At 41.7% G+C, this 72,089-nt stretch overlaps 2 protein-coding genes across 2 annotated transcripts; one reads left to right on the forward strand and one right to left on the reverse strand.

Moving 5' to 3' along the window:
• Positions 1-473: 473 nt before the first annotated feature.
• HEPHL1 (hephaestin like 1) lies at positions 474-34,392 on the reverse strand. The gene is given in 22 exon segments (XM_032679353.1): positions 474-761; positions 833-931; positions 2,179-2,338; positions 2,958-3,097; positions 3,826-4,048; positions 4,542-4,648; positions 7,779-7,919; positions 8,985-9,124; positions 10,749-10,962; positions 13,561-13,773; positions 14,988-15,138; positions 15,567-15,778; positions 18,464-18,595; positions 18,755-18,891; positions 19,577-19,745; positions 20,699-20,953; positions 21,933-22,112; positions 23,888-24,100; positions 24,840-25,084; positions 34,225-34,258; positions 34,261-34,284; positions 34,287-34,392. Coding segments are annotated over 22 exon segments (3,489 nt in total). The 3' UTR covers positions 474-567.
• Positions 34,393-48,769: 14,377 nt separating this feature from the next.
• Positions 48,770-63,244, forward strand: LOC116783212 (transmembrane 4 L6 family member 1-like). The gene is made up of 6 exons (XM_032680560.1): positions 48,770-48,923; positions 51,930-52,109; positions 54,614-54,679; positions 61,003-61,148; positions 61,928-62,114; positions 62,627-63,244. The coding sequence occupies exons 2-6, from the start codon at positions 51,939-51,941 to the stop codon at positions 62,645-62,647; spliced, it is 591 nt and encodes a 196-aa protein (XP_032536451.1). The 5' UTR covers positions 48,770-48,923; positions 51,930-51,938; the 3' UTR covers positions 62,648-63,244.
• Positions 63,245-72,089: the final 8,845 nt, after the last annotated feature.

The raw sequence follows: 72,089 nt of genomic DNA on the forward strand, positions 1-72,089 counted from the left end.
CATTTGACAGGGAAAAAAAAGAAGGGAGAATCACTTAAATGTTGGTGAAATCGTTGAGCCAGACTTTGGGAAACTGTAGGGACTTTACTATTAACACCTGTTCCTTCAGAAGCCAACAACTTAAAACAGTCCCTGGTGATGTTTTTTTCCCAGTGTGAGCCCCATGTTTCTGCACAGAGTGCATGGATGCCCTGCCGCTTGCTCCTTACTCCTGTGGAAATCCTGTGTAGCCAATGTGGATGCCAAGAGGTGTGCTGCTCTGCTCAGCTGCTGGATTGGATCTCAGGCAAAGCTCAACTGAACTCCACAGAAGTGGAAATGGTGGTGGGTGGTAAGTGGCTCTCGGAGCTGAGCCCTACAGCTCATGTTCACTTTTGTGAGTGATGGCTATGGGATAGGACTATCAGCATATGCCTTGCTCCAGTTTCATTAGCAGCATGTCACCTGGCAGTATTAGGTTAATGGTTGGACTCAGTGATCTTAGAGGTATTTTCCCACACTAATGATTTTATGATTCTATGTTGTGAAATCCAGTGTGGCCCTGTGAATGATATTAAAAGCGGGCATTTACAAGGAATCTGTCAGAAGTGCACTTTTGTCATGCAGAGCCATGTAATGGATCCTGTTTCCTTGATGGGTGATGAGGCAGAAGAAGATTAGTGCTGTTGACAGCAGAACAAGTCCAATGAAAAAAAAAGCTGCAAGTATCAGGCTGGTTTCTCCAGGACTCAGAGTTTTGCCAAAAAAAATTGCCCCCCTTGCTGTCATCATCTGTTAAAAGAGAAGTTGTTAATAAGAAAGCTACGCATGAATCTGAAGAATTTGAAATGACAATTTAAAAAATCCTTACCCTGTTCAGTGGTTCTATTTGTTGCAGTAGTTGTATTGTATGCTCCAGTTGTGAGTCCCCCTTCTGATGGAACTTTCCACTCTGCAGGGAGAAGAAAAGCATAGTTAAGTTGAAAGCCTTAATAAATAATTTTTTCTCTTTCGAAAAAAAGTAATGCTGATTTTATTTAATTATTTCTATCTAGTTGATCTGAACAGAAATCATGATTAGATCAGCACAGCTGTTGCTCTGAGCAGCTCCATGGGCAACATCCCCCTTCTCTATAGGCATCTCTGTTACTTCACTGTTTACTGTCGTGATAAGACAAGGAGCAGCTGTTTTAAACTGAAAGAGGGTAGGTTTAGCTTTGACATAGGAAATAATTTTTTATGATGAGGGTGGTGAGACACTGTCACAGGTTGCCAGAGAACATGTGGATGCCCCATCCCTGGCAGTGTTCAAGGCCTAATGAAAGGTGCTCCTGTTCATGGCAGAGGAGTTGGAATTAGATGAGGCATCTTCCAACCCAAACCATTCCATGATTCAGTTCTGCGCTTGCTTGTTTATTTGAAATTTCACAGCCCACAGGAATATGTGGTATAAAATAAACTCACCTTTTCCAAAGGAGGAATATTTTGGATACATTTGACCATTACATTTTTCATCCTGCTGCTATGTGGTTACAGGTATGAATGCCTGCTGGCACTGTTACAACCCCTGAAGAGGAGTGTAGACAGCACAGTGGGGACCCAGGCAGGACATGCTGGATCCTGATGTTTAGTGAAGTTATGTGATGCAGAGAGGCTCACAGAGTACTTTTGGCTTCACTCACTCACATGTGGCGGAAGGGACCAGCACCACTCAAAGGGTTTGCCAACTTTTCTTAGTCAAGGGATCGCCTATTTCTTGGACAAGATGAACAATCATTTTCTGGAGCATCTTTTATCTCAGCTGGTGTCTGCCTGTGCAAGTCAGCAGTGATCACAAGGAGGAACCAGAGTCATGCTAGTCTGTAGGCCCTCCCACACACCATGTGGCAAAAAGGGCTGAAAACCAGCTTTGCAGATGTTTTCTGCATCACCTGTGGATGACTAACAGTCCACAGACTGCCACTGTGTCAGAAGGGCACTTGTGAAGCACCAACTGTTTTTAAGTTGCAGCAAAGATTACTGTCTTTGCCATGTCATTGGGGGCGTTTGTCTTGCCCCTAGACGATGCTGACTGTCCATGGCAGTAACGTACAGGTGCTTCCCACCAGTGTGCAGGGTGCAGGTTTCTTCCCTGCCTTCCATTCATCCAAATGTGCTGCAATACCATCTCTGAGTCCTAGGAAGTTTCTGATACTGCACCTGATTTATTGATGGTGTAGGTTGTCTCCATGCCAGCATGGATGTGATCAGCTACGTGGCAGTGCAGAAGCCATGTTCCAGGGTTTTCTGCTACGAGTTCAACTGTCTGAAAAGTCCCAGGGAAAAGGTCATATACGTCTCCTCTGTGGTCTTTATCTGTCTGTGGCAAGGAAAAAGTGGAGAGTTGCCTCAAATAACCCCACAAGCACTGAAATATTCCAGTTAAACTTCCAGCTCCTCAAGGCAGATGAAATGCTGCTTCTTGTACATTTCTAAGAGAGTCTCATCCAGGAAAACTGCGGTCTGTGGACACCTCTCATTTAATCCACTAAATAACAACAGGAGATTCCTCCTGATGGCTACAGATACTGGATGAGCAGAGGTGTTTCTTTGAAAGACTAATTTTTTTAGGTAGTTCTGCCTGCAAGCTATCACAACATAAAACCGTACTCTAAGCAGGTGTAGCTCTAATTTTGTCCCTGTATCTTCCCTTATACCCATGGGTAAACACATATTTTAACCCACTTAACCATGTCCTCTAATAGTGCCTTGTATTCCTGTTTCATAACATGAATATGGTTCAGAGTTATAGAAGCTTTGCAGGAATATAATTCATTTTCTATTTCCTTCACATCAAAACTCCCACCAGCCTCAGCATCAGCCCAGGGCTCCGTGCCCAAGCTACAAAACAAGGCTGGAACCTGGTTTGGTGTGGTTTGGTTTTTTTCAGAAATTTCCCATCACACTATAAAAGTTTTACTTTGATTTATTTTACTAACCTTGAAGATGAAGGTCTGTGCATGGAAATGAACTGTATGGACATCCACTTCATTGCCCATTCCTATCAAATACCAGTTTGTCCTGTCACCTTCGTTCATTGTTAGACCCAAGAGATTGTTGTAAATCTTTCCATTGATTGCTGGAAGAAGGACAAAATAGAGATGATTAATAACTGGCCATCTTATGGATGATGATAACCTGCATTTGAGGCACTTTGGACTTTTGGGGAAGAAGGAGTGGCCAGGCAGAGAGGGGACAGGCATGTATGGTCAGGGCAAGGGCTCTCCATAGTGACCCACTGCCATTGCGGGGAAACAGTCATGCTTTTGTTTCAGCATGTTTCCAAATCGTGTAATTATACATCAGCAAACATTGTCTTGGAAAGCATCAAATCAGTTTTTTACTGGTTGAGATTGAACTCCTGAACAAACAGGATTTTTGCTGAGAAGCTACATGGAAAAAGAGGAAAATAGAATTGTTGACCAAAATGGGTACCACCTGTAGAAAGAGAAGTTTGCTTTGCCAGGGCTGTTTGTGTCCCCATCCAGTCTGTCCTGCCTGGTCCTGGGCTGGTTGCTACTACAACCACAGTTTTAAAATACCATCCTTACACTCCTACAGAACAAGCCTGCGAAGAACATGGCTCCCAAATAGCAAGGGAAGTCTGGCAGGCCAGCCTCTTCCCAAGTGTATACAACTAAACCATCTTGTTAGAAAAATATCTTGGCTGGGCCTCAGGAAATCTTTTTGTTTCCAGCATTGCAGTTTGTGAAGTTCTCACATGGTTGAGTAACTGCAGTCTAAGTCCAATGTTTTCCTAAAAATAAACCTCTGTCCTCTTGGCTGCAGCCACTGAGTCCTACATACCGTGCATGCTGTTGCCTTCTACGAAGTTCTCAGTGGAATTAAAATCATCGGGATTCTTATGAAGGTAAGTTTCAATATTTGCTTTCAAATACCAGGATTCATTTTCATCAAACACCATAAACAGAAGAGTAAATTCACGATCAATGTCTTTCCTTAGACCTTTTTCATCTAGAGTTCCTTTTCTGCAAATTACAAGAGGCCCAATCAGACCACTGTATGTGTCCTGAAATAAAATAAAGATATGTATTACAGATTCTCAGTTCCTCCAGTCATGGAATAGATAAAGATTAATTAAAGATTAAATTCCTTTTCCCTATCAGATGAGAAAAAAAATCAGTACTTTGATTAAAAATTTCTTTCTCAACATGTCTCTGTGTTAATTTACCAAAGCAATGACCTCCAGGGGTCCCTTCCAACCCTGCCCATTCTATGATTCTGTGATTTTGTGTAATGTTTTGCCTTCACCCAAAATCCCTTCAATTATTCTTTAAGGAGGAAATCACATTACCATGGTGTATCCTTTGGGATTTCAGTAGATGAAATTACCCAGGTATGTGCAACTGTTATCAAAGAAGACAAAGCATCTAGCTCTGTAAAGGGCTCTTCTGGCCTGTGATCCTCCCCACAATGAGAAGCAGAATCCTTTCAGAACCATTATGCAAGGCAGGATGCTTTAGCCAAACTAGTGTAAGCTTTAAGGGCTGTTTTTTGGTTACCTTTACAAAATTTGCCGTCGAATAATAAACCCAAGTGATACAGTTTGGATCTGTTTTACCAGGACCAGATCGTTCTGGGACATTCCACCTGTAAGTGTTTATTTCCCCTGAAAGAGAGAGAACAATTTTACCATGAGCAGCTGGGTATCAGAGGCTTTGAAGAGTATGTAACTCAGATCTGCTACCCTCCTCATCAAAAAAAGATCTGCATCAAAACTATCTGTGGAAGCATGCAGTAATGGGATAGGAATATGATTCTGCCTTCCAGGAGGTCAATGAAGTTCCAGTGGTGTAAATGAAGGCATATTGCCCCAGAAAAGATCTGCAAATGATACTTACAACAGTGGCATCCCACAGAGGGAAGCTTATGGACAGGACTCTTCATCTTCCTCCTTGGCAAAACTTGTAGCAGTTCAATGATCTTGGCTGCTGATGCTTAAGGTCAGTTGAAGATGTTGGTAGCCAAGCTTTCTTTGACTTTTTCAATTGAAAAGAGCAAAAAGATGTGGCAGTTGCCACTGGGATTTTGCAGAAGGTGCTGCAGCAGTATAGCAGCTGGGAGCCTGAGGAGAGCTAAATATGAACAACCTGCTGACTGGGAGCAGCAGGGGGCTCCTGTCCTCTACCAGATAAGCCTCTGTTCCACAGCAATTACCAGAACCTCCGTCCCTTTCCCAAAGTGATCACATCTGCCACATCCTCCCTGAGCAGAAATTCCCTGACCTCTGATTTAAAAAGAAGCAGAACAAACTGATGAGGAAATTATCTATTTGGGTGTGGATCAGTTCTCTACACTGAACACAAATATCTGCGTTCAGATGAACTGTCTGTGCTGTGTGTCTCTGCATTTTTTTTTTATTTTTTTTTTTTGCTGGTACTGCAGGAAAGAGTAGGAGACCAAGATGTGGTCAACGCCTTGCCATGTTAAGTGATGGAGAGATGTTGAACCAGGCAGCCTCAGACCCAAAAATCTTCCAGGGTGACAACAGCCAAGAGCATCTTGAGACATGTTATGAGTCAGGGTAAAACAAGGAAATCATAGAACTCTTGGCCATGGTATTACAGCCACAACTCAACAGCTGCTAACAGCTGTGGGCATCAAGACAAGGAAAGTTTCTAAGCCTAAATAGTTGCGAAGTGACTGAGCCTAGCTCTGTGTCACTGAGCCACTACACTGTTTTGATAGATCATGCAATAGTGGGTTTTATTGCACAGAGAGATAACCAAAAAAAAAAAAAGGTGTCTCTCAACTGTCATACAACATGAGATGGGTCTCACGTAAGTATTGCAGTGCCTTTTTGCCTTACAGGACAAGCACCTTCTGTTCATTACAGCATGGGTTTACACACCTCAGCAGAGATCAGAAAGGCTTACAAGACACAGCACTAGACTAATAGGACAGAAAACACTAACAAGAAAGCCCTCAGTCTCCAGACCATTCATGTCATGGAGACATAAACCAGGGAAGAGTTTGCCATCCACTTGTATCTAACCCACGTGTCATCACCTCTTTTTAGAGGGTATGATGTGAGAAGGGAGGCAGGTCATGGTCCCCCACCGCTTCCTTACTTTTTACTCCCCACTTCAGGATGTTTGGAGGCTGTAGATGGAAAAAATTTCCACTCTACTTAAAACTTGAGACAATTCAGAAGGCATTGAAGAGCCATCTTTGAAGTGTAAATAAAGCATAACCCCTGAAAAGACTGATAAACATGAGGAAAATGGATGTTTTCTCCCTTTTTGCTGCTGGGTAAATGGAAGAATGGCCAGGGAGAGGACAAAGCTGTGGCAGCTGGGAGCTGGTTTGGCTTAGGCTGCTGTGAATCTGCTCTCTGCATCTATTTACTATGCCCTCCACAGTCTGTTTGGGAGCTGGGAGTGCTCTCAGGAGCACAATTTATCAGGATATAAATCTGTTTGATGACTGACTTAGGAGAATTATAGGGACTCCGGCAAGCTTGGGGTGAGCAGTCCAGCCCGGCCTAGGAAGACAGAGAGCAGTGATTTCTAGATGATGGTGGTAGGGACTGAAGTGCCCAGGAATTATTCTTGTTTTGAGGGATTTGTTTTCTGTGTTAACTGTTTCTTCCAAACGCTAAAGGAGAAGTCTGTCCTTAGATCTGGCTGAAGAATCCTTTTGGCTTACTCTCACAGACTCCTTCCCTCGTCTAACTCATCTCAAGCCTGCTCCCATGTGGACACAGGAGATATGACAGTAGTGTTCCCAGCGTTATACCTCGACTGTCAGCACCATCGTCATGGAGCAAATAACAAACAAAAGGAATCATATAAATCAGCTGTATTTTTTTCTCCCTATGTATTAACCACAGGTATTCGTTTATCAAAATCCAGCAAGGCAGATGTTGGCTCCCATTTGGCTGTGAGTTTCTGTGTGATTATACTGTACTGGTACAGCTGCTTACGGGAAAGAAATTTCAGCTTACAAAGAGGTTTATGACATCAGAATTTCTTTTCATTCAGTTTCACACTGAAGCTCACAAATACTATGAAAAAAATTGCATGGGTGTTGGAAAGCAAAGATATATACATTTTGGATTGACTATAATGCCTGGGTTTGAGTTTAATTTCCTACTAGAATGTAAAAACCAACATAAAAGTTGAAGTTCAAAAAGCTTAACGGGAATTTTTCTATACAAAAAAATTTCAGTGCTGTGAGAATTATTTTCTACTATTTCCCTCACTAGCAACTGAGTCATATTTGGTACCTTTCTTCAAAGATTTTTAATTCATATGACAGCTATGTTTTGTATTTTATGCATTAGCTCTGAATGCAAATGACAATTCTGTATAGCCTAATAGAGAGGCAGAGTAAATATTGCCATGTTGAACTACTACTGAGTTTGAAAGTTTTTAAAATATTATTAGAGTGTCAGTCTGGAGGCAAATGAAGCACTGGCTTACACTTCTCTTGCCATGATTATGGTCCTACTTCTGCTTTTTTGGAAGTTTTCCAGTAATATTACATTTCTTTTTCTATCCCTGATAGGAACAAAGGTTCAGTCTCTGCCCAAATATGCTCACTTGATCAGGAACCTACATGTATAACAACTCAGAATCATAGCTGAGTAAACATTGAGAGTATTATGCCTGGGTCAACATATGGATGTGTGCAACCTTGAAAAAGGGATTATCATTCATATGTTTAAATGCTTTTATATACAACCTTTCTAGCTCAAAGAAAAGAGACTAAAAAGAAATAAAAAAGAAGAGGCTTACCAGGGAGGGTAATTGGTGTCTCAGGCTGTTCTTCACAACCCACTTCTTCTACACCATGTGCACTTATCGAATAAGGTCTGCTGGCTTTGTTCTTAAATACAATCAGTACAGAGTCACCGACCTCAGCATGGAGTAATGGCCCTAAATTCAAACAGACAATGTTTGTGATTAATGCTGCTTTTCTGATTTCAATAAACTTTCAATAACTTGGTCTAGGAGTGGAGCCAAGGTCTTTATCAAAATTCTTGGGCTTTTCTATTCTTTCAGCAAAGCCATCAAAATTAGTTAGTTAGCTCATGGAAAGCTCCATATACACAAATAATCACTTTTCTTTCTAGTCAATGAAGAGTAATGTTCACTCTTGGGGCAGGTCTTTGGACAGCTTGTTTTTAAAGAAAATTCTTATGGATGGTTTTTGTATTTTTTAATATATTATTTCTTAAGCTGGTAACTGCCTTCTTTTTAACTTTTTTTTTTTACTTCAAGGAAAAAGGAAACATCAAATACATGCCTAGTGAGTGTTGTCCCCAGGAAACAGTATGGAGCTGTGTCAGGGGAGGTTTAGGTTTAAATATTAGGAAAAGGTTCTTCACCCAGAGGGTGGTTGGGCACTGGAACAGACTCCCCAGAGATGTTGTCACAGCACCAAGCCTGACAGAGTGCAAGAATTATTTGGACAATGCTCTCAGGCACATGGTGTGACTCTTGGGGCTGTCTTGTGCAGCAGGGCCAGGACTTGGACTTCAATGATCTTCCAACTCAAGATATTCTATGATTCTACGACTACTTTATGACGAGTTGTTGCCCACTTCTCACCCCATAAAAAACGATCTGATCGTTATTTTATGACATGTAAAATATGTCTTGCCCAATGCGGACACAAATCCAGCCCCTTTATATTGTCTTAATCTGCCTACAAGAGTCCCCCCTGTGTTACAAGCTCTAAAGCTAAGGTGAATCCTGGAATTGCCATTTTAGCTTCCTCCCTGTATGTACTCCTTAGGAAACTCCTTATTCATGTTCAAGACTGAATTCTTTAGTTTGGAAAGCATCTTTAAACTCAGCAATTATATAAATTGTCTGTAAAATAATTGATAATCTGTGTTGCTTGTTTTCCATCTTAAAAAAGCTGGAAAAACTCTTAGTTTTTGGAAAACAATCCTCTCACTGACCAGGTTTGGTCTGAGAGATGTGAGAGCTACTTGCCCAGGATTTCCAAGTGTTCCTCCTCTTCTGTCCTCACTTTGCGATGTGTGAAGTTGCCATTTGTGTACTCCCTGTAAACCACCTTCTTGTATTTTGAACCAATCAGATCTTCTGCTTGTTTCAGAAAAATGTGCCCATAGCTGCAAAATAAAAAGGCAATAAACCCACTAAACTTTACACATCTAAAAGCAATTAACTATTGTGTTATTCACAAAAGATTTGATAAGCATATACATCTTGATACATTGTAATGATTGATGTGAAGTCCTTGAGTACTGCAAGAGATTTTAAACAGCAAATAATAAGAGTGATAATCCTTACTAAATGCACACCTTCTTCAAACAGGTAAAGCTGAGGATAAATTGCACTCCACAAACTTTTGGGCGTTCCTTCACCAGAGCTGTGAGAGCAGAGATGAGGTTCAAGATAAGAGTGGGTTCAGCCACTCTCTCCAGCTGCATTCTTCTTTCCAATAAAAGATACTGCCTGTTCCTGAAAACCTGAATCCTTTTATCACGATGGCTGCTTTCACTACCTTGGCTATTAGTCAGCCACAGGAAGAATGATAACCAAAGCTTGACCTTTGAAAACAAATGCCACCATCTGAGATAAGAGGGAGCTGCTTTACTCTGCCCTTTGCTGCCATATTCTCTGCAGGGCTGGATGCTTTCCCAACATGACAATAAAGTGAGAAATGTATTTTCCCTTCTGCACCTGGTAGAGGATGCTTTCTTTGTGCCCTCCAGGTTTACACGTTCACCCACAGTTTGTTGCTGCTCCCACGGTACCCTAGAGGGCTGACTCGCTGGCAGAGGACACTTGCCATCCACTGTGCAGCAGAGCATTCGCCCTCTTCTGAGAGCAGCTATGTCTCCTGGAAACTCATCTCCAAGGTGCCCCTGGCAGGGTTGTTTCAAGGTTGGCTCACAACATACTAAATGAAATGAAAAAATGCCCCAGGGATACTGGTTACTGTAGTAATGGACTGTGTTGCAACAGCAGCCTTTGACAATACTGGAGTTAATATTTTCTTTAAACTCACTTCACCACCTGCATTCTTTAGGTATATTTTTTATAGAACCCTCTTCCCCTTTACAGGGAGAAATTTCCCAGATGCTTAAGGTTTATTTTTGAAATATGTTCCTTGTTCCTTTTCGCTTTCACAAAAGTGTCCTCAAGGACCAGCCTAAGCAATATGATCTGAAACAGGTATTTTCTGCACAGGATTTTTTATTCCTTAGCACAGTGCAGTGTAGACGTCATTTGCTTGCAGGGGTTACTATGTTCTGACCTTTTCAGGGGAGCCAGGAGTTACCACCCTGCAGAGAAGCAGGCTCAACACCTCCCTGCATCTGCACTGCCTACAGGGGCTCACATCTGGGAGAGGTACCTGGGTTTTTCCTATGTCAAAACCAGAGCACTGTAATGGGGAGACTGGGAAAAGTAAGGGAGAGAGGAGAGTGTTGGGGGGCATCACTGTAAGATTGAACCAGGGCTGAAACACACAAATGGATTTAGGGAGTTGGAAGCCTTCTTGAGTTCAGCAGCATTACAAGACACACTGAGATGAAAACATTTGAAACTGGTGCCTATGGACTAGTCTAGTCTGAGAGGCTATGACTTTATAAATATGTTTTCTGTTATTTTGTTCTGCAAAGAGTTCCTCCTAAAAAGTACAAGGCTAGCTCTGTGAAATGATGTTTCAAAGTTTCCCCTCCACTATGAGCGTGTCCCATGCCCACAAGGGTTTTTTGCTTTGAGTACCTTTCCTCATTGCTGCTGATGTTGTAAATCTTTGGTGCTGAGCTCTTATTTGAGGCATAGTCCCACTCAACCTCCTCCGCAGCAATGTAGTAAAGCCTCATGTTTCCGTACTGCTGCTGGGCTCGGGTGGTATTGTGGCAGCTGCTGACCTCGTAGAGATGTTTCATCCCACCAACAAAGTGATCAAAAGTCCTGCAAACCACTTTGAATGTGCCTGGAAAAAAAAAAAGCACATGAGATTTAATCAGTTAAAAAAAAAAATAAAAAGAAGCTTGGCAAATTAGGCCCTGTGTACATCTCTGATCTGTCCTCAGACAAACCTAATCTGTGATACTGTATGGAAAGTTAAACAAGGGGATGTTTATATAGAATCATAGAACATTTTAGGTTGGAAAAGACCTCCCTGATCATTGAGCCAACCATTAACCCTGCACTGTCAATTCTACCACTATACCAAGTCCCTAAGCACCATATCTATAGTCTTTTAAATACCTCCAGGGATGGTGACTCCACCACTTGCCTGGGCAGCAAGTTTCAGTGTTTCAGTGTTCCACTGTTTCAGTGCTTGACAACCCCCTTCTGTGAAGAAACTTTTTCCTAGTATCTAATCTAAACCTTCCCTGACACAACTTGAGGCTGTTTTCCTCTTGTTCTATTGCTTGTTCCTTGGGAGAAGAGACTGACCCCCACCTCACTACAGTCTGCTTTCATGTAGTTGTAGAGAGTGATAAGGTTCTCCCTGAGCCTTCTTTTGTTCAGACTAAACACCCCCAGCTCCCTCAGACCCTCCTCATCAAACTTGTTCTTCAGATTCTTCCCCAGCTCTGTTGCCCTTATCTGGACATGCTCCAGCACCTCAATGTCTTTCTTGTAGTGAGGGGCCCAATACCAAACACGGGATTTAAGGTGCAGCCTCACCAGTGTCGAGTACAGGGGGACGATCACTGCCCTGGTCCTGGTTGCCACACTATTGCTGACACAGCCAGGGTGCCATTGGCCTTCTTGGCCACCAGGACTCACTGCTGGCTCATGTTCAGCCACTGTCGATCAGCACCCCCAGGTCCTTTTCTGAGAGTTTTCCAGCCACTCTTCCACTAGCCGGTGACCCACGTGGAGGACTTGGCAGAACATGGCCTTATTTTGCTCCATGTGAACCACTAGCCTGCTCCATCTTTGCTCAAAAATCACCCTAAACTACCTCTAACAATTTAAGTTAGATTAGCTTAGCCAAGAAACTCTAAAAAGCAATTGATTAGATGCCTGGTAGCAGGAACAGGATTGCCAGTGAGCCTTCACCAATGTTGCCCATGTTGCAGACATGCCCACAAGGAACACGAGAAGACATAGGAGGAAGCATTGATTGCAAAACTCAATAAAGGCATAGAGAAACAAGGGGTGTGTTTCAGAGATGCTGTTTCTTTGTTCTGGAGTACAGAGCCACGGTATCAGCCTTTGCTGCAAGAGACTTCCCACTCAGACCCTGCAGTTGTTCGGTGTAATCAGGCTAATGGAGGCCTCTTTGCAGTACAGACACAGACACACTGTACAATAACGCCTGCTTATAACCATTTCTGGATATGCACCTATATGGTGTAAAACAATTGAGCTAAACTCCACAAAAGGCCAAAGTCCATAGGCGTTTCGGGTTTTTTTGGTAGCTCTGATGGTCAAAGGCTGCAGTGATAGTGGGAGCATTTTGGCATATCCATGGGCAGATTTTAATATTTATACTCTTCTTCTCTCCCATTTACTCAAGCAGAAGCTGACCACTGTGTTATCCTACACAGCTCCACCTGCTAGCACTTTGTGAAGGAGGAAAGCACTTTCACAGCTGGTCTGCATGTGAGTCAGTGATGGAACCAAAATTAGAAACATAGCTCTGTCCAGTCTGGATCTCAATCCATTCCTTGTGATTCTAGGGTAAAAGTGATGAAAAATATAAAATAACATGCAGTTAAATAAAATCACATACATTGGTAATTGTAGAGATCTGATAATTAATTCAATTTCCATTACTGCCAGTAGAAGGTTAGCTGGCAAAAATTAATAATCTCTTAGAATAGTTGTTTTGTGTGAGTCCTGCAATGCAGCTTCATGACAGATGGTGGAAATTTTTGGGATATGCATAAGAAAAGTATCTTTTGTCTTACAGACACCTGGCATGTATGCAACACCAACACACCAACTCTCAGGTGCTGTGGCCAAGGATGGCCCTTGGCATAGCCTTGCACAACTCTGATGACTCTCTTGATTTAAACAGAGTTGCACCAGTGTAAAACAAAGTAATGTTCCAGTTTTGGTTATGAAACTTATTTGCTAAGTCTCCTACAAACAATTCACCTCTTCTTAATTTGAAGTATGAATCACTGGATTACACATGAGAATTAAAAGTGTCTTTAATGTGTTTGCTTCTGAAGAAACTCCTAAAGACTGACTATTATTGAAAAGTTATTGTTGAAGTCCTAGAATACCTTAAATGATGCTGACTGTCCACATAACAGTGAATTTGCTCTTCTAAAAATGCCTGTTTTAAGAATTACAGAAATTCTGTCAGCATCCTCTTAGCTATCTCTCTGCCTGCTGCTGTTCCCGTCCCAAGGTCATTGAAGCCTCCACTCTTTGATGCACATGGATATTTGATTTATAACACCTTCCCAGAAAAGTAACCCAGACTGAATTCTCAGCTATGCCAGGTCTCCACAGTCTCCATGTTTTCAGGCTCCTTGTGCAGAGCAGAGCATCACACCAACTGTTATTTTGACTGACTGGTATCTGCAAATGCCACACCACCAAAATCAATTCATGAACATACCCACACGATCTGGTTGCATCAGTGCTGTCCCCGATAAATGAGGAAACAAGGCCAGCCCATCCCTTGTTGTCCCTCTGAGGTCAATGGTGTTCCCTTGAAAATGAACCCCGTGCATGTCATAGTGACTGCCCAGCCCGATGAGGTGCCAGGACACCTTGTCGTTCTTGCACATGGTCAGGCCTGGCAGATTACCATACAAGTAGCCGTTGACAGCTGGAGGAGAAGGAAAGATCCCAGTTAGCAACAGGTCCACAGAAACTCAACACAGAGCCTCCTGCCACCTTCCTGGCAAGAGACTCATGGCTCAGCAAGTCACAGCATTAAAGGGGTATTTTGTGAAGCAAAGGTAGCATTGGAGGACATCAAAGTAATATATAAGTGCTATTCCTATAACCTCTGACCTTCTACCTTTTTGATTTTAGCCTGTAAAGTCTCGTAATAGCCTTTTGCAGTGATGTAGCACTCCTCTTCCGAGCTTTTCAGCATACCTTCCAGACACCAGTTAAGTGTATAAATTAGATACCTCCTTTCAGCTGGAAGAATGTATAGCTGTGTCATAAAGGCTATGGAGAGAGTCACAAAGACTCTTGGTTATAAATTCAGTTCTGTTGGAACCCTTTTAAGTTGTTTCGATCTTTGACTTCCACTTTTACTTCTTAAATGTATCCATTTCTTTTACAAGGGTGCTATGAGACTAAATCCCCTAATCCTCAAATGTTTGCTGAGATCAGTGTGTGAAAGATGCTGTAACAGAACAAAACTTTAGTATGAGATCCACATAATAATGGAAGAATAAAATAGATGGGTCCAGAAGGCCCTAGGGTTTTGTAACCATATGTAGTCTCAGTGCTCTTCAGAAAACTAAAGCAAAGACTGGTTATGTGATCTGCTCAAGTCTGTCATGTCAGGGTTACCTTGGAGAAGATCCATACTGAAATCAGATACTTACATCCAGAGGTGATGTTTTAAATATTATTGGCCATTCCACCAGTCTTTGCCTCTCCTTTCCCAGAGGTGGTCACTGCCCAAGTGGGAGATGGCAGAGAAGAGCAGGTGGACCTTTATTGTCTGAATCAGTGCCAAGGCCATCAGAGAAATTTAAAACTACTGCACACTGGCTTCTTCTGAAGTTGATGCCTGTTTCTGGCATTATGTCTTTCCATAGACCTAAGTATTGTATCTAAAAATTACACTCTATTCTCTTTCTCCAGGTATAGTTGGTAGGTGGATGCATTCATTGCTATTATAACTAGGGTTTCAACATGTACTCCAAGGGCATCAGGAGCTGACCATAAGCTGATTGACAGTTTTCCCCCTCACTCTCCAGTGCACTGCAGTTGGCTATGAATGATGATAAAACCTGCCAACTCATCTTCCTGTTATGACTGAAGAAAAGGTATCATTAACAGATATTAGGCATTTCATACCGTGCATTTTGTTGGATTCCTTGAAATCAGCATCATTTTCATCTACTTTTGAAGGGTCTCCAGTAAATGCTTCAATATTTTTGTTCAGATACCAGCTGTCATTCTCATCAAAGATTGAAAAGAGGAGGTAAAATTCTCTATCGATTCCTTTCTGTAGCCAAAAAAGAAGACAAGACTTTTTAAAAGTATGTTCAATCAGAATGAATTTCTTTTTTTAACAAATTTTTCTTTCCCTAAAAATCTGAAGCTGCCTTCTTACTAAGTCTGTGTAGAGACAGTGATTGTCAGTCTTCCATCAGCCAGAAGGATAAATAAATTGTCCATTACTTGGGGTGAAAAAGGCATTCATTGCATGAAAAAGATGGAAAAACTAGGGACAAGCCAGGATATTAAGGAATGACAGTTTCATCTTCTTAACATTCCCCTGAGGGAATGTTAAGCTTTTACCCTGAGGACTGACCTTTGTTTAATCTCTGCAAAATGAACGGGGAACTGGGCAAATAGCCCATATGGGACACCCCCCCCCCCCCCAGTGCATCACCCTCCTGTTAGGGACAAGCAGATGTTCACATTTGGCACCTGTGTCCCATCATGATTCAGTGTGTTCTTCCGACACACCAGCAAAGGCCCCACGAGGCCGGAGTTGGTGTCCTTGACGGCATCAGTGGCTGAGTAGTACAGATAGGTCAGGCATGGCGGGTCACTCTCTGTTGGACCTCCATTTTCAGGCACCCTCCATTTGTACGTGAAGGTTTCACCTGGCTTAACGTGGGCTCCCGGCTTCAGATAGCCTGCAGAGAGAAAATTGAGATGCAATAAGATTACAGGAAGGTTTTGTCTTTCTGACTACAAGGAGTCAGGAAGACATAGCTGCTGATTTCTGTGGAGAAGCTCCCACTTTCAACCACAGCTCAAGCACCATCCTGATGTCTCGGCAGTTACGCCATGGGGACGTTTCACCGGAGTCCTGTACTATGGGGACAACCAAGCCCATTCCCCAAAGAACAAGTTTAGCTGCTTCACCCAGACACCTTCTGACGCTACTGTGGATTATCTGGATTCAATCAGACAATGCAGCAGATCTCATCCTGGTGCTTAAATGGCTTCCTCTAATGTTTGTAGCTTACCTGCCCTATCATGAGATTTGTCTGTGGCACAAATTCAGACTCTGGCACTTCATTAAGCACCAACAAAGCAATTACATAAGCAAGCAGAGCTGTAGCTGTGGGTCTTTAGAAATTCTAAACAAATCTGATCCTGATAATTGTTTCTTTTTGATTTTGAAGCAATGCACAGGATCCTTTGTCAGCATCTGCACAGAGTGGCAGATGCTACTTTTTTTGAGGGCTACTTTTAAAGGATTTGGGCCGTTGTCTGCTACTATGCAAAGGGTGGATGTAGCACCTCTCATGTAATTTAGCCACTGTAAAAGAGTGTATTCACTCAGAAAGAACTTACAAAAGGGACTTGAAAGTCAGAAAAAGGGGTCAGCCCTGCAACCTTTGTAGAAAAAAAAATGCAGTTACTTTTCTAGTCTTTGCTATGAGGAAGATCAAATTGGAAATTTTGTTTAACACTTAAGCATCCATTGGCTAGATTTTTTCATCATAGTCAGATGAGTTGGGCAGAAGCACATCACATTGATCTAATACTCCTCTCTAATATTGCAAGAGAATCCTCTTAAAAACTTAGACACAAGTGAAAACAACAGTATTAATTTTGAAGACATACTATTTACTGCAAATTGCAATACAGAGTACTGATTCAACAGTATCTTATACTACTGGACTCATTCTGCAACAATGCTTAACAAGAAAAACATCGATTTGGAGTCAAAAAGCCTCTGAGACTGGACAAGTGTCAAACACAACATGGAAGGGTGTTTTCTGAGGGCAGAACTGAAAAAACCTATGTCTGCAAACATCTGTAGATATCTGCAGGTACGTTAATATATAGTATTTTCCCATGAATAAGCTGCACTCAGACAATGCACAGCCTTTGAAAAATCATTTATCTGTGTAAACCTACAGCTCCTGTGGGACTTTTACACTTGTAGATAGATGTAAATCAAAGGCACAATGGTTAAAGGAAAGAAGGAGGAACGGAAACATTATTGATTAATCTGGAGTCAGGCTCCTCTCCAAAGACCCAGAGGTGTGCAGATCACACAACTGCTGAATTGCAGGTTTTTGTTTGATTTTGCTCCAGGCCAAAGTGTGCAATGTTGGAGGGCAAGAGAGTGCTAAATGAAAGCACGACGGGAGTGAGAGCAGAGAGAAGCTGCTCTTCCGTTGGGGAACTACCTCAGACATGCGTGGCATTAGAATCTGTGCAGATAACTTCAAGGCTGAACTCAAGCCAGTTGGGTTTTTTTGTGATTTGCCTGCTGGCAAATTTGTTGAGTTCCAAGGTCAGCAACTAGACACGACCATTTAATAAAGCCTTTTGCATTGATTTTATTGTATGATGAGTTTTACATGTTGACCTGGTTCTCTTAGTACAGTTTTCAAAGGAGGGATTATGTTCCATCAGTTTCTTTTTGATGTATTGTGGTGGAAACAAAACAATTTAAGCAACAAGAAAACTACCTTTCTTTTCAGTGTTGCAAATGCAGCAAAAACTTTTTCAGAGATCACAACATTATCTCTAGGCTATGGGTGGGATTCAGCTCACCTTAATTGAGCCATCTCGAACTCAATCCCTAATCCAAATCTAGACTTCTGTAGTTGATGGAGACAGAATCATATCTCCAGAGGGTGAACTACTGTCTCCTAAAATAAGTGTTTTAAATATAAATGGGACTCATCACTCTCTGAAGGATTTGTTTCTTGTCACTGACTGTAAAAAGTGCCTGTTGATTAAACATGCCATTTAACATTTAATAGTTAAATTTAAGGAATAAATTTCCTATCCTTGCATAAAATTAGAGGAAGACTTTCTCAAATGCTCCATTTCAGTGTTTATCTATTTATGAGAGTTAATAAGGATTATCACTGCTTCACATTTCAGGACAATCAGATAAAAATTGGCTTTGACACTGACTATCCCAACAGTAAAGCAAGGGCAATGCCAACCTGGATTAGAGAATAGTGGATAGCTGTATCTAAAGACTCAGCAGGGCTATCATGCCAGATCCTAAGATTCATAATTCTGGAGTATGTCCAGAGGAGATCCACTGATTACAGTGGAGTAATATTAGATTAGAACTAATATAAATTGGATTGTGCTTGTGACTTCTGTTCAACATGGACCTCAGCTAATGTTAGAGATCTTGTCTGGTACATATCCAAGGGGAAGAACACATTTGCACACTGTGGAGTCCCATGGATTGTGACAGGTATGGTAGACACAAACTTATTAAAATCATCCCTTCCGTGCCTTAGTACCCACAAAAAGGACAAAACTGCAGAGCAGTAGCAGATTTTTAAACTCAGGTATTCTAGATGTGATGATACAGTAGTACAGTCTAAACTTACCATCTAGGTAGGGAGCACCTTCTGACAGCTTGCTGAAGCTTACACCATGGGCCATAATGCTGTAGCTTCTTCTGGCTTTGTTGGCAAAAGTAACCAGCACTGTATCTCCTACTTCAGCTTTTATAACAGGACCTTAAAAAAGAGAGTGAGGGAAGCTATTAGAAGAACTACTCTCTTAACATATTTCCACCAAAAAAAGAGGGGACTGCAAGCATTAAATTCCCCTCTGGGTCCAAATGGTTCTGCATTCAAACCTGATACAGTGACAGGAAGGGAAAATATTCACTATACCAAGTATTCCCAGGTGCTTCATGTCCTCTGACCAAGTCTTCTTACTGAATGTTGCATCAGTGTATTCCACATAGCGAACTTTCCAATATTGTCCTCCTATTCTGTCAGTTCCTTGTGTGAAATACGTTGCAGATTCACTGTGGAATTAGCAAATCCGACTGATTAAATAATTGGAGGTTCAGACAGAACCCTTCCTTTCAGATAAAGTTATTACTCCAGACACAGGAGACATGACCCCAGAAGTTACTAGTTTGCATACACTTTTCTAGCAGACAAAGAGAGATGTTACCAGTTAGAATTAGTTAACAAATGAGTATTCACTGTGTATTAGACTTTAGTGTTTAACCCCAATTTACTTAGGGAGACATCTATATCAACTTACCTTAGGGCAAGAACTGTGCACAGTGTGTCTCTAATCCTTGTTGGCTTTTCTGGGAGACACTGTAATGCAGTTTGTCTTCATCAGTAGTAGCAGACGGGAAAATTCTACCATTATGGTGCCTCTGAAATGCACTGACTGTAGGTGTGAAAGCTGCCTGAGTAGTCTTGACAAAGGGTCATTAACTCTGTTGAACTTGGTGTGCCTCACTGGGGTCACTTTCTTCATGGACTTAATGGAGCAAGATAAGTGCTTCCAGAAAGCAACTACAAGCATCACAGTTACGAATCTAACTTCCTGGCAAGGCTGTGTAAATCCATTCTTCCCTGCCCCTTTCAATTAAAATTAATAACAGTGCAGGACCTAGCCCTGGTGAATCACTGGGGAAGTCTCACACAGACTCCTGAAATTAAAGCACAACAGGAGAGGACAAGAAAACTCACCTGCTAGTGGCATTCAAGCCCTGCCCAGTGAATTTATCATAACCGTCAGGTCCGTAATTCCAGAGTACTTCTTCAGCAGCAATATAGTATCTTCTCATATGACTGATTGGTGAAGGGTGAGACAGGTTTTTTTGGCAGATCTGAACATCATATAGTGCCTCCATGCCACCTGGGAGGAGAAAGAGTCTGGAGACCGTCCCTGACCAGCTGCAGTGTCAGCAATCTCATGGATAAAAATGCACATTCAAATGCACATACATGGATTGAAAATAACCACCAGAGTAAATTTTTGTTTTAAAAGTCTTTGCCTACGCTGGCCAGATGCCAGCGCCCTTCTTTTGCAAGGTGGTGCTTTATACCATGGGTGAAACCCATTGACAAAAGTGGCACTCATTAGTTGGCTTATTTACTCAATTTCTTAATCTGTGTAAGGATGGTAGAATGATTTGGGGCATCGGAGTGCCTCCAGAAGTCTGCAAAATGGCATCATCTCCCCTTGACTTTAATTGAAACAGAGGTTGGGTATTTCCACTGAAGGTATTTGTTGCTTGCCAGAATCAAATCTGTTTTGCCTGATGCAAATCCCACTGAAATCAATGTACAAGCTCACAGAAGTAAAAATTCTCCCAACTCATCTCTGCTATGATAATTATACATTGCCCACTGCTGTGAGACCTACTTTATGATATGTGTTTTTGGGGTCTCTTACCACACAAGTATCACAACATCACCATCAAATACCTTCAGCTGGCATGGTTTTTTTAATATGTAAGTACTTGTCTACAACAAAAAGGGGTGACGAAGGCTCCTCTCATTGCTCATAAAAATCTCCTGTTTATGTAGAAAGCGTAGTGACAGTGCTGAGTCTAGCAAGCCTTCCTCATATGAGTTACACAACCAAGTCACTCATACTAGCTAAAGATTTGGCCCAACGTGTATAATTTCCACTGGTGACTAAATCATATTCATGATATTTATCTGATGAAGTAGTTCCACAGTGTTTCAAAGTCACAAAAAAAGTGTCAAACCCTGCTTTCCCTGGAACCATCCCTCAGTTTTCTTTTCTGAACATAATAGAGTCTGGAACTTATGAAAGGATGAGAGGGATCTATAGCAGCATACCTCGTAAGTGCTCATTAACCTGGCACGTTATCAGCCACCTCCCAGGGCTCCCGGGAGTCATCTCCGCTGTGATGAACGTTGCTGGGAACAGGCCGACGACATCTGCTCTCTGGTCTCTATTAGTGAACGTGTGGCCGTAGAAATAAGCAGCATGGATATCTATCTCGCTTCCCATGCCAAACAAGTGCCAGGACATGGAAGTGTCAGCACACATCTCCAAGCCGGGGAGATTGCCATAAATATAACCATTAATAGCTAAAAACAAAAGTATGAGACTTTATGAGAGGTGAAAGAAAAGTACCAAGTGCCTTTGATCCCATTTCTAAGGATGATTCTTTCCTAGCCCAGAAAAGAAACTGCCTGAATGTTCATACTGAATAAGGTCCTCACAGGCTCCTCGATGAAGAGTAACAGTTTGAACATACAGTTTATAGCTCTAGACGATCAAATGCCCCAAATTCTCTGTCTGCGTCTGTGAAAAACTTCCCGGGTAATACCAAGATGTTACAAAGGCTGAGTCACAATCAAAAAGGCCAGATAATAAAGTTAACTTGCTCTGCAGCTATTTAGCATGGCTGAAATCTATTTGCTCTTATGCTGAGTCATAAATATGCCATTATATGCCAGGTTTAAGCAATTCAGATTTGAAAATTATGATATCAGTCAAATCAGTCTAGTCAGCTTTCTCTTCCTCAGCTTCCACATCTGACAATGTATCAGGACACTCAGAGAATGAGACTCATATTTTGCAAAATATTTTAGCTCCTAGACTCCCCGGAACAACCAAAATATACTGAAATATCTGGAATTAACTTCTTACACCAGATGTACAAATGGCACAAAGCACTACTGGCCAATGGATCTCTGAAGGGCAAGAGTGGTTGTACCAGCCACAAGTCCTTTGAGAACTCTTTCAATACACACATCTCTAAGTGCTCTGCGGCTTTCTTTTCTCTTTTCACAGTTGGACAAACAAATGGCTTAAATCTGTTGCCTAAGATAAAATGCTAAACAAATGGCAGAGCTGGGCATGAAAGCCAAATCTTCTTTCTGCAAACCAGTGTGGCAGTGCTTTATTTAGGGAGAGGTTTTTATCAACACAGTACTTCAACATCCTGACTCATTCCTTGCTGCCACAGATAAAGGAGAAACATTACAGGGGACAGAAAGTCCTACTGAAGTGAAGAACCTGCTAACTGCTGTAGGTCACCATTTGCTCAAGAGTCCTTCTCACCATGCATTCGGTTGCTGGTCTGGAAACCTTCATCCTCTTTGTCCACTGTGCCTGGTTCTAAGCAGAAGATGTTTATATTCTCATCAAGGTACCAGCTGAAGTTTTCATCTACAATGCTAAACATCAGGGCAAAAGCATTAGCAGCACCAGTCCCTTCTATTGTGGTGTCATCTGCAGTTCCTAAATTGCAAACAAAAAGGAAAGTGATAAAAAAAGCCTTGGAGGGGATTGAATTTAAAAGTGACAATAACCTTGGAGTACTCAAGGAAATACAGTGCGCTGCCCATGTTCTACAGGGCAGGATGAATCTCCCAATTTTGCTCTTCTAGGACATCTTGACTCCCCTCCAACAGACTTTGAACAGATGAGTGCCTCCAGAAGGCAGTTCATCTTGTCTAACTCAAGCTGATATTTCAGTACCTCTTTGTTTTGACATAAGCACAAGTACCTGTCAATATTTGTTGTCCCATTTCCCCCTCTTTGGCCTGCTGCACCCAATCCTGCCCTTTAGTCAGTGTTAGTTAGCATCTGTGCACAGTGAGCCAGTTTGTGGGCCTGATCTAGCCAGAAAGCAGGGAGGGTTCTTTTTGACTGAGAATTAAGGAGGGGAGAGTGGTAGCCTGCATTTCTGTTGCATTGAAGCGACTGCTGAATCATACCACCAGAAAGGTCATCTAAATGTGGCTCACTCTCCACGGACTAATGAGGAATCCTTGCAAATTATCTAGGACTAGATACTTAAATTTAAAAAGGCTGAAGGCAGGATGAATAGAATCTGTTCCAAATAAGTTCAATACAATTATCCAAAGGATCACTTGGCAAACAACCTGAGACTATAGGAGTGGCGATATCAAGGAGTCTTATTATCAATTGGCAGGTGTAAACTTCATCTAATTGTCCAGTCTGTCTCTGAGCCCATGAAAACTTTTGCTTCTCCTGCCTTCTATAGGAGAGAGCTCAGAGACTTGCTGTCAGTCTTGTGTCCACCACTGCTGTGTGGATGAGTAGAGCAGTAACATTATGTTGATGAATTCAACAGCAAACATGCAGATAACACTGGCCTTTCAGGCTAGAATTGCTTAGAATGTGCTATCTCCTAGCTTCATGTATTGTTGTGTAGTTATCAGCTCAGTTTCACATATTCAGGCAGTTTCTGCAGATTTCAAAGGAAATTTCCAAGAGAATAGAAGTCAGAAACATTTTAATTGTGTGAGTTAAGCTGGAGACAGGGCCTGTCCTTTCCACGTTGAAGTCTTTCTCTTCATATGTAAAACCTGCTTCACTTAGATGTTCTGTACATAAAATCTGGGCTGATTTTGTACTATGGGAGTTACTGGAAAGAAGGGGCATAGTTATGCACGCCCAGAGACAGAGATGGCAATGGCTCAGCTGATCAAGGGGAGAGGGCTGGTAGATGATGACTCCAGCAAAATATTAGCAGGCTATAATGTACACAGGACAGGTTGTTCAGTGCACACCCCCCTATGGTTGTAAGATACAACTTGTGAGCAAAAATAAACATATGATTTGTGTGGGGAAATAATTACAAATACTGGGCTTTCAAGTATGTAAACATTGTTGCCAAAGTCACCTGCCCAGCCCTAATTTCATTTCCTGAGCAATGAGTCCTTTGTTCTTCCTGAAATTACCCCAGTTTGGGAACATTTATAGTTGGTCTCAGCCATGACAGGATGGTCACAGAGCATGCTGCAGTCCCTCCACCAGCCGAAGTAAATCTCTCATGAAGCCAAAGGGGAGCAGGAAGGGGATTGTCCCAGAGCTACAATACCTACCCTGGGATGCTGCTGGAATGGCCCATCTATTCCTTGCCCCTTTTTATGGGCTATGTAGGGATAGACTCTAGACCATCATGATTATACCTGTAAGCAAAAATGACTGTTAAGATGCCAAGCTTGGCAGAGGGGCTTGCTCTATCAGTGTTTCTAGCTCAGTACCTTTTTTACACACCAGCAGAGGCCCAATTAAACCAGATGCAATATCTCTTGGTGTGTCAATGTGAGAATGGTAAATCCAAGTCAAGCAGTTTGAGTCTGCCAAAGTTGGGGAATAATCTTTCCTTACTGGCCATGTGTATGTGTAATTTCCACCAGGAACAACAAAGTCGTCCTCCTTGCTTTTACCACCGGTTCCATCAGGGTAAAGTGCTCCTAATACATAAAAAGAAAAAAGGAAGCTTTTAGTTCCTCCTTAACTGATTTTGTTAAATAAATGTGTAATTTATTCTATTTTAACACTTGTTTATAAAATAATAACAACACTCAAACACAGAATCACTGAGACATTGTGAAAAAACTCAATATTCCTGGCAATCTCATCACAAAAATATTGAGAGTTAAAAACCATGTTTTATCAGTAGGAAAAGCTTTAAAAATGCTCTATTTTTTTCTTGTTTCTTTATTTTCATCAGTCATCTGCACATTTTGTCAGCTAACATTATGTATCTTCTCACGGGAAACTGATGAGGGTACTGAATGTAGGCAAATCCACACAATCCTCTAACAAAGATATACATACATAGGTTTGGGATTCTGAAAACCATATCATGCCTGTTATAACCCAAAAGAGAGGAAAACATTTAGTTGCAAGAACTCCATGCATTCAAATAGACTAAATATGTAAAAGGAAGGAGGGAAGATGTTTTGGTTACCTACAATTCAGAAAACTAATTCCAGAACAAAGACCCATCTAACCTGTTTCAGTACTGGATTTATCCCAAATGTCGAAAGTTTGTGCTAAAAAGTTTTAAGAGATGAGGCTGTTCCTGGTTTTAGTGATCTCAAGTACTCTGATGTCAATGACCATAACAAGAAATACTTAAACAGACTTTTAGCCACGATACAAGTTACTCCAGGAGGAAAAGAGAGGAAAAGGCAAACGAGCTTTTACCTTCAGACTCCTTGTCATAGAAGACCCCATGTGGATGCACAGAGTATGGGCGGGAAGCAAAGTTTTTTAGATGGATGATAAAGACATCCTCTTCTTCCGCCTTCAGGACTGGCCCAAGAAATCCCAGCCATGCTGCTTTGGGGATCTCTTGGGAGTAAGTGTCATCTGTGAATTGCCTAAAAATAGCCTTTTTGTACACACGTCCTATTCGATTGGCTCCTCTTGTCGCATACACACTTGCAAACCTAGTGTTGGGAAGAGAAAATAATTTAGAGACAATAAACCTCACTTAAGAATTGATCAAATAACTGGTGCTTACAGTGAAGATAAATAGTTCCCTGCACAGGTCACACAGCTGGTGGAATTAGAGCTAAGGAGTAAATCTGAACAGGACTAGCAGGGTCCAAGCCCCTTTCTGTACAATAACAACCATCTACTTGCAGGTCTGGTCTTTAGCACAGTTGCTACAAGTCTTCCTTGAGGACTGGCCACTCAAGCCCTTCTGTACAGTTTTAGCAGCTTCTCCCTCTTTTGAAGGTTTGAAAATTCACCTTCTGAAAGCATGACTGTTCAGTAGGAAAAGAAACCCAAATTAAGTTTTTTCAGAAGTCAATAAGAGCAATTCTAATCAGATAGTTTGACTCCCTGGAAGAATAACATTAAATGTGTTTTGCATGAAACACATAATTTCTACATTCCAGAGTCTGTGTCTATAGCTACTTCAAGTGATGGAGAACCCACCATATGGTCAGTGGTTAACATATTATAGCTTTTAAATACCTGCTTCCTTTGAAACCTGAATTGTATTTGCAGTCTAACATCATCCAGCTCCACACTCCAACTGGTTTCCATCAAGCCCTCTTTCAGATCAAAGGAGAGAGTGCCATCAAGAACTTCTTTTCTATGCAGACACCTGCATAAGTTTTAATTAATTGACTAAATTGCCTCCTACCTTTCTTCTGGACAAACCAAGTACACTGACATTCTTTATGCCACAAATCTTTCCCAAAGCTCTTTTTTGAAAACCAGTATTTCCCTATCTCTTTTGAAGTCTAAACATAAGAACTCACACAATAGGTACATAATGTTCCAGCTAGGGTCAGAGGTGTTCCCAGTCAATATTTCTCACACGACTGGGAAATAGTTTTTTCCTTTTAATTATAGCATCATACTCGCAACCCATGTTCATCCCAACTCTGATGATATAAAATCCATTTTTTGCTTCTCTCCAGGTTAGAGTTGATAATCCCTAATTATCCCACACAATGAGAGCAGAAATAAAATGCTTTGCTACACAACCAGCAGCGGATTGTATAACCAACTTCACCATGGTTGACTGCTCCATGAGCTTTTTCATTCCCTGAAGATTTTTTGAACTTTCATGGTTCCTAACAAACTGCAGTAAAGCTGAACTAAATTTTCCTGAAGTATCACTGGCAGAAATACAGCAATTTTATATTCATTGTGAGTTTTTGAGACTGGTCAGTGCACCTGCTTAACCAGTTTTTTTTAGATGCTTTTGTGAAGTGCCAGTAACCTAAGTGGTGGATATTGCATGAGTTGAAAGGTATGATTTGCTGTAAGTTCTTCACCATAAGATACACTGCTCCTGCTACCCAAACCATTCTATGATTCTATGATTTCTAGGACACCATAACTCACAACATCCCCCATGTGGTCATTGCATCTCCATTGTCACTGTCTAAAACAGGCCCTTGAATTGATTCAGATACAAAAGCCTCCATAAAGAATATTTTTTCATTTAAAACATGAGTTTTATAACAAGCCACAAGCTTCGGCACAAATTGAAACATTGCCAATGATACTGCTGCGGCAGAAACAGACTGTGGGAATGGAGGGGAAGGGACAGAAGCTTCTCAGTCTGCTGCTTCACAGAAAAACACACGTCAGATAAATACACCCCAATAGCACAGTTAAGGAATGAGTTGCCAAGAAATCTGGATTTTCAGTGAATTAGCAGGTCTGTGGTAACTGTCTGTGCACATAGCAAGACCTGGCAAGTCACACTGCATTCATCAAGGAGAAGATACCTTCCACTGCCTGGGGGGAAGAGCTGCTACAAGAGTCCTTACCATGGAGCAGTAAATAGCGTCAGTAGGAGTTCAGTGTAAATGCACATGCTTCCGTACCTCATGGTAACGTATTCATGTGGCTATGTCTAATTCGAATTATGAATTGATTTTTTTAACGATTTATAAGAAATTTTCTTTAGAAAAATATCTGATAGATTTTTTGAAAAGTCCCTATTTTCACAAGAGATTTTTTTCCAATTTCATCAACCACCAATGGCACCATACTTTCCCCATGGTGACAGTGTCTTTATGCCCTTGGCTTTCATGCCAGACAATTTTGCACACTCTCCCATAACACACCTGGGATACATTGTCTCTCCTGAAGAAGGAGAATCCTACTTCAGCAAATGCACTGCTTGATGAGGCTTTGTTTGATGTTTGACATGAGCCTAGCTCTTTTAAATGCATAGATCAGAGATTCCAACATCCAGTTAATTACTGAAGTTCAAGAAAATCCTCTAGGCTTAAGCGTTGGAGACTTTCTCATATAAAGCCATGCTATAATATCTGGATCTTTGCTTGTCTCCTACTTAAAGCCATCTAGGAGGCAGAAAAAGAAGCCTTTTTTTTGTGGCAGTTTTCTGAAAGGGTCCTATTCAAACAATCCCCTTGTTTGGAGCTGCAGAGCCCACTGTCAGTGCAGTAGGTATCAGCTGCAGCACTCACAGTGTAGGTGATGCTCTGTATGCACAGAGACGTGTATTTTCAGCACATCCATTTGTTTGCCCTCAGTACTTGAGAACAGGGATCATTGGTGATTGTTAGTCCTGCTCTAGGTGCCCAGGCTACCCCATTTCATGCAGGAGGATTTGGGGTGCCCACCTCAGCATCGCAAGTAGCTGGTAGATCTGTGCTTCTTTACAAGTGTAAAGAAGTTGGGCTGCACATTACAGTGCTTAAAGTCCTTTGCAGAATCAGAGAATCACAGAATATTCTGAGTCGGAAGGGACCTGCAAGGATCACTGGAGCTCGCGCCAAAAGGTTTCTTATCTGTAATTCCTCTCTTGTCACAAGACAAACCTTCTCCCTCCCTCTTCATACTTCCCTGCTCACTGCAAACTGTTTCATCCTCCCGGTGATTTTGTGATACCAATGCCTGAACCACTTCCATCTTTCTGGTCTGTGCAGATGTAAGAACTGCTGCTCTTAATTTTAACTACCTCCCTCCAACTCAGTTGTCAGCCTACACATAATGCTCTGCCAGCTCCACTCCTGATAGCAAAGGGCAATACTCCATCCTCTGGGGCTGTACCCATAAAAGTTCCCTGATTACCTCCTCATCTCTTCTAGTCAGGGCAGTCTTGAGGTTCACATACAGAGACAAGCAGGCTCTGCAAATTAGGGCATAAAAATCTTGTTCAGACTAAGAAAGCAGTGCAATCCTGCCTTTATTTTTGTACCTGGTTTTCATTTTGCTGCTGACACCTCAGTATTTCCTAACATCCAAGGAAAGTTGGAACGCAAATGCATGGAACAGTGAGTTATTAATAGGGAATTAACTCTAATTCCTTAAATAAGTGTTAACATAATTACAGACATCCATGTCCCTGCAATGATGAACAGTAAGTCTCTTCCAAATGAGAGAAGGAAGTAAAACAAGAGTGTCACATAGCTTCTACTTCCAGACTAGAAATGCAGACAATCTGCTGGTCCAGTAAGGATCATGATTTAGGACAGGATCATGAGTGAAGTGAAATTTTCTCCACTTATTTCTTTTACCACACAGAAGAAGGTCTTGCCATGATTTTTTACCATGTATGTTATCTTTGATCTTAAGGTTACAGCCCTAACAGATGTTATGTTTTCCAAGAGGTGCTTACACCAGTACTGTGTTATGGTGTGCATGGCTAAGTAAACAGCTCCCTAGTAGCCTGGAGACTAGATCCTCTCTGGTAGAATTTTGAAGGCTTCTGAGTTTGTTTGCTGCTGTATGCCAAAAAATCAGCATTCAGATAACTAGCAGATAGGACTCCCAGATTTTTTTTCCTGTAGTTAACATTGCCAATAGCCGCTGTACGGTCCTGGGAGAAACTGTAGGCAAATGAAAACTTCCTTTTGTTTTTATTGTTCCACTAAAGTTCCATAGATTTTACACTGGCAAACATTTAAACAAGCATCTTCATGGGTTTATTCCCTAAAATCTGTTGGTGGTGAAACCTTCCTTACTCTCTATTCTCTTCATATACTCAATGACTGAGTTTATAACAGCTTTTTTACCTCAGAGTTCCAGATTTTTCCTGTGGCTGAAGTAAGCAGGGATAGTGCCCATGGGTCCAGGCTGCCCCTACCATTTTAAGCCCTGGGTCATATAATCTGTTTAGGGTAACTGTCTGCCAAACCATGACTCCCACGCTAAGGCCAATGCAGTGTCTGTTCTTGAGAAATGGCCAGTGGAGGGGGACTGGTGGTGCCAACTCACCTTTGTAGATGGTGTGTATCGGGGAGGGGTTACTTTATTGGCAAAAAAAAAAAGGTTTGAGAGATACTGGAACGTGGAAAACTAGACACCGTTGCTAGTTAACAAAGTAACTATTTATTATGAATGGGGGCTAACTGTAAAAACAGGCACCCAAGAAAAAGGGATTAGGAAGGAGAAAAGTGAACAAAAAGACCCTAAAAGGAAGGCTCGACACCCTACTCACCCAGGTGTCACCTATAAGAGAGTCTTACCCACCCTAACCAGTAATAAAGCCTCTCTGAGCAGCTGCGTGTTCCGAAGGGCTGGCAGGCTCCCACTTCAGCAGGCGTCCCTGCTAAAGCAACTTGGTCCCTTTCGGAAGAGCTGGCCACCCAACACGGAAAGCATGTCTGCTTTTATACAGTTCATTGAGTACACCTGCCTGGGGAGGTGTGGCCAGTACCGCCTCGTCAGGGGTTCTCAATCCCACCCCCTTGGTTATGTAAGTGCACCCCTTCTGCGCATGCGTGAGAACTTTGGAAATCCCCTCACGTGTGCGCAGTTAGTCCTGGGGGTCTTTCCCAACTGAGTCTGGGGGCGAGCCTTCCTCATCTCATCGTCACTTTCTCCTCCAAATGCCCTTGACGAGCCATTGACCAATCACAAGAGACCAATTAAAACAGTTTATACAGAAGTTCTCCCTCCAAGGCCAAATTCGCTGTTTTATCGGTGAACTTGGCAAGGAGAACTATAAACTACTGCAGGTGGCTAAGGCCAAACACAGACCAAAAACATCATCCCAACTTCGTCCCAATACAATGGTGCCCTGACCACAAAGCATCAAACAACAAAGTAAGTTGTGTGTCCTCAAAAGAGAGAGATACAAAGTCCTCAAAGAATGTTTTAGGCTTTTTCTGACCCACACGAGCCATGGAAAAGGTCAGTCAAATTCATAAAATCTTAGATGAAGCTCTGAGGTGACACTGGTGTGGTACGATGGCTTCTCTCCTACAATAAACTTGTACTTCCCCTGAAGTCAATAATAAAACTCATCTCAGGCTTCATTAGAGCCAGGATTTCACCTCAAATGTCCTTTTGATGTTGACCCTTCCCACAATGATCATCTCTGCTGTTGCAATTGGGTTATTTGGCCACATAATGACTCAGCCATTAGTTTAGCATCTGTGACAACAGTTTCACCGTCATTTGTCTGGGTGGGATCTCCTCATAGGCAAATTGCTCAAAACATGTTTGATGCTGTGGTAACAAAAAACACCCGTTACTGTTGGTACGTGCAAGACTTGGCCCAGATAAATGTAGAATTGGTGTTCTAAAGAAAAGGGATGAGCTGTTACATCAGGCAAATCTTACTAACCTCTACCACCAGCAGAGCAAGATTTAAGTGTCCATAGTATAAACTAGTATCAAATTAATTTAAAGGGATTATCAACTAAATTTTAATCCTGAAGGCTGAGCTACAGTAGGGAGAGAATGTCAAGACACAACACCTAGGTGTATTTTCCTTTGGAAAGGTCATTTCCCATGTGACCATTAAAGGGAACAGGTAACATCCAAGCTCACTCTCCTACTGCAGTAATACCCATGCCCTAACTCACAAAGTCTGCAGTACATCCAGCAGCACTGACAGCACCTTGTACCTTGTCTGTCCAGTCCAGCATGGTTTAATGATGCCAACTCTTTCACCAGTTATATCAGGTGGGAAGGGATGATGAACACCTTCTCAGCTCACTTATGCCCAGTGGCCATAATTAGGATCTGCAACTTCCAAAGGCCCTTGTGCTTCAGAAAATGTAAGTTTAATTTTTGAAGGGAAAACAGAGAATGAAATTTCTTTGTTTCATTCATAACACTCCAAATTATGAGAATTAGTAGAACAGCTTAAGGCCTCAATTAGACAAAACAAAAGGAAGAGGTGAACAGACTCATTATTCTCTTTACATAAAAAGTACTGATGTGCAGCAAGATACTTGTGATACTTGTTCTGTGCAAGCAGTAGACTGGCCCTTGAGCACTGCAGTAAGACAAGGCATAATAAAAATTATCATCCAAGCAGAATAGTTATGCTAACACAGGGCTGGGTTTGTGCTAATCGACTCTGGGGAGAGGCAGCCTTTTCAGCTCACACCCATGGAGGTTCTGATGCAGCACTAGGATTCCTGGCTCCAGAGGTAGCTCACTCAGCACCAGCACAGCAGGAACTGAGTGGCATAGCTGTGTTTGGTGCCAGAATCAGCTCACTTGATTTCCAGCCCCATGCCTCAGCTACTGAAGCCTCCTTTATTCTCTTTATTTCTAAAAACTGAAGGCTGAGGAAGGTATTATTGACTTTGGCATAACAACATTGAAAATCATCTCTTAAATGTCACTATCTGATCCAGGTAACGTAACACTTTCCATTGCAGACTTGCTAATTCAGGATTTTCATTAAGTACTGAAGAATAAGTGGTTTTGATTATATCTCTGTGGGCTAGCTAGGGAATCAAAGGGTGCATTCCTTTATGTGTATGCACCAATTCTTTTAAAGATAATCAGTTTGTCTGCAACCTCTTTATCTTCACTTGCCTCACAATAAAACTTGGGATAGTGCCCCATCAGATGGGTGCTATGAGGATGCATCATAAGGTGAGAAGTGCTAGGCTCAGGGAGCACAGCGTTGCTGCTTGCAGAACACAGCTGGCTTAAAATGTATCCCTGTCAGTACCTGGGAAATAATCTTTAAACTTTGCTTATAGAACTACATTTTTTATAACATCCATAGGAACCAATTAATTAGCTGAAAAGTAGCCCATTAGTATACTGCTTTAAATTTACATTAGAGGTTATCCTAAAGAACTGAATAGTCAAATAGTTATTACTGGTTCAGTATTTAACCCACATGCTTATGCAGATGCACTATTATTCCAGAATAAAGCAATTCATTCTGGCTCAAGTCAATACAATTTGAAAATGGAATAAAATAATAACAAGAATCACTTAATTATTCTGCATGAAGGGAGTTCATGGCAAACAGCTCCTCAGCCTTGAATGTGTAGTCCACATTAAAATCCTCTGTGGGTAAATCCTTTGGAATTAGCATTCTGTAATTATTACATTACAGTGATGACTGAAGACACAAGCTATCTTCCCTCCCTGTCTTGCCATTTTGTGAAAGGCATTGCATTTGTGTCACAGACTTAAAAGTAAATGTGCTACTTGATGTTCAGGGAATACAAAGTGCAGACAACCTCACAAATACAATTTACAGAACAAGTTCCAATCTGTCTAGTGTATTGGAGTGGATTTACTATTATATAATGAGAGGTCTTCTGGTTTAGTGAGTGGAGAAAGTTGCCCTCTCCTTTAAAGAGTAGGAAAGTGAGAAATTCAAGAATTTAACACAAATGAGGAATAACCTTGCCAGAAAAGCTGTTTTCATGGGCTTGGAACAAAGTGTCTCCTGAATTCTCCCTATAAAGGTTAACACTTACTGACTTTGACCTTTATTTATTAAAAGTATAATCATAAACTTGTGTTGAAAATAAACTCTTTATTGCCTCCTGCTTGTGGCAAAATAATTTTCTTTATGAAATAAGCTGAGAGTGATTCAAAAAGTATTGGCCAGTAGAGAAAAGTCCAGCATTGCTTTGAGATTTCCCGAAAAGTCAGAAAGGACATTTCCATTTCTAACTCCTGGGGTGCACCATCCAGCTCCCAGTGTGCTTCCAGATCTGGTATGGGCACCAGGAACTCCTCACTCACAGCTCCCACCTCAATCCCAAGTCTAGATTCAGAGGAAGGACCTCCCAAACTATATCTATCATGTCAAAGGTATCAGTGAATATTACAAATATTCCCACACATGCTTGAAACCCATGCTGTACAAGGTAATGGTTTTAAACTAAAAGAGAGTCAATTTAGATTAGATATAAGGAAAAAGTTTTCTCAATGAGAGTGGTAAAACACCGGCACACACTGCCCACAGAGGTGGTGGATGCCCTATCCCTGGAAACATTTAAGTCAGGTTGGAAATGAGTAATCTGATCTAGTTGAAGGTGTCTCTGATCATGGCAGAGGATGTGGACTAAATGACCTCTAAAGGTCCCTTCCACCCCAAATTATTCTTTAGAGATGCACCAAGGATCAGTTCTACCTCCATCTAATGTCCAGGTGTGGGAGGAACACACAGCCAACCCAGAAGTACAGATGTAAGAACAGACACCTGTTTTCCACTGGCCAAGGCACAGTTCATCACAGTGCTTACCTAGGCTCTCCATTTTCAGTTCTTGTGATCACCAGGAATTCTGTCTGACCATTCACTGTTGTATATATAAGCATTTATCAAATAGATTTTCTAAAGGAGGTCCCCCAAAGCTGTGTACATTTCAGGGATATAGGGACTTGTATCTCATTCATAGGTACTATACACATTTCAAAATATCATACCAAGTTCCCCAAATTTTATCATCTCACAGGAGAAAACTTAGAATCTTTTGGCAGTTTAAACAGACTTTTGTGTCATATTGGAAGATGCTGTGTTTGATTATAGCAAAGTTGGGGTTTGCTTTTGGATATCCCAGAAATACCTGCCTCTTCATGAAAGACACACAGGGGATTTTAAGCCCACTACTTGATGCTTTCTTGAAAAATATCAGTTCCTTAACATCTCCTTCAAATGCACATTTACTATCACCTTGCTTAATCAACTGTGATGGAAGAGAAGTCTATCAAGTCTACTCTTGCTCAAAGCTGAAATCCCAACTATGACATGTCATTAGAATAAAACCAGAAAAAAAAAGCCATCTTACAACATTTCCAGCAATATTAACCATGTTAACCAATTTTGTTTAAAGCTGTTGCTACACCCTTCAGCTTATCAAAGCCTCCAGTCACTTACTTGTCCTCTAAGAGGCTTTGTCCAGTGATCAGATTTTTCCAGATGGTGCATAGTCCCAGTCTCTTCCACAATTCCCAAGTAGTATGTTCTGGTCTTTGCTTCTACCACTGCAAGCAGCCAGAGGAACCCCAGGGTGCAGAGGCAGCCACCACGCTGCTCAGGAGACATTTGTGGTGGTGACTGCGAGGTTGGCAGCGGGCAGGCAAGCAGCAGGATGCACCACAGGGAGCTTACCCCTCCTCCCTCCCAGCTCTCAACAAGTTATAAGTAAGGAAGGGACAGAGCAAAGCTCCTCCTTTTCAGCAGGTTAGGACTCGGATAGGTAGAGAGCTTGGCTATGCAGAGAAGGGCTAGGCAGGAGCTTGCTGTCATGGTAGGACCTTTGCCAATGCTTTGGTGAGTGCATAAATTACTCACTTACCTGCCAAGCTAGAGCCAGTCGCTGGTTTTAGACGTTTAGATGCTCTTTTTGTCCTCTTTTCTAGACCAGCTGATATGGCATATTGAAGGTAGATTGTGGTTTTGACACCCCTCTGTAAAAACTCTTCTTAAAACATTTTATTTTAACTTCTTTATCATGTCTGATATTTCTAAAGCTAGCATCTTGCCACCTTCATGTTTGGGTTTTTTTTCAATGGCAGAACACTAAGCTGTAATCCATCATTATCGGGAGAGAGAAAAAGCATTGGCCAGTACCTCTCCAATTTCTAGGATTTCTGATCCATTTATAAGATTGCAAGTGATCTGAAGATATTCCCATTTAGGCCAAAATGAGACTCTTTTTTACAAACATTCCTGGAAATTAGAGCTCTTATAAAGTCTTTTTCATTTGGACCACTAAGAATTGAGGCACCACAAAGATCACCCTTTATTAACCTTGGTAATTAACATGCACATGTAGTTGTCTAGAAAATCAGTCCCTCCCTTTATAGTTTAACTTCCTCTAAGAGGATATCTGTGTTACTGTCTTGGCAAAGCCCAGTGTAAACCTATACTTGATGGGATAGTATATTCTAAACCACTTAGGAAACATCCCAAAAAATATCACCTAGATGGCAAGACATTTTGCAAAATCAAACTGCTCTCTTTCTAATTTTTAACTAAATAAAGGCATAAAAAACTTGCAGGTTTGGAATGCAGTTCTCAAGACTCATTGTAAGCTTTAACAATTGTGAAATTCCCCTTTCAGCTCCAGAACTATCTGACCTCATCCTCTTAAATGGTAACTCATGGCTAGGGGTTCAAGTGGCTTCACAAATGGTAGTCACAGGTTTAATGCTGTCAGCTAAAACATAGCTCAGTGATGTGAATGAGGTTTTATGTGGCAGTCGTGTGAGGTTCACCTCCTGGCATGCAACAGCCATGCCTATACCTCAGTCAGCTGTGCTGAGCACCTCTCTCCATTACTGGTGTGCAGGTGTCTCTGAATTCACACAGAGAATAACTCAAAAAACAGGTGAGGTTCACAGCAGCCCAGTCTTCAGCCATGATAGATCTCATCTACATTAAGAGACAAGGCACACAGACACACAGAGTATTTTGCTAAAGAAGCTTCTGGTTGTTTCAGGCATCTCTTGAGCTATGAGGACTGAAAGCCCAGTATGCATGGGTAAGGATACAGTCAGACAATTGCAAATGCTTGGTTTGACACAGCTGTAAAACAGGAGTCCCTCAGCTGAAAGCTTCTCTCCTTGATACATGCTGATGTTCATTTTCTCATGTCAGTTAATTGATGAACAATGAGAAGGAGGAGAGGTGATAGGACAATATAGGTGTTGTACAGAGTTCCTGATCCTCTGCACCTGCAGTCTTCCTGATAGTGTTGGATACCTTGCTTGTCTCTTTACTCTTTGGCTGCAAACCACATGCTGCCCAGCTTCTTGGCTTCTCATGTCAGTCTGTATCTTCTCTTCCAAAACACTGATACTTAAAAACTGTCTTTCATCTCTAATGCTTTGTTGTGTCACTTTGTTGTGTTACTCGAAGGATAACAACTAAAAGTACTGTGATTCTAAAGGCATAATTAGAAAGCAAAAGAAAAGACAATGACTCCAGGACAGGCAGAGCTTTTCCAGCTGGTGGCATAGACATCAAACATGGCTCTGATTGGGACACACAGGCCAGCTGGTGGGCTACGAAGTTGTGAAAAAGTCAAGGTGATGCTTGAAGGTTAACAGGACCCCATTGTTGTCTTTGCACAGGGTCTGGGACCCTCCGGCAGAGAATACTTCCACTGCCTGGAGTAGCTATCCTGAGCTCAGGGAAGCTACAGACTTCATGTCCTGTCATTCTAGCACCTGAGTTTACAGAACTCAGAACAGGGTGCCTGTGTTATGCAAATATTCATTGTCATAAAGTAGTAAGCATTTTGCATTTGAATAGAAAATATGTTTATTTATAGGGTAAAGTGCACTTTGAACAATATTGTGTGGAGTTCAATTGCTTAAATCAGCCACTCACATGGCATTAGAGATATTTAAGGACTAAGGTACAGGGCAATTTCATCCAGACCATTTTGTTGTGACCTCCTGTCTGTTTGCTTTTATGTAACTAAAGAATTTTGTTATATGTTTAACTAAATTTCTGTATATATGAACTCATATAACTCAAGAGCATCAAGCTATAGGGGACTAGGAAGGGGGAGTGTTCAATTCTGAGCTGGCACTTGACTGCATTATAGTAATTTAAATAATAATAGTGCTATGTCCTAGTTTTTCTATTGCTTCTCATGCACGCAGGATCGGGTCCTGGTAGCTTTCTTCTTAGAATAACTATTTAAAATTCAAATATGAAGTTAATTTATTTGTCTATTACTATAAAATTTATTTATGTAACTGAAATAATGTGTGGCCATTACCACCCTATATCAGTAATACGTTGTAAATCTGGTAAACGCCTTAGCTTGGCTTTGGCACTTACTAGATCTGGCAACTTGTATACCCTTTGCGTCCACACATTAACGCTTAATTACCTTGTCACATCATTAAACCCAGGCACATTTACATTCCGGAGAGGTGCTGTGGGCGTGACTCAGAAAAAGATGAAAGAATAGCTGTTCTGACCTTGCATCAGGAAAATTTCTGGGAAGCTCCCCTCCAGCGGTGAGGTAATGGGATTAAGTTTGTCACTTTGTTCAAGATCCTTTCAGCAAAGGGGTTGGGTACTGGTTCCTCTTTCTGTCCCTCTAAAGGCTAAAATTAGAGTATGGCTGGGTTTCAAAATTTTGTAATGAGAAGCAACGCTCATAGGTCTGAAGGGTGAACATTTTGAGTACCAGTTTGTGAATGAGCCCTGAAACATCACCAATAGACTTCTCTTTTCAAGTACAATAGGAATGATTGAAACAATTATCTTAAGTTAATGCACTAAAGACCAGACTTGTGCCAACTAATGTTAGTGATTTAACTACAATACTTAAGGTAACCTTGTGATTGCCAAAAAATCAATAAAGAGAGATTCTAGATGAGCTGATCTTGATCTGTTCCTTGAAATCAGGCAGCTCACAAAAGACTGCCTACTATTGAAGCCCAGCTTGCATTCTCCATTGAATAGAGTATGAGTTGATATTCATGCAGATTGTTTACTCTGTTCCCTCTGCTTCTTCTTGATACCATTAGAATTCCTAGTCATAGGTGTCCCTTCCTGGTCCCTCTACTGTGTTGGTTTGTGCCTCCATTGCAATCCAGGTTTGGGAATTTGTCTATTTCCAGCATAAAATTACCCTCAGCTGGTATTGCCACCAACCCTGGAGCTGTGCCTGTAGTGACCATCCCAAGGTGACAAAGAGTGCCTGTGGTACATCTGTGAACTGAGCTGTACCCTCATAAGTTTCACATCACTCTTTTAATCAAGACATCCTCTCCCTTCATCAGTTTTCCTATGCTGTCCAGTCATGAACACATACTAAATACAAAAGTCTCATAGTACGCTGATCAAAACCACTTTCTATTGCACTTTCTAATAATTTTCTGAGTTGCAGCAGTAGTGAGAGAATGTAAATCCCATGTTACCTTGGGTAGTCACACAAGGTGTATCTGAGTGACTTAAATCTTTTGAGTTCACACTGGTAGGTTGGAAATCCCAAAAACCACCTATCCTCCAAGACACGAACAACTTCTATTTACAATTCTGGATAGGACTTTGTGAGAAAGGCTTCCTTGGCATATACAACACTTCCCAGGAATGCTCTAAGTTTAAGTACTGAAACTGTCGGAGGCAGAAAGACAAAAAAGCTGCTGGAACTCCAAGAATAACAAGGACCTCTGATCAGTGAGGAGAAGGACAGCTGTAACCCATATTCCACGTGACACAGTGAACCTAATTCATATCTGCCCAGAAGTCTTTGCGACAGGACAGAGACTGAACCCATTCCTCCAGATTCCCATGTCAGAGCCCACATGGCTCCATGGCATTGCCTTCCAGCCACTTGGGCTCAGTCCATGTACCCAGCTCAGGGACACAACTGGACATTTACCACAATGGTTGTCTGGAGATCATTAGGGCAGAATAATTTTCTCTGTATATCTCTGTGTAGATGTTTTCCTTGCAGAACACCTACTTTAGCACGTTACCAGTAGTGGACAAATCTTGAGTCAAGGTGTGAAATGGGGAAAAGGGCTTCTGTTATATGAGAAGCAGCACATAGATTCTTCTCAAAGTTTTGAACCACATCCAGTATCCACCACAATGACAACAAAGGACAATATCATAGCTGAATTTAGACTTTAGAGAAACCAATTATGCATTGGGAAAAAAACTGAAGATATTTAAATTTGAGAAATGTAAGGGAATGCAGTGATGAGAAGGAAGGCATTTACCAGTGTACTGAAAGAAGCTGCAAGTTTGAAGAGATTACAATAAATTGCCAAATAGGCTGGACAAGTGAAATGTGCTTATCCTCAAAAGCCATTAAAACAAAGCTAAAAAAAAGAACGTTTTGATCCTAATTAAGAGAAGCTTCTTGCATGTGGTAACTCATGTAATATCTGCACTGTTAAAACAAGGCTAATACCTCAACAGAACTTCAAGGTACATTTTTTATGGGTTTCTATGGTGCTGCCCATTGTAGCACTTAGCAAACATGAAAGAGCTTAATATTACGTCAGCACTGTGGGACAGAGTAGGTTTATTAACCCTATTATACACATAAGACACTCAGGCAGCAAGGCAGCCTGATCTCTTGACTCCCTGTCCAGAGCTGGGAGCAAGGCAACAGCCCCTCTGCCACATAACCTTTCACCTGAGCACGAGAGTGGTGGAGACCAGGGTCTCACTGGACTTTCACTGTTTGTGGAAGTGATGTTGTGACTGGTTGCATGTTGAAACCCTTTCACACCCACTTTTGCTGCCTGCCAGAAGAAGGGCCAGTGCCAAGGTCCACTTCAGATCTCCCTCTAGTAGCTCCTCTGCCTGCCTAGCCTCCTCCAGATGCCCCATGGGCATCATGGGATCCTCTTCCATCACGTCTCGCAGCACTGACCTACTTACTAGAGGAAATGTGGCCCTTTGTTTCTCTCCAGTGAGATCATTGCCTCATTTTCTCTGTGGGCAAATAGGGGAGCTGTGTTAATAAACCCCAGCACTGGAAACGCAACCAGGGCTATTTAAAGCAGGTAGCAGAAAAGAAGGTATCGAGCACTGTGAGCAGAAATGGAAGAATTTATGTGATTGCATCTGTACAAGTGGCTTCCAAACTGCTACAAACTCAACTCTGCCAGGCAAGACACCACCAAGAGTGCTATTAACCTGCACACTCCCAGCAGGCTTATGACACTTCGCTTGGAGTCTGCTGATTAAATGGGAGGGTGCTGTGTGTGGTGGAGGAGTTACCTGTTGTCCCAGACAACTACTTCTGTCCAGTTTCTCTGCCTGAAAGGAGAAAATGTGGAAATTGTCACAACCTTGTGGAAACCTGGATGATTGCCCACAGTGAAATGATGTGATTTATGGGATATGCTGCCAACACTTTTAGCGTCTTTCATCTGCGTCTACAAAGCTTTGCAATAAAGAGCACTCTTCACTGATTCTGGTACTTCCTATTTGAAGGAGCCCGTGTTACAGCCAGAGAGCCATTCCTGGAATGGAAACTTTCAGGTCTGATATTAAAAAGAAAAATAATTTCTAGGGCACTATAAATTCTGTAATCTATGGAAAAAATCTCTCTCTTCCACCAGCCCAGTTATCAGTTTGAAGAGCTTGTTGTGTCTTTGTCTTTGTTTTATAATTCCTTGTTAGTACCAAATCTTATACGGTTGCTACTGAGAATTTCTTCTCCTGTCTGCCCAGCTCTTGCTTAATCTCTCCTTTCCCTGCTGAGTACAGTCCTGGGAGCTGCAGAACACCCTTGGTTTAAGAGAGACATGCAGGAGACAAGACAACTGCCATTTAAAACTCCAGAGTTGGATCAGGAGTCTCTGCATCTTTTTTTGCAAGTAAGGGCTTGTAAACACCATGGCAGGGATGTGACCTGGTAAGCCTACACTTTGTATACAAGACTGATGAAATTTGCTGACTTTGGTGCAGATTCCTCTCCAAAAGTATTATGAAGTGAAAGGCAGTATGATGCCAATATGGCTGCACCACCCCGGGGTGCAAACTGGAGCGTTTCTGTGCTGGAGTTCACATACACTTCTGAAATCAGGACCAACTTAGACAGAGGCACCCTGGCTTTGCCAATATGCTCTCAGCAGAGCTTTCTCCTTTCCCAGGCCAGGTTGATAGCTAGAATGGGAAACTCCATGAACAATAGTGCCTGAAATGCTTCCTCCAGCTCATGCAGGACTTGGGGTAGATCACACAGGTCCATCCACAGTATGTATGTTTTGGAAGGAAAAAACTGAACAGCAAACCCCACCTTTGGTCTCCTCAGAAAACAGGCAGAGCCTCAGAAGTGCTGAGCAAGTTCCCCCAATGGAGGAAACACGGTTTCAGCTGACTAACTGTAAGCCCTCAGTTAGTCTTAGCTTCTCCTTCTGTGTGCTCATCCGAAAAGTGGAGATGATTATATCTGACTCCCTCTCCAGGTATTTGGAAGCTAATTTAGTTAATGCTTGTCAAGCACTTTCAGGTCTTCAGATGAAAGGAGCCGCAGATAGGTAAAGCATTGCTATTATTATTAATTATTTCTATTGTGCAAGCAGACATGAAAGCAGCAAGAGTGATGATTACTTCCTTTACAAGTGTCAGGACACAGTGCAAATACACAGACAGGGATCCTCCCTGCCCTGCAGTGCTCCTAATCTTACCAGCCAGATCAACAAGACAAGGAGAGGGGAAATGAGCACAAAGGCAGACAAATGCAGTGCCTGTAGTGACTTACTGCACATGGGTTGGTTTTTGCAACAGCTGCTTTTTGAAAGTGTCCTGTTAGCCAAAAAAAGCACAATGTCACTGTTCTGAGGTATTTAAAAATCCCAAGTCAGGCTCTCAAAAAAGGAAAAGTCTTTTACAAAAGCTAGTAATTCTCCTTATTTGGCCTCTGATTTTTGAGCAAATCAAGTTTTGAAGTTTTTCTCTGCAGCCACAAGTACTGAAAATATTTCAGTCCAAAACCAATTTAAAATATTTCGAGAGGTAAGACAAATTCCTGGTGGTAACAGGTTGCTGTCAATCAGCGCTCAGCAGGAAGGAGATGAGCATGGGCTTGGTGGCAGCTCATCCCTCTTCCCTCCCAGGCACCCAATGAGTCTCTCACAATTAGTTTTCATTCTCTCCAAGGTACCAGGGGCTGAGTGCACACCACACAGGAGTCTATATGCAGTGATGAGATGCTCTGTAGTCATTTGTTCCTTTATCTAACACCTGATTAGAGAGGCAGACAGACAGAGATGTGAAAAATCAAGTGGATCTGAGCCAGATGCTGGAAACTCTCACGCATCACTGCAAAAGGGCTGGTGCTGGCTCAGATTAGGGAGTGGGAAGCATGATCAAGACCAGTAGCACAGCAGGACTGGGATGCTCTGAGTTGAGATGTACCAATCTGAGACATCTCACCTTTCTTTCAGGGTGTGAAGTGTCCCAGAGGTAGATCTTGGGTCAGGGAGTACCAGGCTAGCCTGGTAATCAGGCATCTGCATCCCGCACCTCCTTCAGGGTCTGTTTCCACCCATCTGTGGAAGGAGTGGATCTGCAATGTCCTGGGTGAATCTGACTGCTGTATGAATCCAAATGGTTTTCTTGTTAGCTTTTTCCCAAATAAGTCATCCAGCTGATTTAATAATAGCTAGTGAACATGCTTTCGACAATATCAGCTGCATTTTTTTGGTGAACTATTCATGGGATGAGGATGCCTGATGGAAACTACCACCAGACATGCACTGTAATTAAACTCTTGAACTACTCTTAAAGAATCCCAGCCTCTTTCAAAAAACAATTCTTTCAAGGAAGAAGCTGCCGTGTTTCTGGGAGGTGTGTCCTTATCTCATTAAGCATCTCAAGGATATTACAAATAGGTTTAAAATGCTGAACCAGCTGTTCTGCATGCAACCCTTCTTCTTTCCAGGGCTGCATTTCATCCTTGGGCTCTCACCAAGCTCCCTCTAATGGTCACAGACATTGTGGATCATTGTCTCTGTGTGTGCACCACATGGGCAAGACACAAGCATGAAGCCCCAGCGTTGCACAGGGCGAGATGTGCCTAAAAAGAGAGCCCTCCAGGTTCTAGTTTTATTAATACCTGTGGGTTCATCTCTTGCCTAGCTCTTTTATGATCTTGTCTCCACCCAGTATCTTTCGTCTTAATACTTCCTCAGGTTCTTGCCTTTCTCCCCAGCCACTGGAGACATTCCATCACTGCAGAGTTAATGGACGCCTTGCCCTTTAGCTCAGTTCAGGCCCACACCTACCAGAAAGAATGGAGTACACCACTGAGGAATGACAAGAGCATACACTGGACAGTTTGTTCAAGTCCAGTTTTTAAGTCTAGTTTTTTGAGGTCTTCCTCCTGCTGGCTCAAACAGGGGCACCTGGAGCTGGCTGCCCAGAACTGTGCCCAGATGGCATTTGAATATTTCCAAGGATGGAGATGCTATATCTCAAGAACGGAAACAGACAGTTCACAGCTTTTCAGAAAGGACCTATAATTATGTCTTCCCAATTTTAGACACAAACAAAAATGCCTGCAGTCTACCTCAACATCCCCTCACCCTCCAAAAAGTGAGAGTGAATCTGCCTTCTAGTGGACCTAGGAGCAGGAAAGAATAAATAATTTGAAGATGGAGATTGTTTTATTTCTGGGAAGAAGTTGTGATGTGGTTGTCTGTGCAAGCAGAGAATCCTTTTTAGAAACTCATGGAGTGCTAAGACATGCCCAGAGGCACTTCCCACTTTGGGAAATATTGACTTAATTGCCTCAGACCCTTCTACTACACATGTAGAGATTTCCAGTACTATCCTGTCCCACAGTGGGCCCAAACTAACAACTTCAGGGGCAGCAAAGGGATGCATTGTCCTGTCTTCAACCAGCCAGCATCAACTGGGAAAAAACCAGACAAACCTCAGGATCTGAAGACTAGCTGTATTTCCTAAGACTTATACAATTTTCCCACATATATCTGTTTCTCTGATACAGTCAAAGTAAGCAGAAAGTACTTTCACTAGCAAGCAATAATTCCAGCTACAAACCTGACCTCGTGTGTGATGTTCAAAACATCACAGTTAGGCACACAGAGCTAGTATTGATTTTCCTTTTTTTTTTCTGGCACAAAACCAGATGGAGATGGTGAACGAGAGGACAGTCCCCCTTGCAATAACAAAACACTTAATGATCACTTCTGACCTCCTGGCTGTTTCCCTCCTCTTTCATTCTGATGGGAGTCGCTGCCCCAGGTGCCTCAGCCTTGCACAGAAATTTTTAATCTCTTTCAAGTTACCTGGACAAGCTACGAGTCTCAGTCTGACCAAAACCACCACTCTGGACTACAAAAACCTTACCTCCCAACAGTGTCAAACAGCTCTAAAAAAATGCAATGAGCGTGTTTTGAGAAACGTGAGAAATACAGTGTTCCTTCACTATATTCCCAATATTTGCTTTCATTTCTGAAGGGTTCCTGAGTGACCCAGAGGCAAGACAGGAAGGGAGGAGAAGGATCATCGCAAGCAATAACATTTCTCCTATTTGCTCAGGTAAAAGGAGCATTTTCCAGTGGGTACTGCTTTTAGCTCCTAATTCACCTGCACTCTGAGCACATACTTGGACAAACCCCAGAGTCAAAACACAGGCATGAGAAATGCCCTTCAGCCAAAACCAGAAAGAAGTGTTGCATGAAACCAGCAAAATGAAAGCACAAACCTCTAATTATTTTAATATTGGATTGTGACAGTGTCGTTCTCTGTTGGGAACACAAACAGCTCTTGGCCACAGGTCATGGTTCATTGCTATTTTAGAAAACATTGGGATTGGCACAGTGCTGTCCCTGGACAAACCACTCAGGTAATTAAATAAAATGAGCTTTGCAATAAATCAGATGAACAAAATACACACAAGCAAGCAGTGGGTAATACTTCAGTGGACGGGCAGAATTCACTGGGTGTTGCCTCAGGACCATTCCCCCTCACTCCAGAAGGTGTAGAGGGTACTCTGTGCAACCTTAGGGTGCCCTGGGCTCACAGAGTCACTGATAACCATGGGGTTTGCTCCCAAAGGGTCTCTTAACAGTGACTCTACTGTCCCCAGAGGCAATGATGTGTGTGCTACCACTGAAAGGGGAAACCTATGCTTAGCAGGACGTCATTTCAGGGACCAGAAAGAGTCTAAGTAGGTAGGAAAGCGGATTATGCATAAAAGGAGAGACAAGTGAAAAGAAAGAAAGGAAAAAAAAAAAGGAAAAATAGGTAAAACAGAAGAGAAAGAAAGATCCATTCATATGACATTTAAGCTGTTGTTGCTGTGAAGTGCATGTCCGGCAAATGCTGTGTCTTAGGACCTCCAGTGCATGATGGTACACTGCAGTCAATATATTCCCAAGGAGTGAGGAGAGCCTATTTCAAACTTTGTCCAGACTAACTTCCATTCCACACCTTCAGATTCACATATATTCTTAATATAAGCACCATAACTTGCACCACTCAATTATTAAATGTTATTTTTTTCTAGCTATCTCTGATCTGATCCAAATTGAGCTTTTTTCCATTGAGCTGCTCCTCAGCTTCCTTGATGTTCTTGCCATGCAATTAGCTCATTGTTGCCTGGGTCATGTGGGTCTGGGATACTCCAGAAAAAAGAAAACCTGAATAACGTTGGTAGTACCATTTTCATCTTGCTGTTTCTACCTTAACAGAGCATCTGCATGCTCCTGGATACAGGCAGGCATGTTAACCTGGGTACCTGCTGGGGCTCTGGCCTAGGTGACCTGCAGTGCCCAAACTCATGAACATTCACAGAGCCAGTTCTTCTTGGAAAAAGCTTCTTAAGAGCAGTTTGATTCCTGGTTCTTCCTCAGAAAAATCAACCTCCCTTTCTCTCAATTGAAGGAAGGGAACATTAACAGCAAAGTGTCATAGGAAACAGCAGCAAGAGATAATTTGTGTCATGGTGTCAAAGTGTAATAAATTAAATTGAGTGGAGTGTCACTGTGTATTGGAGTAAAGCTTCGACTTCAGAGGAGTCATGTAAGATGAGAATAGATGAGAGCAGAGCTGCCTGGTTCCTTTTTCCACAGTGTATCAACAGCAAAAAGGGCATTTTTCCTTAGTGTGCAGCAGCTACACTCCAAATGGGGCAGATCTATTAATAGAGTAAGTGGGCAGTCAGATATGCCCTTCAAAAACCTGCACAGGGCTATAATTCTTCAGTTTCTAGCTCTCACATTGTACCACCCAGGGAAATGGTGGGGCTGGAATGGTTTTCATTTCTAGCATAATGAACAGGATTTTTCACATGTTTACAGTTCTTCTCTCAGTACCCATGCTACTACTTGTAATTGGAAAATTAATAAAGAGTTTATGGCTAAAAGGGTAGAAATAGAAGGAGGACCAGAGCTGCTGTACAGTAAGTCAATATAATCAGGAGGCATTGATCAGTGGAACACAAAATGCTTTCATTCCCTTTAAAAGCCAATACTGCAGGGGGAAAAATAGATGTACAAAATCATATAACCCAGCTTAGCCACTAAACGTTTCACAGAGTTCGGTGTTTCTAGGTGTTTTAGGGCTTGCTTTCTTTAATTTCTTTTGGATGAGTCTGTCACTTCAGAAAAACAGGTAAGAATCAGGCCGTCTGGTGCTAATACATACTTTTATTATGTTCTTTCTGGCATTCCTTCTGTATCTCACAATGAGCAGTATTTAGTTCAGATCTCATCATAGTCTGAATATAGATTATTACTCAATAATCAGAAAATCTAAATATATTCTTGAAGCAGTAAGAGAATTGTGTTTAAAATATCTTACTAGTATTTCATTTTTTCTCTAATGGCTAGAAGTACTCATCTTTGATTAAGTCCCTGAGTGCAAAATGTTGAACAAACATAGATGAAAACACTAAACTTGCCCCAAACAGTTTAAAATCTACATAGTAGGTAGAAGCTTTGGAAAGTGCAGAGAAGAAAATTAAAAAGGTCAGTAAAAAAAATGTGTAGTGCTGGGGACATAGTATAGGTGAGAAACTGCAAAGGTGAGGTTTGCACATTACCCTGGAGGGCTATGAACCAGGCAAAACCAGAATCAAAATCAAGGATGCTGAGGCTTACTGAGGGTATAAGGTATATAAGGATGGGAAAGGTGCTGCCTTAGAGATATTACAGAGTAGGACTGCATAAAAACTCCAAGCAACCAGGATATGAAATTTAGGGAGAGGACTCGTCTTGAGTATCATTATGAAATTTCCTTACCTGCTTCTTAACCATCTACATAAGCTGGCAGATCCCCCCAGCTGCCCCAGCTGTCAGTGTGAATTGCTGATGGTCTTCAGGTTGTTCTAAATTTAATTCTTTAACTGTTTTAAATGGTATTAGGCCTTGCACCTTTGTTCAGTTGGAAGATTGTCTGAGACTTACTTTGTTCCTTTACCTTGGGGTCAAAGTACCACCCCAAAAATCATGGTGAAAGGCTGTTGCTGCTGATGTCAGTTGAAGTTTGGGGTATTGGATTCAGTGAGTTTGCTCTGTTTTCCTCCTTGTTGCCCTCTGTATTGTAATGAAGGTTCTTTACCTGACACCAGTCTGAGATCAATAGAGATTTTCACTGGCTGTGAGTCAGTGATGAAGACAACCTTATTTAATATTATTTTATTTTATTTTATTTTTTATATTATTATTTATATTAAATATGCAATCCGGGGACCGAAGTCCCTGTGTTTTGCAGTCACCCTGCCACGCTGGTAGTCCTCATAGATGCAATTCATCTGACCACAGATTCTGACATCTAGATCTGAAAAAGTGGTGAGATTCTTTCATCATTAATGACTTACTGTAGCCCTACTCCTACAGGAGATCTCGTGATTCTTTTCCTTGGACTTGTCTGTTTCTCTCACTAAGAATAAATGCAGCTTAGGGGGACGGCTACCTCATGGACACCCAAAGTCACAGAAGATGAATTCCACCTTAGAACAATCTTTCATAGAGGATTTAGAGGATGAAGGTGAGAGATAGCAGAGTAGAGAGTGAAATTTTTTGCATCTTTGCTTTCACTCACATGTCCCTTTCACAGATGTTTTTGTGATCATGTCATCCTTCCATCTGAACGTTGAGAACAAGGCAACAGGAGGGCCTTGTCAGAGAGCAGATATTTCCAGTGGAAGAGAGGGATCTGAGCATATTCTCAGCATGATTGGGCCAAATCTGACCTACTGAGTAACATATATGTTTATATGTTTTAGCATTTGGATGTATTTTAGTGGTTATTATTATCACATTTTCTACAAAAGAAACTCCCTTTTTCCTAGGTATGAGTCTTTCTCCCAGTTTATTTTTAATGTTTTTTAATACTTTATCGTGTTTTACATTTCTTGTCCCATGTCTAGTGTCTCTTTTACCTTTTTTCTTCTGCCGAAGCAAAATTCAGTTTCCCTTCCATATTTCCACTCTCTCCTCCTTGGAATAGTGTGGTTTTTTTGTTTGCTTGCTTCCCCCTTTAGTTACATCTCTCCCTTCTCTCCAGCCTTTCTATCCTTCTTCCTATTTTTTCTCCTGGCTTGCTGTGAATTTTCTTTCCTTCCCTTCCCATCTCCACTCTCTTCATCTAGCTCTCCCAGCAGCATCCTTTGGAGCACAACCAGTACTGAATTTTAACAGCCACAACCTGTCGTGCAGAAGACAACAACACACCAGTGGCCAGACTTTGCTGGGCCACCACCTTGTGCTTCAATCACATTTTCTGCCAAGCATCCATTGTTTCTCTGCTATTTCCTGCTTTTCCTCTTCTCCCAAACTGCACATGGCTGAAACGGCTGCAGCTGTAAAAAGGTCTCCACTGTTCCGATCTGCATGTCCTGGGGGCTGAGGCATTGACCACTGGAACACTGCCCTTAAAATAATCAATAACCCTGGGTGACATGCCAACCTTGTGCTGGCCAACCAGGGAAAACTTGGGGTATTTCCTCATTCTCCAAAGAGAAGCAGCTATTTGTTTAATAGAGGCCGTCACCCAAAAACATCTCTGAGCCTCCCTCAGACCGCCACACTCCAGGAGAGAGGAGCTGGAAAGCCTGAAGCCAGCTGAGGGGAACTCTGGAGCCTTGAGGCCATCTTAGCTCTGTCTAGAAGGTAACTAAAAGTATTTACAGTGCTTTCCTTAGCATTTAAAAGCAAAACTTTTTACAACCCTCATTAAAAATTAGAAGCTTGCTCTAGCCACCTTGCTTAACGAAGCTGCAGAATGTGCTTTTGTTTGGTGAATTAATAATGTTTTTTAAGTGCTTCTGGCAGTCCAGAGTGTTTTCCTAAACTGTAATAACACAGTCAGATCCTCTGTTGTGTACAGGTAGCAAAGTGGCATTGATTTTGGTGGCAGAGGCTCTCGCTACACCTGGTGATTGTTGTTTAGATAAGTTCTCCCTGCAGTTTGAAGTGGTACTGAGATAGGTCAGAGAGAACAGGCTCTTGCCCCCTATTCTTCCAGCCAAAGCAGCATCATGTTGCTTTGCACTGGATGACAATTGGGCCCTCCAATGTTGTATGAAAGGTGCAGAAGAGGATTTATAACTCAGCTACAAGACTTAGCTTTTGTAAGAGGCCAGGCAATGCCTGTGCTTGTTTGCTTCTCTCTGGGGAGGGGAAGTACGTGGGGCTGGGAAAAGCTAAAGCTGGAATGAGATGGGAAAGCAGACAGGCAAAAGTCAATGTAGAAAATAACCTACACATTAGTTATTTCAAAGAGAGGTGAAATATCCAATATTTTTCCCATGTCCCTTCACTCCTTCCCCACTTCATCTTTCACTTGCACATTGTTTTTCTGTTTAGATTTTTACCTCTTTGAGCTGGGGCTTTTTCCAGAGGCTTGCAAAATGCCTTGTCAAATTTTGAGCACTGTATAAACAATAGGTAATGACCATAAACAAAGAAGTATCTCTGTTAAAAATCTTCCCCTCTGGAATAGTTTAATTCCAGTTAACTTGTTTTAAAGCTAGATTAAAAAGTACAACATGATTGCAAAGAGCTCAGAAGAAAAGGCAGGGAAGCACAGTTCTCTTATTGAACTCACAGCGGCAGAGAATGATGCAAATTTTTTGCTATAAAAATGCAAAGTCGGAAGTCTCTGGCAGTCACAGCTGCCTCACAGCAATATATGGCACCTGATAAAGTCTTTCTGTTTTTCTTTTCAGTTACAGAGGTCTGAGGACATTGTCTATCCTCATGCCTTACCTTACCTCTTCACTGTCTTTGTTTTGTCAGCAAAGTCTGTTTTAGTCTGCCTCTGTTTTTCTCAAACGTCTTCATATTACCTTTCACCTGGGCCTTTTTTTGCTTGGGAACCCAAACTGGACTGATTTCTGTGCTCCTAGCCTGCTTAATACCTTCTCAACACCAACCTTTGTTATAAAACTTTAAGGATTAGCCACTGCATATGACCAAATTGAGGGACATTTCATGTTTACTGTCTCAGTTATTACAATAACCATTTGCACGTAGCAAGCGTAGGCATCTGCACGTGCTTGGCTACAGGTGTGTGTACTGCAACGGAGTGTGACCAGATCCTTTTCCTTCTCTTGCATTTGGTAACTTGCTCACAGGAGAGCAAAGCCCTCTTTGTCGTAAACTGTCAGTTCTCTCTGAGGAAAGAAACCCACAGATTGGTATTTTGTATTTTCATGCATATTTTATACCTTTATGCATCTGAAAGCCTTGAGCTGGATGAAGCTATGATAAAACATCATGAAGAACTTGTGATCCGTTTGTGTCACAAAGTTCATGGCCATGTGAAAGTTCAATAATTCTGCCTCAGTGGTTTGAAATTTCCAAGCTAACATGGAGAAATATCTGTGAATCCACTTTTGTACTGATCAGTCTTTTCTCCTTGGCTATAGATCACAACATGTGTACAGAATGAGCTGAGATTGTAGACTTTGGTGAAGAGGGATCTAATAGCAGCCTACAACAAACTTGGGGGTGACAGAGGTGGTGGAGTGGTGGGAGAGGATGTAATGAGGAGCAATAGCCCCATTTACAGATTGAGAGATTCAGGTTGGACACGAAAAAACATTTTTCACCAAGAGGTTGGGTCAGCCTGGCAACAGGTCACCCAGAGAGGTGGTTGTGGTTCCATCCTTGGGGGTTTTCAAAGCTCAGCTACATAAAGCCAAGGCTGACACAGTGACCTGGCACTGTTGATAGTCCTGCTTTCAGCAGAAGGTTGGACTGGAGACCTGCAGAGATCTCTTTCAACTAGTACTTCATTTATGTTGATTCTTTTATTTTAAAATAAGAACCCAAATGCTATGAAGTACTAAGCAGCTGTTTTATATGTTATGGCAGATCTCTGAAAATGAGGTGGGATGGCTTTTTGACCTGTCCTTAGCAAATAACCACAGGATTAGACAGGCTTATAGTTTTTCGGGTACTTTAGCATGGATGCCAAACAAGCCCACAACCCACAGTCTTATCTATTCTTAACTGCAGAATAAGAATGTCACAGAAAACAGTAATGAACATTTCACCAATTTTTGCTGACAGTGTATTTTTGACTGAAATAGTGGAAATGCAGCTGGTAGGGGTCCCAGTGAGGCTTCCCCGTTTTCCAAAGCACCAAGGCAGGGTTGTACATTCCTATGGCATTCTTGGTAGCCATTTCCTGCTCTTCTAGACCTTCAGTACAAGACATTTCAAACCAGCTTCCCAAGACAGTGGTCCCAGACAACCCAGTACATCCATCTCCCCTTCCACTCAAGGCCTTAGCCCCACCATGAAGACTGCCAGCCAGGGTATCTGTTTGTGTGGTCATGGGTTTGTTACTTATGTTCCCAATGGACAGACAATTGTGCATTAGCAATTAAAATGAAACTCTATGTTAATTTCATAGCAACACAGGTTTAGTCCTATAATTTTAAATAAATCCAATTAAACATTCCAGTTTTGAGTAATTCAATTTTAAATAAAGTCACTGAAGGGAACAGGGTCTGTAGAATAGGATTATCTGTGTAAGTTTTACCTGGAATATTTGTTTCTTCAAAACTGATTCTTCTTTAAAGATTCTTTGTTTAAGAAAAAAACTGCTGAAATCCTGTGTTATCTGCGCTGCAGTAACCCAAACCTCCCTGTGTCTTTCCTGAGCAGAGAGCTGCCATGTGCACGGGGAAGTGTTCGAAGTGCATTGGGATTACCCTGTTCCCACTGGCGACATGTGCCATCGTCTCCAACATTCTCCTGTACTTCCCCAATGGACAAGTTCTGCAGCTCAGCGAGATAACCGATCTGGTCTGGTATTTCCATGGCATTCTAGGAGCTGGGATACTGGTAAGAGAGGTGTTTCTAATGTTTCTTAGGTGTTTTGTTCTGTTTTCTTTTAAATTCAGGGCCAAGAAAACCTCCATTAACAGAAAAAGTTATAGAAATGTGTTTTGCATAAACTTATGAACACCTTAACTGGGAAGCTGGGTAACGTGACTGAGGAAATTTATTTAGGACAAAAAAGTGGCTAATGAAGGTATTCCTGAAATACATAACAGGACTCCAAGACAGAAGGAAGCACTAAGACTGACTGCTCACTCTGAGGAGGGTTACATGGGTGTTCATTCTCCATGAGTCAAAGCAAAGCTGAGGTCCTAAGATTAGTTGGAGGTCACTATTGTCTGCACTGCCTCGTTATTCCTCTAACTGATTTTATGCACACATAATTCTCAAAAACTTTAAGGGCAAAACTGAAACATTTCAGTAGGTGTTAGTTCAAAACTCAACTAACACTCCAGAAATGTGGAGCTGCAAATGCCTTAAACCCTGAATGCCTCATGTTCCCGCACTCCCACCTACATCCTCTTGGGTTTGATCTGGTTTGAATGTGCTCTTCTACAACTAATTCTCCATTCCAGGTCTCAGGAAAGATTGCTTTTACATGAATATCCATGGCTGGAAGGGAACATATTGGGGAATAGTTATCTTTCCAGTTCATCAGAAAACCTGCTCCCTTTGTGCTCATCCAATTATCTGCCCAAGTGCAGTTAAAAAGCTGAGAGAGTACTGTACATATGACCAGTATACTAGCTGCTATGCAGCCTAGGCAAATGGTAAACTGGCACAGAGTTAACTACCTGTATGCCAAAAAAAAAAAAATGAATGTTTAAGAATTAACTTAGAAATAAAGCAAATCTCATTCACAGTCAGGCTATGATGCAGCTGCCACTTAAGTCTATGGAAAACCTGCAGTGGATGTGGTTCAGACTCATATATCCCAAAGCAGAGACATGGTATAAGATCATTCAATAAATTGTTCTCTACCAGCAGCTTGCCTGCTTCTTCTTCCAGCTACTGCTTGGGCCTATTACTCATGCTGAGCTTCAACGTAAGCATGAGTCTGTAAAAGGAAGAAGTGGAACTACATGAGAGACCTGTGGAAAATTCATATCACTGCAAGCCCAGGAGTCATTGGCGTTCAATGAAAGAAAAGGCAGATGTTAGACATAAGAGCATCACTGGCTCATTGAAAATGAGCTCTCTTTTAAGGCTTCCGACAGACTTGCCTGTGGCCAGCACCACATACATCAAAAATGAGAATAGCAAGTAAGAGGAGAGGAAAAATTTGCATTGAGCTTCAAAACACAGCATTAGGAGTAATTATTGATCCACAAGCAATGCTATTAGGTGTACAGGTTTTCCAGAAAACAGCATGAGAAATGCCCAGAGGTGAAGAAAAGGGTAAAGAAAGCATTGTTATCAGCTCCGTTTTCTAGGTGCTGGAAACATGGAAAATTGAGGATTGACTTCTGGGCCTCCTAAAGAGTTAAACAGGGGGAAGAATGTCCCATGTCTGGAGTCTGGTCCATATCCTGGCTCTACAGATGAGGCTGCAATTCCCCATGCACCTCTCTGTTTCCTTATTCAGACATTTAGGGTGTAAAGAGAGGCTCTATGTGTCATTGTAACATCCCTCCTCAGGGAAAGCTTATATGCAACACTGGGAAGTACCTGACTGAGCCATGGCTCATGCACAGCTCTTGTTTTACTGACAACAGCCAAATCTAGCAAGTTCTCATTCCCATGTCAAAAGGCCAGTGTTTAAAATCAGGCACTGCATAAAAAGAAAGCTGCCAAGCAAACCCTTCATCCTGAGCCAGGCTAATAGATGACAAAAAGGTGTTTGCAGCTTAGATGGAAAACCTCGAAAGAAAGAAGACAGCCCTGGAGGAAAGGAAGTGTTGGCTTGATGGGCAGAGGTATTAACTCTTCTTCTGAGTGTCAGACAGTAGCACACTGGGGCTGATGCTGCCTTGAGGTCCACTTGTGATTGTTTAAGAGATGACTTCTTTCCAGGAAGAGGAACACCTTTTTAACCTCAATACTCTACTTCTTCAGGCTTCCAGCTGTGGTCCAGCCACCACTGCAGGTGCTGTAGGTTGCCTCTGGGGTGTGCATAAAAGGCAATGGAGAATAAATCCTTTGAAAAATATTTGGGGGCCTGTAAATCTAAGCAGGTTTCATAACCCTGTCCTACACAGTCTAACAGAGATATTCACACTGCACACATAAATTCCAAAAAAAAACCAGCAATACCCTGCTGAAAAGAAGCAGTATAGCTTCAGCAACCAGAATTAATGTACCAGCTACTTGCCAGACAGCTCTAGTTGTAATCCTACACTTATTTCAAAATAATGCTTCAGCAGCACCAACATCTAAGCAGGTGTAACTCACAGAGAAGAGATGGAAGGTGGTTTGCATTTGAGGAACATGATGCCCCAGCTCTCAGAATTCAAAAACCATCCCAGCAAAAGTGCTGCACACCAATTCAGTTTGTGCTTTTCTCACAGGTTATTTTGCCGGCGTTCATGATGCTGGGAGCAGGAGGAACAGGATGTTGCGCTAACAGATGTGGGGTAAGTGGATATTTATGTGTTGAAATGGCACTATAGAGTTTGTGCAACAGCTCCTAAATGGCTGCTCAGCAGGTGGAAATGTGCAGTCACAAACCATCACGCCACCATCAACAGCCATGTCAGGGAAACATAGAAGGGGAGCTTGATCTACAGCGTCCCTGGGCTGGGGCTGAGAGCTCAGTTAGCCAACAAGTGTTACAATATTGCAGCTGCTGGTATAAGGGAAATCAGCCAGGGATGATATTGGAGCACTAAGGCACAAAGCTGCGGGCAGAGGGGTACTACACATAAAGTAAAGCGTGGCTTTACTTTACATAAAGTAAAATGTGGCTCCAGCTTCCCCTGCTCAAGGCAATACTAAAGGCTAAGACAGCTACCTATCCCTTCTGCTTCCACCAGGCCCTGTTTCCTCCATACCCTTCCATGGCAATTTGTTTTTCCACAGGTTCATTCCTGCTTTCCTCTGTAGGGGTAGATAGGTCCCCTATTGGCAGGTCCATGCTAAAAGCCTGAGCTGCTGCATCTGGCCCTAAGGAGCCCACACTGCTTCCCACAGTTATGACTAGTAGCCTGTATTTGCCCAAATGTTATGCACATGAAACATGCAAATGCAATTTAGGCTGTCATCTAAAGAACAATTAGAAAGACTTTTTTCCTTAATAATTAAGGATATTATAAAGCAACACACTATACAGACATCTCCATTATTTCTCAAGCCCTGAGCACAGACTTCTGTGTGGCTATCATGATTGGCAAGAATAAACTGACGTAGAAATATTTTTTTAGTCTGCATCCTTCCCAGAAGCAACCTGGAATGAGAGATTCTATACAATAAAGCATGTATCTTCTCTAGTCTTCAACTAATATTTTGTTTGATCCATGAGAAGACCTTTACCTCTTCAAGATGCTTTACTTAAATTAATTCATTATTCATAATACCAAAATAGCATTCTTCATTAGGATGGAAGCAAGTACGTCCCAAGGGACATGCCATTACATTGATTTTACCAAATGTCACAGGCACAGATAGAATGCTAATGATGGCCAAGCAGGCCAGTTGCAGAGCTGGGGTGTGAGCCCAAGCACCCTGAACCCAGTGCCTGAGCCAGCTGCTTCGCCTGACCTTGTGTGATGTAGAAAGCAGTGGTGGAAAAAGAGCCATACTGTGGTGGTTCTCCCACTCTACTGAATGTGGTGAGTTATGAGGGGAAATCCAGCTGAACTGGGTTGAGTTCACACATCTTAGGTGTTCCTTCCCCATCCTTCATTCCAACACTAAATATTACAGAGCCAAGAGTCGAACTTTCCCAGGTTGGCTGGGTTCACTCCTCAGCCCAACAATAAAGGCTGTTAGCACAGTGTCATTCAGTAGCCCACATCCACAGACCTCCCACTATCCTCCATTCCCCTCCCCCACCCTTTCACAGTCTGAGACATTCCTAATAGCAGTATATGAATGCCAGATATACCGTCTGCACCTTCCCATCACTGATCAGTAACCTACAAGCTGTCCCTCCTCTTTTTTGTTTTCACTTACAGAGAATACAATAGATGTTGACAAAGTAGTTTCAGTATGCACGATGATATTTTATAGAATTGGGAGACTCATTGAATCTTTATGGTTGGAAAAGATCTTCAAGATCATTCAGACCAACCTTCAAAGAAATACCACCATACCCACTAACCCTTACTACAAAGTGGTAAATATTCATATGAAGAGAGCTAGCTGATGGCCAGGTGATGAAGCTATCCAGAGCAAACTAGGGAATAGGCTCAGTGAGGACAGTATATCAATTAAAATGTTGTTTTCTGGGACTATGGGAGTCACACATCTCTGTGAGGTGAAAAGGGTGAAGGTCTACACCCTATGTTTTAAACAGAATGTGGTTCAAAGTAGAGATGAGAAGGGGACATGAGCAAAGAGTGAGTGGCTATGAATGGCATTAAAAACAACAGTTTCCCCTGCACAGCTCGAGGGGAAGAGTGATTTCCAAGCATGCAAAAACAAGTGAGTATTGCAGGGAGATCTGAAGGCCAATTATATGCTTCTTCAACAGAAGGAAGCTCAAGGAAAATTTGCTTTGGGGATAGTGGAAGAAAATGCAGAGACATCCACAGCAGGGTTGCTTAGATGTCCTGAACATACAGGCTGGATACCCAAGGCAGGGGATGGTGTGAGACTCTGGAGAGCAAAGGATCCCTGGGATCCATTCAAACATTCATAAAGGCAGCAACTTCCCAAAGTACCAGAAGTCCTTGTGAGGTAGGTCTGGGTGGACCTGATAAGGGGTCCCCAGCTCTTGTCCACCAGCTTCCACCTACTGCCAGGGAAACAGCCCTCACTGGAGCTACTCAGGAGCATCAGTAAATCAAAGGCTAGTTTGGGTACCTTTCCGCTTTGGAGATCTTAGGTATAAAACGACAATCTACACTGAATACTCAGCATCGGTTTACACAAGGAAAAAAAAAGGTTAAAGCACTATTATTGATCAGAATTATCATTCAATCAGAACATAACATTTTTCCTCAGGGAAGGGACTCTATCCTATTGTATTTTGTGCAATTTCTGGTTTAATAGTTTCAGACTTCATCAAAGACTTACACACTGCCAAACTATCTACAATAATTACTATATTTCTCATACTTTTTAGTCATCTTGTTGAGTTCTTCAGTTGACAGTGATTATGTGCTGCATCAAGTTTTTTCATTAATACAATTTAAATTATTACTTTCAGACATGCATAAATGGCTTCCTGACCTTGCATTATGGAGTAATGATTTTGAAAAGTGATAGATTTAGAAAGCTTCCTTTTTTGCAGCTTAGCATATGCACATCTAAAAGCATCCACTGCACTAGCATGATGAGGAAAAAAGGCCCACCCAAAATACAGCTTCTCTCATTGCATCAGCACACATACTCCAGTATTTCTCTCTAAGCCTTCCTTAAGAATTACCAGTAGAACAAGAATAGCCATAGCAGCTTTCCAGAAAAACAGACCTAGAAAAGCAAAGATATTTGGATAACTAGACAGCACAACAACTCCAGAAAAAAACCCACCCAACCAGCCAACCAAAAAAAAAAAACAAAACACTCCACACCTACAGAGAAAGAAACAGAAAAGAAAGAAATGTGCATGAAACAAGAACCAGGGCAATAAAGAGCAACACAAGCTAGGACAGGAGGAACTTGGTAACTTCACCAAAGCAGCTGATGCAAATTCTCAGAGAACGAATGCTAAAAGTCATCATCATCTCACCAGGGGCAATCCAATTGTGTGAAGAATAAAGCAGGGAAAACATTAAAAGAAAAACAGCAAAAAGAGAAGCAAAACCTTTGTGAGAAGTAGAGAACAGGTCAACACCACAGGAAACTAATTTCAACAAACTCAAGCATACCAGTTTACACCTTGTGTTGCAACCAAGGACACAAATGAGGAAATAAAAATTTCAATGAAAAGTTCATTCATTCATGGCTGGGCTTCGCGAACAAAGATTTAGGAAGGCTCTATCCATGTTTGTTACAAGCACGCTGGTGGCTAATGAGGTCAATATGAGATAGACATATCCGATTGCAAAAGGCACAACAGAAAGACTCCTTAGGTGGTATATTCTGCAAGACACGGTTCTTCCTGCGTTGCCTTTTCTCCTCGAGAGTGATCCTGCGTGAGTTCTCAAAGGAAACAGCAGCGTTATAGATGGCGTGTCTCCAGGCCTCCCAATTTGAGGCCAGAGTAGATCAGTGATGATGATCAATATGGCCAAGGCTGAGATGTTGTTTCAAGGAGTCCTTGAATCTTTTCTTCGGGGCTCCTCTCATGCGGCAGCCAGTGGCAAGTTCACCACAGAGCAAGACCTTAGGGAGGTGGTGGTCCTTCATCCTGGAGACGTGCCCTGCCCAGCGCAGCTGAATTCTCAGCAACATGGCCTCAATACTTGTGACTGCTGCTTGTTCTAGAACAGATATGTTGGTCACATAATCTGACCAGTGGATGTTTAGGATTATACGGAGGCAGCGTTGATGGAAGTCAATGAAAAGTAAAAGTAGGGAAAATACTGAAAATTTGAGATCATGAATTAGTTAATAAAATTCTTGGATTTCTACAGATTATGAGGTAAGCCTTCAGAAAAGTGTCCAGAACAGTACATATAACTGGAAAATGCTACTACATGTCTAGAAAATGTCAAGAGAGCCAATCTAACAGCTGCAGTAACCTCAGACTCCCCTTTTGGTGACAATTAATGCCTTTGTCTATATGATTTATACACAGTAAGGGAAATAGTTGGCTCGAGGCTAGTCATACAGTCGACAGATTTCAAATGATAAAATCATGTGACAGAGAACAGTCATCGAAGATAGCATTGACAAGTATTATTAGTACTAACTACTATCATAAAACACAGTAATAGCAAAAGACCGTTTGACTTTTTCTCTCATAATTATGTTTGAGATGCCCCATACTGCTATACTGTGCTAAAATGAATTGTTAGCATTATTAAGATCCTTCAACCAGAATACACAGTTAAAGTAAATGAGAAAAGTGATTCAACACAGGTAGGAGTTTCAAACAGAGTGTCAGTCACTCACCTTCACCACAAGGCATGGTTGGTGATCTTAGTATGAGAGACAGTGCATCAGCTGAAACCCAGGCACTCCTTTGGTCCGGGACAATATGCTAAATTACCCACATTTTGCTGACAATGAAGCTCTGCTAAGAGCCAACTCAGCCAACATGAAGATAAAGACAAAAAAGAGTATCCAGCATTGCAAAAAAAAAAAAAAGTTATTAATCCATTATTATTATGAAATCTCAGCAACTTCTAATTCAAGGATTGCTTTAGAGGCAAAACAACACACAAAATGAGTCAATTCACACACCAGCATCATGCAAGGTTCTACAGAAAGCAGTAATGTCATCAGCTGGCAAGTTGGAAACTGCATTCACCAACATGTTTGGACAGTGAATAGTTTTTCAAGACTATGTCACAAATCTCCAACATGGATGGTGGGCATTTTCATTTGACTATGTAATGCAGAGGTCTGTGGAGCAACTGGCTCTAGGAGAAGGTTTCTACCTGCCTTGTGGACTGTTAGGTTTCACTGGTATTTGCTGGCAACAGGGAAATGCGACCTGAGGTATTTTTGGCTTCAAACACAAGTCATGGATGAAAGTATTTCCTGTGTGCTTCCTCAGCCATGTCTCTATCCTGACTCCCAGGCCGGCTTGCTGCCTTGTCCCTGCTCCAGGTCTTCCCCTGGCTCTATCAGTCTGCTCCAGATTTTTTTCTCCTTCTTGGCAGTGTTGTGAACAACCACAAGCAGTGACTCTTAGCAAGACTAGTGGAAAGCCTGTCCCAGATTAAACACCAGTAGCAGCTCCTAGTATTCTTGTTTCTATATACAAACAGCAACCAGATGCATACCATCCACTAACAGAAAACTACCCCAAAATGGAGGAAAGGTAATGTTTCTGTGGGAGTGGCTGATGCAAAACATATAGATGCATTACATACAATCCAAAGTCACCACTGGTTTGTTGCCACACACAGCACAATTAGATTTCTCAACACGACGGCGGTTACCATGTGTCATGGTGCTGCAAAATGAAGGAAAGCAGCAACAAGAAAGGCTTTTTTGCATTCCACCAATTAGCAAAAACAATTAATGCATCTTCTGTTACTTTCATACCTGGTTTGGTGGTTGCTTTCTAGTTTCTGTTGGTGCAAGGGCCAAGAAAGGTGAAGAATTGGAAATGCCAAGGCACATGATATGGAACACATCAAGCCAGGACTGGCTTCTTACTGGCTTTTGAAAGAAGGCTCACCAGATTTTTCATAACTGATAGTTCAAGTATAAAACTCTGAATAAGTAAAGCTCTGGGCTTGCCATCTTTTAAAATTCTCTCACTTCGCTTCTCATGCCTAATGGAAAGTGGACGCATTTTGGCATTTAAGGAGTGGGATTTCAACAGTTGTTGCTCAGCAGCAGAACATCTTCATCTATCTCCCTTGGTTGAGAAGTGCCATACAGTCTTATGGACTACAAAGTACCACTGTGCTCCCCTCCCTACAGGGGTTTCTACGGAGGGAGGCCGCAGCATCTCCATTTTGCTCCGTGCTCCATTCCATCCCCCATAGCAGGTGTTTATTGCTGTATAGGAAACTCTCATGGGGCATGTCAACCGTGTTCCATCCATTGAGTAGCAGTTGCATTTTATCTTGTAATTCTTAGTCTCCTCCAATTTTTTAACCCCAGTCATCTTCCCACACTCTCCATACCACTCAAACCTCTGTGCATGCAATGTTGAAGGTCTTTTCCCTTCCAGATGCTGCTGTCAGTGATCCTGGCTGTGCTGGGATTTGCAGGAGGAGCATATTGTGTGGTCATCTCCTCACTGGGGCTGATTGGGGGTCCTCTGTGTGACACAGGTGATGGAGAATACCTCTACCCTTTCAGGAATGACACTCTGAAGTGAGTATGGCTTACAGGCTCCTCCAATTTCGCTTTCCCTGATCTCTCCCCCACCTTTTTATAGCAAACTTGAATTTTTCCAAAATTAATTGATGGACCACCCTGTGTATGACTAAACTCACATTTCTCTGAATAGCATGTTCCAGCTGGTCACCTCTTTGACCAAGGAATCATCCTTTGGCAAATTGTCTGAGTTTCTTCTGTTGTGCTTGTCATGGGCCCCTTGTGCAATTTGCACCATGCTTTCAAAATGCTGGTGAGCTGTGACTCCCAAAGGAGTCAAAGGGAAATGTTTGATTACTCTGCCACATTAATCTGTTAAATCATCAAGAATTGAGCCTGCTCTACTTACTTCTGAAAAGCAAAGAAAAAACCTTCTCTGAATCTTTAAAGTTAACCTTGGCAATCATGCTCTTGAAGTCAGAGATAGAGATGGGCTGAGATACCACAGCAGGAATGGAGAACATGGAGACACATCTTAAAACCATTACAGACCTTTCTCTTTGGTTATTAACACAAAATAACTAATACAATTCAGCCATAGAACAAAGAGGAGCTTCTTGTGTATGCAACAAAGTACAGATGTGGTTCTCTTCCCTAGTTATCAATTGGATCTGTGCAAAGGGAATTCTGAAGAGAATCACCAGCTTTTACCAACTAGTAGAATTTGAGACTCACTTTGTGCAATCAAGCTCAGAAAACGTAATGCCAGAAAACACAGAAAGCATTCTGCAGTTTTTATTTTCTAATACCTTGCCAATTATTTTTCTCTAACACAGAGATAATTACTTGTTCAACCAGACAACATGGAGTATTTGCAAAGAACCTGAAAACATTATCCTTTGGAATATTGTCCTTTTCTCTATTCTCCTGGCCATCGGTGTGATTGAAGCTATTCTTTGTTTTATTCAAGTCATCAATGGACTTACTGGTTTCATATGTGGCACATGTATGAGGAGAAGAAAGGTTGGTATGCAGTAGAAGATATCAGAGTGCTTTACATTCCTACCAATTTTATTTTTCAGGCTCTGTAATGGTACATGAGCTGACAGATGTGCACAGCCCCTGAACAAGCTCCTCGGGGGAGCTGAGGCAGTACAGATTTTATTTGCACACACACTTTCTCTCCATCACATTGCAGTCAGGGATAACCTGGTCCTCAGATATTTCTGAACAGCAGAGCAATATGACATACTGACATACTCACTTGCATGGTTGTGTTCCTATTCAAGAAGCCTTTTTGATAAAGTGTAATGACCCTCCCTAGCATCTGTAAGAGAGCGACAAAAAGTAGATGTTTTAAATTGGTCAACAGCAGTTAAATTGTTATTTTACAAAATGGAAGAAAACCTCTTTCAAGTTTCATTTATCACTACTGCTTCCTTTTAATTGTTTCTTTTCATTGTACAAGATATTTGCAGTAAGCCTAATATCCCCCTGCAATATTAATTAATCATCTTTCATTCATTGCCTTACAGACAAATATTTCTGGGATGTGAATGACCTACAGGGAATGCCAGGACAAGCCCCGAGCTGCCGATTCACATACAATAAGGACAGTGCACTGTACTGTATTTGTGGGGGAACAACAAACCAAAAACAAAATGTTCGGAGTTTTTGGGGGCAAAATGAATTTTTTATAAAAGACATCAGGGTGGAAAAGGGCTAGATCATTTAGATCTGAGACTCCACATTTTCATCTCTGTAACTATACCTGCTAAACCTCAGGTACTGGCAAAAACGTTATTCTACCTGGTCCTGACTTGTGTATTAAGCACAACAATCTTCAGATAAAAGATCACCACTTGCCCTCTTGTGTATGTGGGAGATGGAACTGTTGTTAATGTATATATTTATCAACTGCATGAAGCAGGCACTCTCTGGCTGATGTAAATAACGTCCCATCCTCTCCAGATCCCACTGTGGCTCACCTGTCCATTCCTATTAACTTGCTAACTGGGCACTCACAGATTTGAATTAGGATGAGCAGAGAATATACCAAGCAGATTTTGAGACATTGCAGAGGCAACTGAAGAACAGTTTTCAGCATCCTTCATCCACCCTGAAGCCAAATACCCTTGTGCCATTCAGTAGCTTCTTCAGTAGTATCTGAGAGATGTGGGAGCCTTTGAGGGGCATTTGGGTCAATACAGACAGCAGGGTTTGGAGCAAGAGTTTAGAAACATCTGGTTTAACACAAGGGTGAAAACCATTTTGCCCTCATGAGACTACATAGGAATTTCACTAACTTCCACACAGGTCTGTAGGGCTGCTCTAGAATAGATCATATGGCCAAACCAATTGACTAGCTAAAGATAACCAAAGATAAAGGTAGCAATTATGTTCAGCTTAGTAAAAACCAGAAGATATAATCTGAAGGCAACAAACTGCATCAGTTTCAGTTTTAGTATTATAGTAACAGTAATCCCAACCAGGACCTGCATAACACACAAGCTCTTGATCTTGAGCTAAAGTCCATGACTGGGAAATTTCAGAAAATCGATCATTTCAGTGACTTCCTCAAAGGTTAATTCTTGGACATGAACTGTCTTCCCTCAGTCAGCCTTTTAATCAATCTTTGCTGAACATATGTACACAGCTATGAAAACCTGAATATATTTAAAGTACTTGGAGCCTATTTTCAAAGAGAGATATTTGTGTTTTCTCAGTCATAGTTGTTCATATTTCTGCATTGGAGTAAGCTATTTGAACACAGTGATCGCAGACACACACTGTTTGTGCTGTCCTCCAATGTAGTATACAAAATGCTTCATATAAATGTCTCCTTTATACAGAAATGGGGAAGAAGTTGCCTAGATGAGGAGCATATGTACTTTGGACCACAGTTTTACCTCTAGAAGCAGGAAATTTGACCCATAAAACTTAAAAGCACCTTCTGTAAAAAATAAAGCATGAGACTTGTCCAAGTTTGTAATCATCACTAGGTGCATCCAAGCCTGCTAGGTGGCTTAAAAAGCTCATGTTCATTGTCAGCAGTGAAGCCTGGACAGTGCTACCACATAAAGGAGACATCAAACCAGGAAAAGAGTCAAGGAGGCAGCTAGAAATATTCACATGTAGTCAGGTGGAGAGAGACTACTTCACCAGCAGAGGGGCTCTATGAACTCTTCACAGTCCCTGCCCTCATCTCTTAGCTTTGACTCCCTGATTCTCACCTCTCTGATAAAGCCAATTTGGGCTGTGCCAGCACCAGGAGAGGGAGATACTCACTGGCACACTTCCAGCACAGAAAATTAAGTGCACTGTACTGCTGCCATCTGCTTGTTCCAAGCTGTCCCGCCCTGGAGATATTTAGTGTTATGTCTGTGTGCTCCTGGGGACATCCTCTGTCCTGCCAACTGTGTGATCACTGGCCTCTCTAATATATGTAAATATTAAATATTGTTCTTCTGAAGTTATTTTCTGGCTTGATTTGTGCAACGTAAAGCACTTGTGACTTCAAAGTACCTCCAGTAGGAAGAGAAATGGAATAACATAGAAAGCAGAGTTAAATTGCCACTCCAGGTGGCAAGGGTCTCTCCCATGTCCTCTGTCACACCTGAGAGCCACTCACAGTTGTCTAGAGACCTAAGTATCTCAGATGGAGTTAGCAGCACAGAAGTGTGGGTAACCAAAGCAAACGCCTGTCTCTATGCTAAAAATTCATTTAAACAAGATACCTAAGGGGGCTAAAATTAGATTAAATCATTTCAGCTCCCTAAATCACCTTTTATGTGAATCAAAGCCTGACCTCTCAGAAGTGTCATCAGGGCCTTCTCAAGGAGTTGGCCAGCACACTGCAACAGAGGCAGCTCCTCATGACGAGCACTGCAGGGAGACCTGCAAACCCAAGCTCTTCTGATGGGCAAGGCTTCAAAAGAAAATCATAGAATCAGCCAGGTTGGAAGGGACCTCTGAGATCATCGAGGCCAACCCTTGATCCACTACCGCCATGGTTACTAGACAATGGCACTCAGTGCCATATCCAGTCTCATCTTAAAAACCTCCAGGGAGGAAGAATCCACCACTTCTCTAAGCAGCCCATAGGATAATGCTTGATTATCCTCTCTGTAAAGAATTTCTTCCTAATAGCTAACCTAAACCTCCCCTGGCACAGCTTAAGACCATGCCCTCTTGTCTTACTGATAGTTGCCTGGGAGAAGAGACCAACCCCCATCTGGCTACAACCTCCTTTCGGGGAGTTGTAGAGAGTGATGAGGTCTCCCCTGAGCCTCCTCTTCTCCAGGCTAAACAACTCCAGCTCCCTCAGTCTCTCCTCATAAGGCTTGTGCTCGAGTCCCTTCACTAGCCTTGTTGCTCTTCTCTGGACCTGCTCCAGCACCTCAATATCCTTCCTGAAATGAGGGGCCCAGAAGTGGACACAGTACTCCAGGTGTGGCCTCGCTAGCACTGAGTACAGGGGAAGAATCACTTCCCTGGACCTGTTGGCCACACTGTTCCTGATAGAGCATCTACATAATACTAAATATAATAAAAACTTTGATTTGAACAGAGAGTTGGCTTGACTACAGATAAGATATCATGCTTTATAATTGGGATTACTATCAATTTTAAGTTGTTGGGCTTTTTTTTCCCCAAATGAAAAGAGTTATTTCAGGGAAATCTCCTTAAAAAAAGAGGAATTTTGTCCCTGAAATTTGTTATGTATTGTACATGTGAAGAATTTAGTAAAACTAAGGAATTCATAATATTCTTCTATATCTCTTTTCTCTCTATTGATCTTTCTCTCTACCTATTAATCTGTCTTCTCTATATCTATGATATTTAATTAATGGTCAAAAACTTACACAACCATAATGAAAAAAGTGTTTAATTTTGATATTTATTATTTACCATGCAGTTGCACCACCCAAGCTCTTATAGAAGGATTAAAAATATGTTATTTTCTCACCATATTATCCCTGTCTTCTGCAGTTGAAACTCATGCAGGAGATCAGCCACTTGCAAATCTGTTGCTGGAAAAGTATTCCTGGGATTGACTTGAGATACGAATTAAACTTTAGACCAAGGACACCATTTGAAAATTTGTAAATGTTTGAAAACCAACAGCTCAGTGTTTCATCTGTCAGGATCAAGGACACAATCCAAATGCCTGTGTTGTAAACCGCAGACTAGTTCATAACATCTTATTTCAAGAGGAACTGTCAGTTCATTTTGATGCAAATGGCTCAGACACCTCAGGCCCCAGTGCTCGGTTTTTGTTGGCACTCACAGCAAAGCAAACCAGTGAGAGGTTGGTCCCCGCAGACCTCCGAGTGCCATAACCTCTGCTTTACTGTCCCAGTCCTGTGCCTCTCCTCCCAGGCAACCTCTTCTGTGTAAACAAACTTTAAAAAAATCCCAAAGGAAATTAAGAAAAAACCCAAATCTTTCCAGACTCTCAGACTACTACTACTTCCAGTTCTTACAGAGCTCCAGCTTGTCCCTTTCCAGAGGAGTGACAGGGGACAGCCACCCTTCAGAAATGCCATTCCCTGCAGAACCTCTCTTACCCCAAAGCACCCCTTTTATCCTGACCCCAAGGGCCACAGAGAGCCATCTAAAGCCCATCAGCCATATTGTAGCACATTTAACCCATAAAGGCAGGGCAAAGATTTTGTTTTAGGCCCAGAGGCCACTGCTTTGTCCCTCTTTATTTCTTCCTGTCAGTTAGATTCAAAGCCAAGTAGATGTTCATGCTCACTGTGGTGCAGGTCATTTCCACCAGAGATAGAAAACTTCACTGGTATGATAGAAAACATAGCACTTCTCGCTTTCTTTCAGGCGTTCCTCTACTTTTACCAACAGCCCATAGTTTGTTCTATCAAGGTCAACTGATGAGTAAGAGTAAGAACTCAGCTGAGTATTACAGAATTACAGAATGGTTTGAGTTGGAAGAGATCTTAAAGATCATCTAGTTCCAATGCCCTACCATGGGCAGGGACACCTCCCACTAGACCAGGTTGCTTAAAGCCCCATTCAACCTGGCCTTGAGCACTTCCAGGGATGGGACATCCACAACTTCTCTGGGCAACCCGTTCCAGTGCCTCACCACCTCATAGTAAAGAATTTCTTTGTAATATCTAATCTAAACCCACCTTCTTTCAGTTTAAAGCCCTTACCCCTTGTCCTATCACTACAGACCCTTGTAAAAAGTCCCTCGTCATCTTTCCTGTAGCCCCTTCAGGTACTGACTGGAACTTGTATCCCGCAAGTAAGTTCTCAGAACCATTGGAGATACACCAGAATATCCCAGCTGCTGTTGCAGAGGGGCATGTGTCTCCCACAGGGACTGTGAAACATCAGCTTGCCCATGTGGACATCTCAGTGGCTTTAAAGCATCTCAGGTGACACATGCTCATTTCTGTGTGAAAATTCAAATCAAGCTCTGAAACATCTAATGTGTACAGTGACACTGCTCTTGAAAGCAGCCCTGAGTTCAGCAATCTGAGACCTGCCCTCATCCTGTCCTGCCTCACAAGACCTAAACAGGTCAGTAAATCACACCCTAAAATTGTATATTTCTCCCCATTGGGTTACTCAAGAAGCTTGAAGCAAGCGGTGCAGCAGCTGGTATAATAAGCTGCAGCCCCCCATCATGAGCAGGAAGGTGAAGCCCACCTCAAAAAACTCTTAATTTCTTCATTTTTTTCCTTATCTGAGAATCGTTTAATGGCAAAAGAGTACAACAACAGATTCATCAAGGAACTGGCCTTGTTGGTATAAGCCTGTGCTTTTTTAATCCTTCCATGCACTGTATATCATCAAAAACATTCCAGATTCAGATGTACTACCTCACACATCCTTTTTTTCTAAGTCTCCTTCATCCCATTGTGCAATGTTTTTACCTACGTTTTGTCCCACTACCTCTGCCCTCCACCCCCCTGGTCTTCAAACGAAGTTTCCCTGCCTGCCACTATTTTTTTATTTTTTTTCCCCCCAAGACATGAAAAAAAGCAGACAATCTTTGCAGATGTCAAAGAACAAATTCAAATCTTGCTTTGGACATGTTGAACTTAGTAGACCCCCACATGAAGGGTGCAATGTCAGGTATGTCCTCCTAGGAGTGGCTGACTGCAGAGCAGGCCAAGACCTGGCTGAGTGCACCTTCAGCCACATGCACTCTCAGCCCTATCCTTTGCCTCCCTAGGAAATATGCTGTAAAACATTTACTCATAGAAGAAAAGCTTAGCATGTGTCTGTGTGTAAACAACGTTTTAAAAGTTTTTGAAATGTCCATTTTGATAAAGGAAGGCAAACCAGAGAAACCAATTATTCCATTGCCACCGACAGATGCAGTTTCTAGGACCTTGTAGCAGGTTCATTTAGGGTGGAAGGGAGTGTTTCTAATTACTACCCAGAAAAATGTACCTTTAAAATGCACAGTGTCCCTTTTTGTACTTAGATAATTGGGTCAATGTTAAAAACCATTACTCAGTTAAAATAGCATTTGATTATAAATATAAAGGAATATTTCTCATAAGGCAGGACAAATAAGGTTGCCAGGCTTTTTCATGTCTTTTAATTTTCTCTTCTTTGTAAACACTTCCAACCAGACCACTGCATAATCTTACCAAAACCCTTATTTCCCCTTGTACAGAAAGGTGTTAGACACCATGGGGTTCCTGCACTTTTCCTCACTTCTCACAGCCATCACCGATGTGCCTGCGTGTTCCTACCATGTCCTGCTCATGAGACATGCTTAGCCTTTGCCACTGTCATTTCTATGCACAGCTACTCCGGGATGTCTGCAGGAGACGGCACACTGCAGAAAACCTTTCTAAAGGTTTGGCCCTTCACTCAGAGTGCGTCTGTGAAGACGAAATCTGTGATGTCCCCCACTCCACAGGTGAACGCAGGTATCCAGAAAAGTCATACATGTGCCCTAAATATGGCAGGTTTTACATAGAATTGGTTATGAAGAACTATACTTTGACAGATAATAATGGTTCACAGAGCAACTAAAAGGATATTGGTATGGTTACTCTATAATAAATGTAACTAATTTAATTCCTTAATGCACATATGAGGCTTTTTTTCAGAATTATGTCTGTTTGAAGGGAACTTCAAAAAGTAGTTTAAAAGTCTGTATCCTTCCTATAGCTTCACTGGGGAGTACAACATCACCTTGCTTTCTTACTGGTTTCCAGCAAAGGAATGATAACATGCTTGCTTTGAGTATCAGCATGCAGCTCCTTCCATAGGTCAGTGGTAAATTGTTTACTGTTTCCTAGGTTTATTTACTGAGAGTGTAGTTCACTCAACTTTAAACAGATAAATTCTTAGCCCTAACTTCTACATCAGCCTTGTGCCTAGAACCTAGAGAAATACGCATTATTTTCATACAAAACATACCATTTCCCCCACTTTAAGACAGGCTATTATTAACCCTCACATCAGTGTTCCACTACTTTTATAAACACTAATTACAACGCTCTTAACCTCTGCTCCCCACAAAATAAGATTGCATATCTTGTGAAGAAGGGGGAAGACTGCAGAACTGCCAATACTCCTCCAAAGACAGAGACATTGCATCAAGTTCTCAGGACTTTAGGGCTTATTGCTCTGTTTCACACTGCGTCTTCCTTTGCAAAGTACAGCAAATACTCAGCAGTTTCTTTACAAGGCAGTACTATTCTTATTGACTTTTTTCTATATTTTTCTGTTTGTGGACTCAAAGAATATTATCATCGTGACATTATTCCTCTCTGTGATATAAATTAAGTAACAGAAAATGGCTCTAAATATACCAGGCTTAGTATCTACGAGTGGTTTTTTTTATATTAACTTTAGCTGCTGGAATTTGGGCTTCTTGGAAAAGCAAAAAAGATCAGCAGAGCAGGAACACAACAGAAATGGCCATAGTTTGAGGCCAGAATATAAATGTTTTCACTGGATTTTTTACTGCAACTGGTAAGTTTTCTTTTCTTTTCAAATTTCTTCTTAAAGCACTTGTATTATATAGAACTGGGTGACTTTTCTTTCAAAGCAAGTTAACTCCTTTAATGTCAGAGTAGATTTTACCTAAGTGTGACTTTGAAAGGCTAGAGCTTCATGAATCATTTTGGGATGGATTCTTCCAAACCTCTTCACACTGAGCAGAACCTAATGTTTATGTAGATGCTTTTAAATTAAAGAGATTCATTTAAGAGTTTAGTTAAGAGTTAAAGAGTTTAATTTAAGAGTGACTGAAGTATATGACACTTTTCATTAAGGACAACTGTGGTCTTATTCTTGAACCAGTTTCTGTTATCCAGCATTGCAGAACAATTTTACTCCTGGAACAGTCTAGCTCTGTGTGGAATAAATTGCCACTCCTGGTGACCACTGGACTCTCTCCTAAAGAAAAAATGTTTCCCCACTGACTGCTGCCCTCTGCTCCCCTTTACTCTCTTTGCTGCATGGTGTCATCTGAAATTTGCTTCCCTGACCTGTTTTTTTGTGAAAGCATTCCCAAATGGTATTTGCCTAAGACACTTTAGCCAGTGTTGTAGGTTTGTTTTCTGACTGCACTGTCTGCTTGCATATTTTTTCTCTAATGTCCATTTTCTTAGACCATGTAAGTGATGCTCATGAAGGATGGTCAATCAGTCATGGCAGAATAACAAAGGCAATTCTGCTTGCTGTAGCAAAAGCCTTCCTCTGAGAAAAAAAAATTAAATTAAAAATTAATATATTCAAATTGCCTCTAAATGTTTAAACTCAGCAGCACATCTCAGCATGAGAGAAAAAAAAGAAAATAGAAGTGTGGTTAAATATTTGTATGAGAAAAAGGTTTACAAGCTCTCACAGTGTTCTACAAGACTAGTTGAGAATATGTATTGCCATTCTCATCTTCTTGTCTTCCACATTTACAGCCACTCAGGTTGGAGGAGCATATATCAATGGCACAGCTGAAATCCTCTACCTGCCTTCAAAAGGATTATTGTGGGTCCAGGCACCTGTGGGATTTGCCTTGTCCCTTGTTGTTGGTAAATAATTCATGCAATTAGGATGCATAAGCTTTAAAAATATATCATATGAGTATATTAAGATATCTAACAGAGTATAAAGTACATTTTAAAGGTGGTTTTGATTCTTCAGTTTCCCACAGAGCCAGAATAAGCATTTATAACGCTATCCTCTAAACTGAAGCATAACAAGTTAGGGTAGCTTGCCGCTAGTGTAGAGTTTTGCCTGCTTGGAACAACTTACAGGACTAAAATCTTATCTGGCAAGTTTAGAAGACTGTGGCTATGTGCATATTGCTTTTTTAACATGGTCTCTTACTTACAGACTATTGAGAATATTGTTATCTTTTATTTTTTCTTTGAAATTTCTGCGGCATGAAATAATACTATCATGATTTTTCCTCTAAAGTACGTTCTTCTGAGTAGTGTCATCTCAGGACGAATGTTGTGCAAGATTCGAGCTGGCTTCCCACCAAGTCTCCAAAACTCAACGACAGAGACTGCTTCCCAGAGAGGGAAGGAAAAAAACTGAACAGCCAAAGCTATAGCAAAAAATATATACTTTACATATAAAACAGATCTATACAGTGAGAATACTATATATATGTAACCCCAGAAACCCCAAATAGCTTTCTAAAAGGGAAGAGGGGAAGGGAGAAGGGGAAAAGGACAAAAAAAGGACGAAAAGGGACAGAAACAAAACAGGTATGCACAATCTAAAAACCTGGTAACCAGCAAACTAAAGAACTGGCAAAATCTCACCACTTCCCTTGAGAAAAGCAGGACAGTCAGACTGTGGCCCAGCACTCTCCCCTCCCACAGTGGCAGACAACAGCAGTCGATACAGGCCTCAACTTCAGATAAGCAAGACCACGTAGGAATCTACTCTTCTCGAACCTTGCTGGAAGAGAGCAAGGTCTCTCTGGTCGGCTTATTTATACCTCAGGTTACGTAAAGGAATAACATGGAATACTTCCTTGGTCACTTTCCT

Source organism: Chiroxiphia lanceolata, chromosome 2 (genome assembly GCF_009829145.1).
Source record: "Chiroxiphia lanceolata isolate bChiLan1 chromosome 2, bChiLan1.pri, whole genome shotgun sequence".
Lineage (NCBI taxonomy): Eukaryota > Metazoa > Chordata > Aves > Passeriformes > Pipridae > Chiroxiphia > Chiroxiphia lanceolata.

What these genes read in the sequence shown, in the direction of transcription:
- LOC116783212 (XM_032680560.1), top strand. Translation starts at nt 51,939, where the DNA reads ATGTGCACGGGGAAGTGTTCGAAGTGCATTGGGATTACCCTGTTCCCA. An exon ending in GTTGCGCTAACAGATGTGGG is followed by an intron (nt 54,680 to 61,002) that starts GTAAGTGGATAT and finishes TTTCCCTTCCAG; the next exon opens with ATGCTGCTGTCAGTGATCCT. An exon ending in CATGTATGAGGAGAAGAAAG is followed by an intron (nt 62,115 to 62,626) that starts GTTGGTATGCAG and finishes ATTGCCTTACAG; the next exon opens with ACAAATATTTCTGGGATGTG.